General features: G+C 46.4%; 2 protein-coding genes and 2 long non-coding RNA genes across 7 annotated transcripts in view; 2 read left to right on the forward strand and 2 right to left on the reverse strand.

The window, feature by feature from the left end:
• Positions 1-17996: 17996 nt before the first annotated feature.
• Positions 17997-32767, reverse strand: SDR16C5 (short chain dehydrogenase/reductase family 16C member 5). The gene is made up of 7 exons (XM_068166733.1): positions 32612-32767; positions 28679-29022; positions 24702-24833; positions 23339-23438; positions 22061-22205; positions 21086-21211; positions 17997-19622 (listed from the first exon to the last, which is right to left on the reverse strand). Exons 2-7 carry the CDS (start codon positions 28997-28999, stop codon positions 19529-19531), a joined length of 918 nt encoding a protein of 305 aa, XP_068022834.1. The 5' UTR covers positions 29000-29022; positions 32612-32767; the 3' UTR covers positions 17997-19528.
• A 53-nt stretch (positions 32768-32820) lies between these two features.
• On the forward strand, positions 32821-37550 carry LOC137455702 (uncharacterized). Its single transcript, XR_010990877.1, has 3 exons — positions 32821-32912; positions 33209-33343; positions 33909-37550. It is a non-coding gene; the product is annotated as an uncharacterized lncRNA (long non-coding RNA).
• An 8305-nt stretch (positions 37551-45855) lies between these two features.
• Positions 45856-47999, forward strand: LOC137455691 (uncharacterized). 2 transcript variants are annotated; one of them, XR_010990873.1, is made up of 3 exons: positions 45856-45889; positions 47073-47247; positions 47406-47999. It is a non-coding gene; the product is annotated as an uncharacterized lncRNA (long non-coding RNA). The 2 variants fall into 2 exon arrangements; XR_010990872.1 differs by lacking the exon at positions 45856-45889 and having other exon boundaries at positions 46026-47247.
• A 21441-nt stretch (positions 48000-69440) lies between these two features.
• The window catches only part of LOC137455688 (epidermal retinol dehydrogenase 2-like), a 13139-nt gene continuing 11904 nt past the window's right edge, over positions 69441-70675 (reverse strand). For all 3 annotated transcript variants that reach the window (XM_068166716.1, XM_068166715.1, XM_068166717.1), the window contains exon 7: positions 69441-70675. This exon is cut by the window's right edge and continues 1104 nt beyond it. The gene's annotated coding sequence lies outside the window, so the exon portion shown is untranslated.

Below are 70675 nucleotides of genomic sequence, written 5' to 3' on the forward strand. Positions count from 1 at the left end.
TGTGGGGGTGGGGGACTTGTAGACATGTAAACATATCCTCTGAGTGACATGGCAGGTTTAACTATAGTACATCTATCTAAGACTCTGGACAGCTGAAGCCCTGGGTTTGGAAATGCTTACTCATACAAGACTACAAAGCTCAGTTTAACAGGTACTCTGAGCTTAAGTGGGATTAATTCCTTAACTAAACTGAACAGCTAAGTGGAAATGGATTGCTTTCTTACCTCCAGTACTTTCTGGTCTGGCTTAAAAGCTTGCACCCTGTGGTCAAACAGAAACCACCATCATGAGCTCAAGTTCCATGTGAGATCCTTTAGGACTTGCTGCGATCGAGTTGGCAGAACTCTGCCTGACCTCACAGAGGATGGTATAAAAGTGTTGTCTCTATTTAGACTGTTTTGGAAAGACTTCATGGCTTCCTGTTTCTCCTTCTGTCTGGCTTGGCTTGTTTCTTTCCACTGGAGACCTATTTGCTTAGTGGGGTTTTTATGCTCTTTCCACCTTCCCCCTTGTTTGGCCTGACTCGTAACTAATGGAGAGCTGCTTGTCCTTCTCTTTCCTGTCTGTTCTCCTTGCACATCTCCGTTTTGAAATGGATTGATCACACCCTTGCTGTACTGATCTGTGTAACTTTATGCTTGCTGAGGCTGCCTTTCACTGAGCCTGTGCTGAGGTCAGTTCCTGGCAAGGGAAATAGGACTTTTCTTTACTGAAGAGCATCAGATTTTAATTCCAAATTGCTTTTTCTGCCTTTAAAATTCTTGTATTTTCCTGACAATTTTCTTCTCGCTGTGTGGAACAGAAGAAGCTTTAATTACAGATTCAAAGGCTCTTTCTTCCCCCCCATCCTGTTGCCACTTTCTTCCAATACCCTCCTCCTATCCAGTACCAGCCTTTTTGCCCATTTGGTATCAATTACTTGTTGCTGGTTTGAGCATTTTGGTCTCTTCTCATTCCAACATTTTTCCCTGATAGCTTTTTTTCTGCCTCTGATCTAATGATGTTGCCCAGCAATGACTTTCTAACACAGCTGCTCTTGGAGGTCTTGTGTTCCTTGCTCTCCTTGTCTCAGTGAGAGTAGTTCTTGCTTTCATTAGTCACACTTAGCCATAATACTTCCTCACTGGCCATGCCTCTATTTGATCTTCATCTGCTGTTCTGGGGGAGCGGATTGTCTCCTTTTCCTTAGGGTTGTCTCTCTGGACTCTTGTGGTTTTGTTGCCTGGCTTGTCTAAGGGCACCTTCTCTCCTACTTGGCACAGGTTTGTCATTTGGCACCTCTGCTGTATCTCTGGGCATGTCCTTTGTTCCTGTAGCTTTGGCTACTATTCTAGTGCTTGCTGGTTTCTTCTTGCTGTGCTCACGGTCTGGGCTTACATTAAAACCTAATGGTTCTGTGCAAGGAAAATGACATCTGATGTGATTGTGCTGATTCTTCCTTGCATAAGCTCAGCTTCCTCCAAGTCATCTCACTTATCCTAAGTTTGCCTTGCAGGTTTTCTTTGTGTGTAGAAATGCCCTTTTCAGAAAGGCAGAGGAGGGAGATGTGTTCCCTGCTTTCAAGTGTCAGTGCAAGAATGTGGGGTCACAGGGCAGGGTAAGGCACATGTAATGCAAGAAGAGTGTTCTAATATTAGACTTCCTGATCATCAGTGGGCACATGTGGTAACCTCCCTGTGAGTGTTATGACAAAGCTGAGTGTGGTGGAGAATTGAGGGCAGGTTTAAGCAGTGACCCCCATAGATTTAATTCAGGTAACAGGTCTTCCTTTGCAGGATGAGAGGAAGTGGCCTCAAGTTGCACCAGGGCAGGTTTAGCTTGGATGTTAAGAAAAATTCCTTCACAAAAAGGGATGATCAAATCCTGGAACAGGCTGCCCAGGGAAGTTATTGAATCATCCTTCCTGGGGGGGAATTAGTAGACTTCAGTGTGGTGCTGAGGAACATGGACTTTGTAGTGTTAGGCTAATGGTTGGACTCAATTATCTCAAAGGCCTTTTTCAGCCTGAAGAGTTCTGTAAGGACTGTCATTAATGCATTTATTTCCATGGCATGTGCCTTATAGTTACTGTTAAGGAACCCAGCTTTATGGAAAAGCTTGGAAAGCAAGTTTTCCTCCATGGCAAAGCCTTTCAAGAGCAATCCATTAGTTAAGTCTGAGTTTTCATCGTTCTTCCCCCTCACTGGAGGTTGCTGTTCTTGCTTTCACTACTGAAGCTCAGGAGTGGTAAGTTATGAATGCTAAAACATAGGCTCTTAGGTATGAAATGCTTGAGTTTTCCACTAATTATTTTGGTTTTGTAATGTGATGGACTGTCTTTGGTTGTGAGCCAAAGATAATGCTCCTTTCCTATACCTGAGAGCATATTCCACACTCCACTGAAACACAGAGGGAAGCTGAAACCTGAAGGTCTTAATTGGGCTGAATCCTTCAGCAAATGCATGCTCCTGTGTACCCAGAAAACACGACCCAGTGGACCAGTAGAATGCATTCAGCAGCAGGAAGAAGCAGGCTGTGGCTTTGGTTTTGTTTCAGAGCTGGAATTCTTCATTTTGCTTGTGGTACAAGGAGCAGATCAAGGTAGTGACATTTAATGTTTGGTTTTGTTTGACAGCTGGATGGTGCTGTTGCACAGCAGACTGGATGGAAACACAATCACTCCACCCACTCTTGGCTCTTTGCAGCTTTGCTCTTTTTTTTTAGCCTCTTCCCACAGACAGCAGAGCTCAGGGAGGAGGAAGGGAAGATTGGTGCTGTCTCTACACTCTAAACAGAAGAGGACAAGATTCTGTGGTGCTGCTGGAAAAGGGGAGATTTCAGTGCAGCCTGAGCAGCTTGGGAATATGGTCCTTCAAAGAGTATTTTTCAGTGTGGTCAGTTGGTCACACTGAGCAGCAGTGAGAGGTTCTCTGCCAGACCCAGGTGGATGTGCACACTCTCACCTGTACACACGCTTTATCACCTTACCTTTCCCATTATCCCACAGCACAAGGCCTTATTTGGCTCTGGAGGCCTTCTGCTGCCACACTTGGGATGAAGGTGTTAGAAGAAAGTCAGCTTGGTCTAGAATCCCAAAAGCTTTGTTGTGCTCCACAGCTGAAGCTTTAAAGGACAGGGAGTTGTGTGTGCTGCAGCTCTGAGTCATATTTCATGGTCTTCTAATAAAGCTTTTGCACTCCTGTCACTGAGGGCATACAGATGGGAGGTTTCCCTGAAACTCCTGCAGAGCAGGTGGGATGAAATCAAAGTTGAGGATGTTACTGTGCCCTAATGCCTTTGGAAGCAGCCCTTAATTCATGCTGAAAGGAGCTGCACTGTTAAAGCACCAGAACAAGAGGACACAGTCTCAAACCACCAGGGGATGTTCAGGCTTGAGGTGAGAAGAAAATTCTTCCCAGAAAGAGTTGTTGGCCATTGGAATGTGCTGCTCAGGGAGGTGGTGGAGTCACCATCCCTGGAGGTGTTCAAAAAGGGATTGGATGTGGCACTTGAAGCCATGGTATAGTAGTCATGAGGTCTGGGGTGATAAGTTGGACTTGATGATCTTTGAGGTCTTTTCCAACCTTATTGATTCGATGATCTTCCACAATAGCAATAATGGACTCTTGCAGGCTTTGGCTCTCTTGCAAGAATTTGGGGCACCTAGAGGAAAGAGCTGTGTAAGTATTGAAGTGCTAAGAAATAAACCAAGTATATTAGTGCTGAGGCTTTGACATTTCCATTACAGCCTTGTTGCTAAGGAAAACCTGAGAGGGGAGTCCTGCATTTAGTTACCAAATGCAGTGGGTCTTGGAAGAACACACACAGTAAGGTTGTGGTTTATGCCATCATGAGTGTAGTAAAGAACATCAAATTTTGGATAATTCCTCTCCATCTTTTAGGGTTTTGTCCCAGATTCCTCCTCTGAGGGTTTTCAGGCCGTCCTGAGATCACACATGATTACTCCTGCAGTGACAATTGAGCTGCTACTCTCAGTGTAGCTAACTCAGAATACCTCTGTAAGGTGCCTGTCTCACTTCATAGTATCATAGTTCAGTCAGGGTCGGAAGGGACCACAAAGATCATCTAGTTCCAACCCCCCTGCCATGGGCAGGGACACCCCACACTAGATCAGGCTGGCCAGAGCCTCATCCAGCCTGGGCTTAAACACCTCCAGGGATGGGGCCTTGACCACCTCCCTGGACAACCCATTCCAGGGCTTCACCACTCTCATGGTGAAGAACTTCCTTCTCAAGTCCAGTCTGAATCTCTCCACCTCCAGCTTCATTCCATTCCCCCTAGTCCTATCACTACCTTCAGCTGGGGTTGCTCAGCCTGGAGGAGAGAAGGCTCCAGGGAGGCCTTATAGCAGCCTTCTAGTACCTGAAGGGGACCTACAAGAAAGCCAGGAAGGGGCTTCTTTAATGTATTTTTTTCAAGCTTGTGGTAGCCCTTGCTCAGGAGCTCTTTCCAGTCTCGCTTGTAGGCTGGTGCGTCGTGTTTAATTTGGGCTGTCCCCTCTTGGAGCAGCAGCCAGCCATTCCTTATTAGCCTGCAGAATGCTGTGCATGGCTGTGGCACCAGGGGAAGGCTAAGAAGAACACTGAAGTGCCTCAGACTGAGAGCTCCAACAGATTTCCACAGCCTCCTGGTGCTGAAGTCATGTGGCAGATGGGCTCATTATTATTAGCAGTTCTTTCCCTAGAAGGCTGTTGTGAGAAGAGGCATGAGGGCCTTCTCCTGTGAAATCTTTTCTCCTGCTGCTGTCTGGGGGAGTAATCCCTTCAGTCTTTTTTACTTTTTTTTAATGTAATATCTCAACAAAATCAAACAAATGGGGTGGGGTGGCTCTTCCATCAGCAGGACAGAGGTTTCTCATGGTGGTGTGTTTTTGAAGCTAGCCCTGCATCTGTTTTGTTTTGAAGAGCATGGTTTTTCCATTACTGTTGAGAACTCTTTTCTAGAGCCAGGCTTCCCCCCCCCCACCTTTCTGCAAAAATAAATAGTGGTATTTGCATTAACTTCAAGGTCCTTCATACCCCAAAGGATCACTCACACTCACAGCCTTCCTGTTTCAGGAGCTGTGTGGGGTTTTTTGTAACATTCCATTTGAGCAGAGAAGGGCAACGAGGCTGGGGAGAGGTCTTGAGCACAGCCCTACCAGGAGAGGCTGAGGGAGCTGGGGTTGCTGAGCCTGGAGAAGAGGAGGCTCAGGGGAGAGGTCTTGAGCACAGCCCTACGAGGAGAGGCTGAGGGAGCTGGGGTTGTTTACCCGGGGCAAGAGGAGGCTCAGGGGAGACCTCCTTGCTGTCTGCAACTACCTGAAGGATGGTTGTAGCCAGGAGGGGGTTGTTCTCTACTCCTAGGCAATCAACACCAGAACAAGAAGACACAGTCTCAAGCTGTGCCAGGGGAAGTTTAGGCTCAAGGTGAGGAGAAAGTTCTTCCCAGAGAGAGTTGTTAGCCATTGGAATGTGCTGCCCAGGGAGGTGGTGGAGTCACCATCCCTGGAGGTGTTCAAGAGGGGACTGGATGTGGCACTTGGAGCCATGGTTTAGTCATGAGCTCTGTGGTGACAGGTTGGACTTGGTGATCTTTGAGGTCTCTTCCAGCCTTGGTGATTCTGTGTGTGTGATTTTGTGGTTTTGGAGCCCCAGTCCATGATCTGATTAAGTCTATCAGGAGCTATTCCACAACCTGTTAGTGCAGTTGATTTGGTTTGGGTTTTGATTGTTGTTGTTTGGTGAATTAGGTTTTGCATTGCACTATTTTGCCAATCATTGCTCTTCCTTAGGATTCCTGCTAGCCTTGGGCTACCTCTTTAGCTGCTTTACTTTAATAAGCAGCTGTGCCTGCAAACACTCACTGAGTGACCTGGGGGTTGGTCTCTTCTAAGTAAAAAAGCAATGGGGTAAAAGGAAATTACCTCAAGTTGCATCAGGGGAGGTTTGGGTTGGATGTTAGAAACAATTCTTCCTTGAAAAGGTTGTCAAGCCCTAGAACAGGCTGCCCAGAGGAGTGGTGGAGTCCTGGAGTAGTTTAAAAGCCATGTAGATGTGGTGCTGAGGGAGGCTGGATGAAACCTTGAGCAATGTGGTCTAGTGGAAGTTGTCCCTGCCTATAGCAGGGAAATTGGTACTGGATGATCTACTAAGGTCCCTTCCAAACCTAACTATTCTATGATTGTGTGCCCCTGGGCTGAAAGGGGCAACCCAGAGCATGACAGGAAGCAAGTGCTGAAGCCACAGCTGCCATCACAGGTCAAGCAAAGCTTTTCTGTGCCTGGGGCTGAGGTGTTTGAAGCTTGAGTGCACAAGGGCTGTGGTTCTTGAGTGGGCAGGCAGCTACAAGCAGGTACAACCTGGAAGGAGCCACAATTTCCTAAGCATCTCCAGCTGGGCAGTTTTAAACTGTCCTCTTGACAGTGTGCCAATCTCCTTTAGTCCTAGGTGTGATCACGGTGCAGTTAAGTGCTTCAAGCACGTGTGTGAGGAGCAGAAAGGCACCGAGAAGGCTCAGGGGTGGGGGGGATTTACCTACCTGGGTGTTATAAGCAGTTTTCAGGTTTCTGCCCTTTAAATTTTAATGTTCAGAACCCTGAGAATCAATTACCTTAATAAATACTTTAACACCTCAGCTCTTTTAGGGCTGCTGTGGGACAAGAAGAGTTCACAAAATGCTTTGGTTTTTCTGCACTGCAGAAATATTGCCAGCCAGGAGTTGGCAGAGAGCATCAGTATCTCTCTTGGCCTCCTCCAGTTGGCAGCTGCAGGAGATCAGCCTGCTGGAAAAGCTGCTGGAAAGCTGGATGTGTGCATAGAGCCAGCTGCTCCCTGTGTCAGGGGAAACCACCTCAATCTGACCCAAATGGGTACAGATCTGCCTGGTTTTGGACTGCTCTGGACAAGCAGGCTGGTCGGTTGGGGGCTGTGCTGGTGAAGTTATTTGTTGCTGATTGCTGCTACCAATTGGGCTCTGTAAAGCAGTGAGAAGCTGACACTGCTTCTAAAATCAGAGCAATCTGCTAATTTAAGATGTTAATGGACTTATTTATGGGTTTGTGTGTACATCTTCCATCAAGTCTAGGATTACTGCTCACACACAGAGAATGATTTTATGGGCCTCAAGTTGCACCAGAGCAGGTTTAGGTTGGATATTAGAAGAGATTTCTTCACCAGAAGGGTTCTCAACCACTGGCACAGGCTCCTCAGAGGGGTGGTTGAATCCCCATCCCTGGAGCTGTTTAGAAGCTGCAGAGATGTGGTGTGGAGGGACATGGATTAGCACCAGGCTTGGTAGGGTTAGAGAATGGTTGGACTTGAGGACCTTAAAGACCTTTTCCAGCCAAAATGGTTCTGTGATTTATTTCCAGTTCAGCTTTCACGTCACTGGGTTCTGCACCAAACCCCAGTGGAATAACATTTGCAGTTCAGTGAAGGATTAATACTTCTGATGAGATGTTTCTGACACAGGAGGCTCACAGATGTTCTTGCACAAGCCTTTAGGAGGACGCTCGACATGTGGCGTTGCAAGAACACATTCAGCAAGTTTTAGGTAAGCAAATTGACCTAATTTAATAAACTGCTTTTCATCAAACTCAAGGGAGCCAAAATCAAGGCCTTGGCCAAGAAAGTTGTTTTTATTAGTGCAGTATAACTTGGTGCTTCCTAAGCTATCTGGTCGACACAGTGTTTTGGAGAGGAAGGAGTAAGGCTGGTGGTGGTGGAAGGTTTCCTGTGAAAAGAGGGTGGCTCTGGGGGCACAGAACAAGGCAGAGCTGCTGCTCCCCAAGGGCTTCAGAGCAGGGATTGAGGCTGGGCTACAAGACCTAATTGAAAAACTCCCAATTTGAAAGGAAAGCCAAAGGAAGGTGAGTGGTTTTGTATGCCCAGTTCACTGCTCTGTTTCATCAATGATAAAAGCCTGAGGGAGGTGGAGTAGGAAATCAGCACAGCACCAGAAAGCAGCCTAGAGACACTGCTTCTAGTGTCATAGAATCAATAAGGTTGGAAAAGACCTCAAAGATCATCAAGTCCAACCTGTCACCCAACACCTCCTGACTGCTAAACCATGGCTTCAAGTGCCACATCCAGTCCCTTTTTGAACACCTCCAGGGATGTGACTCCACCACCTCCCTGGGCAGCACATTCCAAGGGCTAACAACTCTCTCGGTGAAGAACTTTCTCCTCACCTCAAGCCTAAACCTCCCCTGGCATAGTTTGAGACTGTGTCCTCTTGTTCTGGTGCTGGTTGCCTGGGAGAGGAGACCAACCCCCTCCTGGCTACAACCTCCCTTTAGGTAGTTGTAGACAGCAAGAAGGTCTCCCCTGAGCCTTCTCTTCTCCAGGCTAAGCAACCCCAGCTCCCTCAGCCTCTCCTCGTAGGGCTGTGCTCCAGACCCCTCCCCAGCCTCCTTGCCCTTCTCTGGACGTGTTCAAGAGTCTCAATGTCCTTAAACTGAGGAGCCCAGAACTGGACACAATACTCAAGGTGTGGTCTAACCAGCGCTGAGTACAGAGCAGAATGACTTCCCTGCTCCTTCTAGCCACACTATCTCTGATGCAGGCCAGGATGCCATTGGCCTTCCTGGCCACCTGGTCACAGTAATTTGTGGGGGTTCTGACAAGGGGAACCATTCACTCTTTCAACTCACATGCAGAGAGCCTCCTGGGGCAGTGAAGGCTTTGGTGTACACAGAAGTCTTTCAGAAGCCCATATTCAATGCAAACCTCAACACTTCTGGACAAGTCCTTATCTCCCTGTACCCTAAAGACACAACCACTGAAGTCAGGACTGAACTTCTCCAAAGAGAGAGGACTGCACCAGGCTCTAGTTATCTATTTATTTATTTACCCACAGAAATTGCCTTCCTAGCTCACTTTCCCTCCTGAAAGAGGTGTGTGAGATTGCAGAGATGCTGTGATCTTCACAGTGGGTCTGGCATGAAGCGGTATGGGTCACGTGCTTTTGGTTTTGTTCAGCACAGAGCCTGTCTGGCAGCTCCCAGGTAATGCTGACTCCCACAGAATTTAGCCAAATGACCTTAAAAAGTGTTAATCAAAGAGAAAATAAAGTTACAGCCTTTCTCTCCCCACCTCAGCCCCCTGAAGAGCTGCATAAAGCTCAGATTTCTCTAAGAGATATAGGGAGAAGACCTTGTTTATATTCCTCTTATTTACATCCCAGCAGTTGTTTAACAGTCCCTGCTGTTTCTGGGCAGGCAGCAGGTAAAACACAGCTTCCCAGGCTGCTAGAATGACAATTCCACACCACAGGCTTTTGAGGAGGGCTTGTTGTGACAGGACAAGGATCAGTGATGGGTTTAAACTAAAAGAGGGAGATTCAAACTAGAGAGAAAGAAGAATATGCTTTACACTGAGGGTGGTGAAGCACTGGGAGATGCCCCATCCCTGGAACCATTCCAGGTCAGGTTGTTTGGGGCTCTGAGCAACCTGCTCTACTTGCAGATGCCTCTGCTGACTGCAGGGGGTTGAACTGGGTGGCCTCTGAAGGTCCCTTCTGACCTAAACCATTCTATGATTGTCTGTGATTGTGGACAGCCTTTTGAAATGTTCCTCTCTGCTGAACTGAATTAAAGCCACAGGAGACACAAGGTGTGACATCCTGCTTATTAGCAGGTGTGTCATCTGCTCCTGACAACTCATCTGGGGGTGTAGCAACCAAGAATAACTTCACCTATGGACATGGAAAGAAAATGTCCACAGCCTCTGGCCACCCAGCGCTGCTGAAGTGTATTTTGATTCAGGAAAGACAGCAGTAGGAAACCAAAGTCATTTTTTTCTATTCCAGATCAGGTACTTTTCTTCCTCAGGTACTACAGAAACCAAATTCTTGAGAGAAAACAAATACATAAATTAGTTGTTTGGCAGTAGCTGTGTGCTCCTTACATCTGCCCTGAATTGTGCCCTGCTGCCAAGGACAGCTAAGGTTTCATGAACCAAGAGCAGAGAAACAATTCAGAATTGCTCACTCAGCCCGTCCTACCAGCTGGGCTTTAAAGTCTGAGGCAAGGAAAGGCAGCTCCTGGCACCTCTGCAGAGGCCATCTCTAACCCTGTCACAAAGGCAGCTGGTTTCCCAGGCAAACCTCCACCAATGGCCTCACAGTTCAAACCTCTGTGCCTCATGCCCCTAACCCCCAAATAAACAAATGAAGAAACCCCTCAGGGAGGAAAGCAGCACACACCTAAGACTCTGGGGGGACCTCAGGGCTGCCTTCCAGTGCCTGAAGGGATGCTATAGGAAGGCTGCAGAGGGACTTTTCATCAGGGTGTCTAGAGACAGGCCAAGGGGGAATGGTTTGAAGCTGAGGCAGAGCAGGGTTAGACTGGAGCTGAGGAAGAAGTTCTTCAATATGAGGGTGGTGAGACTCTGGAATAGGCTGCTCAGGGATGCTGTGGATGCTTCCTCCCTACGGGGTGTTCAAGGTCAGGTTGGATGAAGCCTTGAGCAACAAAGTCTAGTTGAGAGGTGTCCCTGTCCATGGCAGGGAGGATGGGGCAGATGAGCTCAGAGGCCCCTTCCAACCTAAGCCATTCTGTGACTCCAAGCAGGCATTTGCAGGTCAGTGCTGACTGCATGTGTGTGACCACAGGCAACTTTTCCCTCTGGTGAAGCAATCACATTTTAGCTCCCAAAAACTAGAAGTGTATTTTCTCCCTCCCTTCTTTAAGATCTGTTTAAACTATTTGGATGTTACTAAGCTGAGGATAATTCAAGCAAGAGGAAACAGAATGGAAATAAAGGCCATTTGAGAGCATTTGCAGACTTGTTTTGCTACTTAACAACAGAACTATGATCTAATAAAAAAACTAAAAGTCCTGTAGAAGAGGAGGTTTATTGCTCGAGGAAAGTCTGGCTTTTAGAATAAAAAGTATGCAAATCTAGGCTGTAGATCCTTTCTCTCTGTCAAATACCTTTCAGAAGCTCATATCCACCTCCAGAGTCAAAGCTCCCAACTCAGCAAACAGCAAAATCTGGATCCTCGGTCACCGACGGCTCTGAGGTTCCACCAGAGCACAGGGCTGGGCAAAGCTGCTGTCTGTGCCCTGTTTGTGTAGTCCTGTGCCATCCCCACAGGATTCCTGTACTCACAGAGCCAGGCATTCTGGGTTGCAGAGGAGGTTTTCAGAATGGAAAGCTGTGATTCTAGGCAGTGTTTCCTCCCTGTGACTGCTGACCCCCTGGGTCTGCCTTAAGCTACGCTTGTAGCATGAAACCAGCTCGATACGCCTCAAACCCTGACCTCTAGCTCTTCATATCATGCTCCTGGTGCTTGTACACCTCATCTAAGTTCCTCAAGAACCTGCACCACATGCTGAGTTCTCCACTCCTCCTCCTGTCTGAGGAAGTGGGGACAAAAAAGGGAGAGGAGCTACAGGGTTATCTTGCCTCCACTTGTGCTCCCCTACAGAAACTGAGCTGATCTGGGAACTTGGAGCCTCGCTCTAGCCCAGGTTTCTTGTCCTGAGGTAAAGACAAACATTGCCTTTCCTTTGAGAAGGCAATTGTGTCCACTCCATCCAGCCCCATCCTTGGTAGCAGAAACTCTGCTTTCAACTCAGAGTGGGAGGGCAGCAGTGCCCCTCCTCTGGGGAAACTACAGAGCAAAGTGATTTTTGAGATGCATTTTGACTGCACCCAGCTATTCTAAAGCCTTACACCGCCCAGCAATTTGCTTTTCCTGCTCTGTGAGTTAATGACTAACCCACTGTGTACCTTTTCCTTGCAAAGTTTGGTGTTTCTTTGTTGGCTCCAGCAGATAAAAAGCAACTGTTTACTACTGATGTTCCTTTCAGAGTGGTCTCTGAGCTCCATAAACAAACCATTGTAAGGTGAGTTAAATTGTAGGGCTGAGCTACCTAACAGCTCACCACTACCAAATGGGGAGACCCTGCCCCCTTCACCCCATCTCCTTGCCTAGGGACAGGCTCATCTTCCATCTTCCACCAGTTCTCACACTTGCTAGATCCTTCACTGAGCTGATGACTCAGCTCCTGGGGGGTTAATGACCGATTTGATGTAATTTCACACTTATTGAAGTGGTTGTGCAAGCACTGGGCCAGGGAGCTACAGGCAGCACACAGCATCTGCTCACAGACAACCAGCTGTGCTTGCTGCCCTTCTCTTCAGTTAAGAACACTTAGGACACGAGACCTCCCATGTAAGCCTGGGTTACCACCAACCAAAGTGATGAGTCAAGGCTCTGACACAGCTCACATCCTCTGTGGCTCACCAGAGAGACCTCTGACACCAAAAGACTCCAACTGCATGACAGGGAGTTCAAGTCCCATTTTCCCATCTAATTGTTTGACTTCATAACAACAGAAGTCTGGGGGGAAAAAAAAATAGAAGCCTGACAAACCAAACCTCTGAGTATTGCTTCCTGTTTGCTGAAGCTGAATCCAGAACCACACTTTTGTGTAATGATGATGAACTGTGAAATAAAATTGACTTTTTCTCCCTGTGGACTTTTGCAAGAGAAATGGTAAACAACATTTTGCAGGGAAAAAGAACAACAAAAAAAAGAAGAACAACAACCAAAAAAGAGCTGCAGGCCTCTGGGCTGTGGCTCCCAGCTGGCATGAATTAGTGGAGGAAGGTTTGTTGTGTTTCCTTTCCCCAGCCATCCACCCCTCCCTGGGTTTTGGATGTGCTAGCCTTGGATGGGGATGACTCAGCTGCTGGTGAATCACCTGCTGAAGTGCTAAAAGTGATAGCTTGGCTCCATTTCCTCAAGCAACAGGGAGCTGTCAAGGCAGACTAGCAAGAAAATTGTCTTCTGCAGCTGGGAGGATTTGCCTGCTTGCACATCTAGGTTTGCTGCAATTAGAAATGGTTGCACAGATGTAAGGTGACTTCAATCATCCCTGGTGAGGTCTTGCTTAATGAAAGCTTCCTTGTGCAACTGCTTGCTCCTGAAGGGGCTTCTCACTGGCATTGCTGAGAAGCTTTCTCCAGCAGAAAAGCAGCTGGTGAATGGCTGATGTGCAGTGTAGCTGGGGTGATACTGGTCAGGGATGTTCATAGATTCATAGAATGGTTTGGGTTAGAAGGGACCTTAAAGATCATCTGGTTACAACCCCCCTTCCATGGGTAGGGACACCTCCCACCAGCCCAGGTTGCTCAAGGCTTCATCCAGCCTGGCTTTGGACACCTTCAGGGAGGGGACATCCACAACCTCCCTGGGCAACCTGTTGCAGTGCTTACCACCCTCACTGGAAACAATTTCTTCCTAATCTCCAATCTAAATCTCCCCTTCTGCTTTTAACTGGTAACATGGAAAACAATGGAGTATTTCCAACCAGGGGGACTGTTCCCAGGGATGAGATCTAGAAAAGCCTTCTGAATTGTGCTACTTCAAATTACTGTCTTCTGGGGTGGGAGAAAAACTGAAAACTGCATGGAGGCATTGCCAGGCTCTGCATCCCCATGGGACTGCACCTGTCCAACCACCTGCTAGGCAGGAAAGCGTGGAGAACCTGTTGTCACTGTGGGGTGAGTCTCAAAGGCCTCCACAAGCACAGGCTGAGAGACACAAAACAATGCCAGCTTACCACAACGATTGTAAAGTATTGATCAAAGAGCCTCTTGGACTCTCAGCATTGGTACCTTCTTCCCCATATAGATATAGAGTCACAGACTGCACTGAGTTGGAAAGGACTGTCCAAAGGTCATCTTGTCCAAACCTCTGTACTCAGCAGGGACACCCCCAACTTTATCAGGCTGCACAGGGCCACACTGGGTCTGATCTTGAATGTCTATAGGGATGGAGCCTCAACCACATCCCTGGGCAACCTGTGCCAGTATTTCACCACTCTCATTGTGAAGAACTTCCTCCAGATGCCCTACCTAAATGTGCTCAGCTTCAGCTTCAAACCATTGCCCCTCATCTTATCACTCCAAGCCCTTCTCAACAGTCCCTCCCCAGCCTTCCTCTAGGTCCCCTGCAGATACTGAAATGCAGCCCTAAAGTGTCCCAGGAGCTTTCTCTTCCCCAGGCTGCACAATTCCCAACTCAGTCACAGTCAAAGTGAAGCTGTGTATAAGGCAGCTGCCTGCTCTCCCCACAGCAGCACCAGCTGCCCCACTGACAAGCATTGTGAGAAGATGCTCTCCAGGTGTCTGCTGTGAACCTTGGTAGAGAACCAGCATGCATTTGGCTCTCCACCAGCTGTGGGACAGATTTGTGCTGCTTAATCTAACCAGCAATAGTTCCTCAAGTGCCTGGAATTTGGAGGAAGCAGTCACAGCTACTTTGGCTGCCCACCATCAGGAGGACAGAGTTCAGTAAGGACCAAGGTACAAACTAAGTTTTCTCTACAATGGGCAATTGTTTTGCTGGATGATGTTTATTATGGCTTTTGTTGTGTGGCTTAAAGCACATCTTCAGCTCTCCCTCATCCCCTGTGGAGAGCAGTGGTATCATGGTTCCTGCTCAGCTGGCTGGGCTTTCCCAACAGGTATTTTCTATCATCTTTGTCAGGGTCTTCCAAGCCCAAATCCCCCTGCAAAGTGGTGACTGCACAACAGTGGTTAAATTCTCAGCCACGCAGGACTGAGAAACCAGCGACAAAAAGCAAACAGCGCAGCAAAGCCAGGGGGAGTTTGTCACCTGGCAGGCTCCAGTTAAATGAACAAGTGTAATTCCATCAATCCTTATCTTTGGAACAAATTTGATTACCATTTTTGTGAGGGAAGGTCCAAGGAGGTGGCAGAATCCCAGCAGGAGCCAGGTTTGGTCACAGCCATGCTCTCAAACAAGCCTTCAGAATTAGTCTTGTGACAAGCAGGTCGAGAAACAGACAGGAGAGTTACTCAGAGGCATTCCTCAACTCATTTTTTTCCCCCCAGGAAGATCCCACATCTTTAATATTAAACAATATTCCATTGTCTGGAACAGCAGACATTGGACCTGATGCTCTTTGAGATTCTTACACCCAGAGGTAATGTTCCAACACATCACCACGTGCAGAGAAACAACTGCAGGGGCACACACCCCCACACCTGGAAGCGGCATGGAGCGCTCTGTGCTCTAGTCCCATCCTCAGTGGAAAGGCACTGCCAAGCTGTGTGCTTAGCAGCATGGCAGCACGCAAACCTTCGAGCCAAAGGAGTCTGATCAGCACTGTACTGACTGGTTTGCCTTTTTCAATGCCTTTCTTCCTCAATTCATTTTCAAGCCATCAGCCATTTTAGCGCTGGAAGCCTCCAGCCTAGCAAAGCTAAACTAAATCCCATTCTGGTCCCTTCGCTCTGGAGTTAAGCACGAGGTCTGTGTAGGGAAGTTGGCAAGGGAAGATTTTGGGAACTCACCAGAGACTTGCTTTTGTTAAGAGAGACCTTCTTTCCTAAGGGGTTAGACTCCCATTACAATGATGCAGTTTGCTACTTGTCTGAAAAGCAGTAAGATAACAGCAGCAATTTATAGCAGCCCTTGCTCCACGCAGACAAAATACAAAGGTTCTTCATATTTTCCATCCAAGTCTCCTTTCAGTCCAACTTGGGAGTGGTAACAGGATGAGAGCCAAGGAATTTCCAGAAATCTTGAAGTGCTAGTAAGTCATTACTGACACGGTGCCACGAATATTTGGTTGATGAAAGTTAGATGCAGGACCATTCTGCCCCTGATTAGCAGACAGTACCAAGGCAGAGGTAAAGAAAAGGAGATGCAGGCATCAAAACACGGGCCTCAAGAAGGGCTTAGGTTGGAAAGGACTTCAGAGATCATCTCCTCCAACCTCCCTGCCATGGGCAGGGACACCTCTCAACTAGGCTTTGTTGCTCAAGGTCTCATCCAGTCTGGCCTCGAACACCTCCAGGGAAGGGGCATCCACAGCCTCCCTGGGCAACCTGTTCCACAGTCTCACCACCCTCATGTTGAAGAGCTTCTTCCTAAGATGCAGTGTAAACCTCCTCTCCCTCAGCTTCAAACCATTCCACCTTCTCCTATTGCTAGACACCCTTGTGAAATGCATCCCAACACAAGTCCAAGCTTCTTGCTTGCTTACACTGTGGGCAAAGCAGCAGCAGTAGAAGAAGGGTTGTCACTTCCCCAGTTAGGAACAAACCCTTCAGCACTGACATCAACAGATCATTTTTGAGCTGCCACCTTTTCTGACCCCCTTCCTCACCTCAAGTTGTCCTTCATTTATGTTTTCATTTAGCTGGTTTAGATCTATAGGTGTTAAAATGTTATTTAAAGTATTTGTAGGTGGATAAAACTCTGGAGACCATTCCAAGCCTTCCACGTCAGATTTCATGGCACACACAGGTGTAAAGCTCTGGTGGATGCAGGACTTCCTTGGTTACCACAGAAGCTAATGGTTTACATGTTGGAATGTTAAGCACAGGCACTGTAGAGTTCTTCAGGGTGATTTCTGGACTGCAAATATCAAGTGCTTCAAAATAGTTCATTCATGCTTGGCTTTGTAAAGGTGGAATTTGTTGTTCTACTACAACTCCTCCCAAATCCTCAGCCAAGGAATAGTGTGACCCCTGAATCTCTCTCCTGGCTTCTTCCCTTGATCTCTGTGTACTTTTAGGGTTCCTTTCTGGATGTTAAGAGACACTGTTAAAGAAGAAAAAAAAACTCCTCAAACTACCACTGACTTGGGTGGAGAACAGGGGTGGGCAGTGCTGGGACATCTTTGGGGCTTTATCTGTTGTGATGCAAAAAGCCACCAAGCATCTGTATACAAGAGAGCACAGGAAAGGCCTCCACTGTGAAAACAGTGCACATGAAAAATCAAAGAAGGGGTTGGGTTGGAAGGGACCTCCAAAGATCATCCAGTCCAGCCCCTCTGCAGTCAGCAGGGACATCTTCCACTAGATCTGGCTGCTCAGAGCCTTGTTGAGCCCGATAATGAGTGTCTCCAGGGATGGGGCCTCAACCACCTCCCTGAGCAGTGTGCCACCACCCTCATGGTGCAGAGCTTGCTCCTAACATCCAATCTCAATCTGCTCTGCTCTCCTTTCAAACCATTGTCCCTCATCCTGTCACTGCAGGCCTTTGCAAACAGTCCCTCTGCAGCCTTCTTGTAGCCCTCTTCAGGTACTGGAAGGCTGTGAGTAGGTCTCCTTGGAGCCTTCTCTTCTGCAGGCTGAACACCCCCAGCTCCCTCAGCCTGTCCTCACAGGAGAGATTCTCTCTGTATTTAGTTTTTTTTCAGAACACAATAATGGCAAAGAGGCCAGGCTTGGGGCTGGGTGAATGAAAACCCAACCTGTGAACGTGCCAGCACCTCATTACTTTGTGTTCTTCACGTGCAGGGTGCTACCCCAGGGACTGCTTGCTCCTTTTAAAGGGATTATTTAATCCAGGAGGGAAGGCATTGCACAGACAAGTCACTACATGGCCTTGGACGCAAGGCTGGAGCCTGCTATGACAAATCAAACTGCTAGAACTAGTTAAAGAGACTTTGAAGAGGGAGTGGAGCTGGAAGCTGTCCTGTCTGCCTCAGGAAGTACATGTTGCTTCTTCACTCACAACAGCTCTGCCTGTAAAAGGAGGTGGATCAGAGTCCAAACAAAACATTATTGTACTTTACCTACATGGATGCACATATCTACATATAGACATACACCTACCTCCCACTGGATTCTGTATTGTCCCTAACCCTCTGCTGATCCTCATAACAAAACACCTTGTTTGAGGCTTCAAGACATGGCACTCATCTACCCCTTATTTAGCTCAGGAAATTGTCTGAAACAGTAGAAACAGGCCCAGCCTTCAAGAATCCTGTGGCCCAAAAGGCTATCTTCTAGTACATCCCATAAGGACACCACCTGCAAATTAATTCCTCATCAACAGTATCACCAATCTCTATCTTCCCCCCTTCTCTTGCATCTCTCCTTGTGCTTAGAGGACTCCCCTTTGAACTGGTGAATCAAACTTCTTCAATCTCTCCTCCAGCTTCTTCCAAGGTGGTTTTCCACTTTGGAATCTGTGGGTAAACTTCAGATTGTATGGAGAAAGGAAATGAAGGTAGTCTCTAGGCCATTATGAAAGATATACTTTATTAAAAGTCACCTTTTCCCCCATACAGCCCTTCAATTGACTGCATGCTCTTGCATCTCAGGCTTAGTGTGCAAGTGTTACAACTGCCAGTAGTGCAACAGGAGACAGGCTCAGCCAGCATGTACATAAGTGACATACATTTAATGCACAATCTTCCTTTTTCTTGTGTTGGATTTACCAAAACTCAAGAGACTTTCATTTTTCTAGGTGGCCACTGTTTGAAGGGCAAGGCCTGCTCATCATCTGTCCAAAAGAAACAGACAGGACTAAGATTAAAGGGAAATTAGAGCGAGTCTCTGTAGACACAAGGAAACCTGATGTCCACCTCAGAAGCAAAACAGAATGCTATGGCTGTAATCATAGAATCAACAAGGTTAGAAGAGACCTCAAAGATCACCAAGTCCAAGCTGTCACCCAAGACCTCATGACACTAAACCATGGCACCAAGCGCCACATCCAGTCCCCTCTTGAACACCTCCAGGGATGGTGACTCCACCACCTCCCTAGGCAGCACATTCTAATGGCTAACAACTCTCTCTGGGAAGAACTTTCTCCTCACCTCCAGCCTGAACTTCCCCTGACACAGCTTCAGACTGTGTCCCCTTATAGAATCATCATGATCCCATCCACCCCAGTCCTGTCATGCCTTTCTGAAATAATCCCAGCAGGAGACCTGACTGCAAAATACAACACCTTGGCTTTTTGGTAGGTCACTGTCTTGCTTGGCAGGCAAGATGCCCAACAGCCCACTTAAGACTGGCAGTCTTATGGTTTATAGTCACAAGTTTATTCTGCACAGGAGGAGAACATTTCAAATTGCTCTTAAAATACTTAGAAAATACAAAGATTTCTACTACAAATGTTGTATTAGTAGCTTTTTACAATAAATTAGACAAAAAGATTAGCAGCACAGAGAGATAATTTACATTCATGGCTAGCAGTGAGTCCCAAGATCACCATCTCCAAAACCTGATGTGTTTCATTGGTTTTGCACCAACACAGCAAGTATTTCCACTTCACAAGACTTCCATTTGTACAGACTGACTCCAATTTGGTGTTTGTGGAGTTCCCCAGCTTCCCAGGGAATGGCACCAGCAGTGCAGCCCTTCCCTCATGGTTCAGTGAATGGCAGGGAGAAGTCAGGTCCCTGAGAGGCCTTCCTAGCTCTCTGACACACACATGTGATTCCTTGATCCCTTCCCCACAAGCTGCCCATTAAGTTTGTGATGCAGGCTCATATTTAAGGCACTGCAACAGACATAACCAAAAGGAACTTATGTCAATTAATGTATTTCCATGATAAGGTGAAAACAGTCCATTGGATTAATTAAAATAATAGTTTGAGTGAAAGCTGTTGAGTAAGAGCCAATTAAAAAAGCGCTTGCATTAAAACCCTGCTACTGACAAGTGAGGCATGGGGAATTTGCAGCTGCTGGAGAAGCAGATGTCTCCCACCACCACTTTTAACAAGGTCCACTTCAAAGCTGTTGGTCTCTGGGTTCTGCACGTTTCAGTCATCCTTGGCTCGACCTTTGAAGGCATCCATTGAACTCGTGACTCCAAAATACTCTGCGAGGAGAGCAGAAGCTTTCACTGGTAGCAACCTGCAAGTAGGGGAGTTAAGGAGAGGGAGAAAGAAACAAGCAAACAAAAAAAAACCAAGAAAAGAGACATCAGAAGAGTTGTGCAGTTCTACCACAGAATTAGTTTTACCTGGCTAACACTGGCAAAGAGAGCACATTGTCTGCAGTGCCACTGCTCCCCTCAAAATATCCACTACACTCATCTGGCAGCTGGGGTTACTAGATCAACCTCCTAGTCTGGCTTGCAACAGGATCAAAAGCACTCTGATGATGATCTGGATGAGGGCACTGAGTCGATCATCGGTAAATTTGCTGACGACACCAAGCTGGGGGCAAGAGTTGATCTGCTGGAGGATAGAGAGGCTCTGCAGAGAGACCTCAACAGGCTGGACAGATGGGCAGAGTCCAACGGCATGAGATTTAACACATCCAAGTGCCGGGTTCTGCACATCAGCCACAACAACCCCATGCAGTGCTACAGGCTGGGGTCAGAGTGGCTGGAGAGCAGCCAGGCAGAGAGGGACCTGGGGGTGCTGATCAATGGTAGGCTGAACATGAGCCTGCAGTGTGCCCAGGTGGCCAGGAGGGCCAATGGCATCCTGGCCTGCATCAGGAACAGTGTGGCCAGCAGGAGCAGGGAGGTCATTCTGCCCCTGTACACTGCACTGGTTAGGCCACACCTCGAGTTCTGTGTCCAGTTCTGGGCCCCTCAGTTTAGGAAGGAGGTTGACTTGCTGGAGTGTGTCCAGAGAAGGGCAACAAAGTTGGTGAGGGGTTTGGAACACAAGCCCTATGAGGAGAGGCTGAGGGAGCTGGGGCTGCCTAGCCTGGAGAAGAGGAGACTCAGGGGTGACCTTATTGCTGTCTACAACTACCTGAAGGGGGAGTGTAGACAGGCAGAGGTTGGTCTCTTCTCCCATGCAACCAGCACCAGAACAAGAGGACACAGTCTCAGGCTGCACCAGGGGAGGTTTAGGTTGGATGTTAGGAAGAAGTTCTACACAGAGAGAGTGATTGCCCATTGGAATTATTGGGCTGCCTGGGGAGGTGGTGGAGTCACCATCACTGGAGGTGTTCAGGAGGAGACTTGATGGGGTGCTTGGTGCCATGGGTTAGTTGATTAGGTGGGTTGGATGGGTTGATGGGTTGGACACGATGATCTTGAAGGTCTCTTCCAACCTGGTTTATTCTATTCTATTCTAATGCTGGGGTAAGAGACCAGATATGCAGTTTCTGAGGAGCAGGCCTGGTCTCTACAGCCCACAGTAAAACTGCACTCCACTCAATTCAGCAAGCCACAGTGAAGACATTTCTGTGCTCCAAGGGTAGACTGAACCCTTAGAAACTAACAAAAAGAAACCCAAAATACTCCAGAGACATGCAGAACCCAGTGAAACTTCCCACCAACAGGTAGAAGCTTGGTTTGCACTTTTAGTCAAGGCCAGAGCTGAAACATCCCTGGGCAGAGGAGAGGCAGAACTTACGCTTTCAGAGCTACTGAGATACGAACAGCGCGCGGCAGCATCAGAACTTCCTGGTCCTGCCGAATTGCTGTCACTATCTTCTCAGCCACATACTCTGGCTCCAGCAAGGGAAGCAAAGTTGGCCACCTGGAAGAGAAGACATTCCTCAGGTTTACATTTTCCTCAAAGCAGTTTCCTCTTTGCAGTTATTCAACTAAAAGAAGAAATAACCACAGCCACTCCTGCGAACAACAGACCCTTCGTCAGGTTGGGAAGTGAACAGCCATCAGTCTTTTCCCTCTTTAAGACATAGTTAAGCCACATCAGGGTTTTACTCAGCCCTCAGATTTTGTCATTATCCAAGCATACTGAGCAAAATTATGCCTCTGATTTCAGGTGACAGGAAGCTTCGAAAGCAGAGATGGCAACTGCAGCATTTGGCCTCTGCAGAGGGAAGGATGCTGATTGTATTTCAGGTTTCAGCTTAAGTGAACAATAAACCTGAGAGGAGGTTGTAGTGCACTGGGGATTGGTCTCCTGTCCCTAGTGACAAGTGACAGGATGGGAAGAAATGGCCTCAAGTTGCAGGAGGGCAGATTTAGTTTGGATATCAGAACAAAACTTCACTGAAAGGGTTCTCAAACACTGGAACAGGCTTTCCAGGGAGGTGGTTGAATCCCATCCCTGGAGGTGTTCAAAAGACGCAGAGATGTGGTGCTGACGGACCTGGCTTAGACCCAGATTTGGTAGAGACAGACAATGGCTGGATTCAGTGATCTGAAAGATCTTTTCCTCCAGAAAGGTTTGTGATTCTATCATTCTGAAGTACCCAGGGCTTTGCCATTTTGTCACTGGACAGCACCCTTAACACCCATCAGAGGCCTTGAAAATAACACAGGCAAAGAACAGCCCTAGCTTGTGACTTTCATAAAGGAAACTAGAGCACAAAGCATGCTAAATGTGCAAGCTGCATAAATACCTCACCAGTTCACTCACTTGGATTGACAGCCTTCAAACATTCCTGTGTTTATGTAGAAAGGACACACAATTGTGGTTTTGACACCACTGCTCCCCATAGCTTTCATCTCTATGGCAATCGACTCTGCAAAGCCAACTGCTGCAAACTTGCTTGCACAGTAATCTGTAAAACAAATAAAACTTGAATTGCAGTTGAACATTTTCACTTACTAATTGAACTCTATTAAACAGGTTCAGTGAGTCCTAGCACTGACCATGTGCACAGAGAGAAGGAGCAGCTTGTACAGAGGAGAGGGACAAAGCTGTACCTCAGGGTTTTCACACAGCGCACAGCAGCAGCACTGCAGAAGTGATACACACACAGTACCTGCAGGAAATGACTGTCCAGTAATAAACCACTTTACAACAGAGCAGGAACTGTTTGCAGGATTAGGCTGCTAATAAAAATTGGTCTTTGATGTCATTCACTCCTTCACTCTCCCCTCCAAGTTAACTCTTCTAGCCTGACAGACAGAGGGGTCTCTCATCACATCCCCACGACCACCTTTCCACTCTACACAAAACCCCAGCAAACAAAATCATCTTTTCAATCCAGACCATCTTTCAACCTGTGCACCAGCTTCTTATGCATCAAACTCAGGCTTTCAAGTCTTCCTAATATGGTTTCAGTGTCAAACTTGGTTTGTATTCCTTATCACTGCCTTGAAGTCAGAGTTGCTCTCCTGCTCTGCCACCTTATTTCATTTTCCTTTGCATCCATTTTCCACAAATTCCTTCTGAGTTTGCCCTAATCTCAACATTTCCTTTCCACCTCTGTGCAGGTCCTGTTGAATGCATAGCTGAGAGACAGAGAATGCAAAAGGAGAGATTACACCTCTGCCTCTGCACCACATCTGCATTTTAGTAGTGCTTGGAGTCAGGCAGACCTGTACAGGACTCTGCTTAGCTTAAGAACATGCTTAAAGAAATAATAAAAAAGCATAAAAGAGAGACTTCTTCCCCACCAAGCACCTGCAGGTCAACTTTAACAACACTGAAGTTGTTTCCAGAGTTCTGCATGGCTTCTAGACCCTCTGCCTTGGCAGCAAAACCTGGTTTACAGCACTGCAGAGCACCCGGAACACTCTTTGGGAAGCAGTGGTCTGTTTAAGGGCAGCTGGTTTGAAGAGTAGGACCATTTGCTTCACCTATAGGCAAAGGCCCACAGACTCAATACTAGGAAATTTTTTCCTGAGTACTAATGGCAGAGTTTAAACAAAACTATTGCCCAGATGAGCAGCAGCTTTACCACCCTACCTGCAAGACGATTGGTTCCAACCAGTCCTGCAGCACTTGCAATACTAACCAAGTGTCCGTGGTTAGAGGCTATCATTGCTGGCAGGAAGGCTTTGTAAGTCTGCAAGGTAAGTCAGAGTTGCAATGAAACATTTCTACTAAGCTAGGTGCTGTTTGTAAAGAAATTCTCCCTATAGATTAAGTTAGGCTTTCCCCCCTCTTAGAGTTCCAATGACAAGCTCTCTTTAACTGCTAAGCTGGGGCTTCCCAGGCCCCATCAGTAGCAGTCTCCTCCACACCAAAGAGAGAAGGTAACTTGCTGAAAGCTGAAGACACAGCTTCAGCTAGTTGCTAAGCTTCTTCCAGCACTGCAGTGTTCCAAATGCTAAGTAAATGCTGACTGCAAAGTTTGTAAAAGGGCAAGAGCTTGGAACTTTACAGCTTCCTCCCATTAAACTCATTTCATCTTTGTGACTACATTTATGAAGAAAGTGAAGCATGTTTTAATATCCCCTTTGCAGCTCTTTGATAGGAACACCAGATAGGTGACCTGCCTTCCCTGGAAGGAGGAAAAAGCACATTAAGTTACTCATTTTGGACAAAGGCCTCACTTAAGAGCACTGTCTGAACACGTGGTATTTGTTACTGAAGTCATCATAACCACAAAACAGAACTGAACACTTCTGTTACCACAGCAGCAGCTTTCAGGCTGGGCCTGCTTCATGTACATAAGAATTGAGGGATCCATAGATTGGTGTAGGGTGGAAGATATCTTGAGGATCATCTAGTTCCAAGCCCTCTGCTATGGGCAAGAACACCTCTCACCAGCCCAGGCTGCTCAAGGCCTTGTCCAACCTGGCCTTGAACACCTCCAGGGAGGGGCCATCCACAACCTCCCTGTGCAACCTGTTCCAGTGTCTCACCACCCTCACTATAAAGAATTTCTTCCTAATCTCCAGTCTAAATCTGCCCTCCTCAAGCTTCAATCCTTTCCCCCCCCCCCCCATTCTATTACTACAAGCCCTTGTAAAAAGTCCCTTCCAAGGGACTTTTTCATAGGCCACCTTCAAGTACTGGAAGGTTGCTATAAGGTCTTCCCTAGCTTCAGAACTTAGCAGATAGTAAATTTCAGTTCTTAAAAGCATTTATAAATATGAAGCATTTTGCTTCCAGCTACCTGCTCCAGAGGTTCCCTGAGGATCCATTCCTCCACCCTTTATTTATTTTACAGGCTCCCAGGCCTGCAAACTAATTTCTTGTCTCATTTCTGACTGAACCAACAAGGAGCTCACATCCTCAGGTTATTGCCCTCAGGTCCAAAAGGCAAAATTAACACCTCAAATGTGTCAAAAGGATGTTTTGGTGTGTGCATGCAAGGTATTACCCAGAAGTGTGCCATTATGTTCACTTCCATGGTTTTTTCCACAAGTGAATCTGGAGAATCCATGAACCTCTTCCCAGTGACAATGCCAGCGTTGTTGATTAGGATGGTAACGTCACCAACTTCTTTTTTAACCTAAAACAAAGCCCCTTGAGATATCAGGCAATAAATACAGAACCAGGCTTTCCAAGTTTCATACAGGAAAACTGAAGAAATAGAAGTCTTGCACATTTCAACTAATTTGAGCTTAGCATGGACCCAAAGAACTCAGCTTCTCACACACACTCTCATTCAATGCCTTTTTAGAGCTGAGAACCAGATTTTTGGGGGGGTGTATGGAGCCTAACACCTTCACATAGAATAGACTAGACCAGGTTGGAAGAGACCTTCAAGATCATGTCCAACCCATTAACCAATCCAACCCACCTAAACAACTAACCCATGGCACCAAGCACCCCATCAAGTCTCCTCCTGAACACCTCCAATGATGGTGACTCCATCACCTCCCCAGGCAGCCCATTCCAATGGGCAATCACTCTCTCTATATAGAACTTCTTCCTAACATCCAGCCTGAACCTCCCCTGGTGCAGCCTGAGACTGTGTCCTCTTGTTCTGGTACTGGCTGCCTGGGAGGAGAGACCAACCTCTGCCTGTCTACAACCTCCCTTCAGGCAGTTGCAGAGAGCAATAAGGTCACCCCTGAGTCTCCTACTCTTCAGGCTAAGCAGCCCCAGCTCCCTCAGCCTCTCCTCACAGGGCTGTGTTGCAAACCCCTCACCAACTTTGTTGCCCTTCTCTGGACACGCTCCAACAAGTCAACCTCCTTCCTAAACTGAGGGGCCCAGAACTGGACACAGGACTCGAGGTGTGGCCTAACCAGTGCAGTGTACAGGAGCAGAATGACCTCCCTGCTCCTGCTGGCCACACTGTTCCTGATGCAGGCCAGGATGCCATTGGCCCTCTTGGCTGCCTGGGCACACTGCAGGCTCATGTTCAGCCTAGGCTTCTGCTTTAGCACCTCTGGTTGTTGCTGCAACAGTTCCTGCAAGTCTCTACTGCAAAAAAACTTTAACTAACACAACAACTGATGTGCTACACTAAACCCATCTTACAGCCCATGAGAAGGTCTTGTCTGTAGGGCCATTTCTGTGCCATGAGGTGAGGCACAGCAGACAGATCCTCAGACAACTTCACCAGAATCAGGTACAAATCCATCCAAGGGCTGCAATATCCAGGCCTTCCCTGCATTACACTCAAACCCTCCTGTTTTCCACAGAGGGACTTGAGCACAGCAGCAGTGCTGCCATACAGCTCTAAGGCTGAAGCCAGCCTGCACAGTACTTGAGCCTCTTGACTTGAGTCTCTCTCCTGTTGGTAGTGTTAACTGCTTGCATCCCAACAGTCCAGGGATTCACCTCTCCCACTGCACAAGGCAGCATCTACCTAGTAGCATCTTAAAATGTCAAGATTCTTCAGGCCATTTTCCACATGTTCCTCTCCTCCTGACTGCAACCATTAAACACCATCCTGTCTTGCACACACACCAGGCCAGACTTTCCCTGCAGTTTTCCCAGAATTGGGCAAACTGTCTCTTTTGATAAGAGGTACTCCTCCTATGCATAAGCAGTGAAAAAGACCACCTGCAAAACAGATTTCCTCCTGACAACCTTGATTTATTCAAGCAACATAACATCAGGAAATGAAGATGTAAAAACAAAACCCAACCTTTTGCTGAGATAAGTCTCATTCAGACAACCTGAAAGTTAAGTCTCATTCAGACAACCTGAAAGTTAAGTCTCATTCAGACAACCTGAAAGTTAAGTCTCATTCAGACAACCTGAAAGTTAAGTCTCATTCAGACAACCTGAAAGTTAAGTCTCATTCAGACAACCTGAAAGTTAAGTCTCATTCAGACAACCTGAAAGTTAAGTCTCATTCAGACAACCTGAAAGTTAAGTCTCATTCAGACAACCTGAAAGTTAAGTCTCATTCAGACAACCTGAAAGTTAAGTCTCATTCAGACAACCTGAAAGTTAAGTCTCATTCAGACAACCTGAAAGTTAAGTCTCATTCAGACAACCTGAAAGAAGACCTTTTTCTAAAGCCCTAGATTCTTAAATCTTAGCTAAACTCCAGGGAGGAAGCAGGAGCTCAGAGGAGGACACATTCCTGTCAGGGTTGGGTACTTCTGGAAGAGGGACACTAGAAAGAAATTGGAAGTTATAGCCCATTAGAGCCAAAAGCTGGCCTTCATCCTGGGAACAAGGACACTATGTGCAGGCCTTTTAGGTTGTCTTCCTACTGAAGAGATGTTAACCTGGTCTCCCTGTGTGGCTGATCAAGTATCAGAAAGCAGGTATTTAAGGTTCACATACATCTCATTTTGGCTTTGAGACTGTTTTACTGAGCACATTTTCAACCATGCCCTACCTGTGTGGATTTTGTTCACTAGAATCTTGCACAACTCCAAGTCATTGTGTGAGGCTGAGTCACCAACAGGGGGAAAAAACCCAAACCTGGAACGGTATGGCCTCACCTTGCAAAAGCTGATGCTGAGCACTATGAGCCAAAGCCTAGTACTCTGCACTGCATGAACAGCAGCACCAGGCACCGATAAGGAAGGTCTTTTGTCACTAACAAGGTTGGGAAAGTTGTCAGCAGGGCATGACTTTTCTGAAACAGTGGCAGGTATTTTCTTGCATGTAGATCAGCAGGAGGATTATTAGTGGGTCAGCCATTAGGGAACCTTTGGCAGAAGACTACTACACACCAAGACCCTCTTTACCACTTCTCTCCTGGCTACCTCTGTTTTTTTCATGCCTAACCTGTCACACACATCCACACCCTCTTCTCTTGTTTATATCTGGCCAGGAGGGCTCTGCACTGCTCCATGGGCCTGAAGTGCTAGCCCTTGAATTTTCAGAACTCAAGGTTAGTTTCCCTCTTCTTCATTCCAGTGTCCTTCACACTGCAATACTCCCTCCTCCTCCACACCTCCCAGTTCAGAGAGAAGCAGTTACAGGCTTGGAGTGAGACACGCTCTGTGGGGAGCAGCAGATGTGCAACTCAACTACTGTGAGTGAGCTGCAAGGAGGCCAGAGGATGATCAGCACTTCCAGAATACAAACTCAACAGCACCAGCCTCTGACAAGCTGCAAGAGATGCAGAAGCTTCACTGACCATAAGTTTGTTCTAAATCATTTTTGCACAGACAGAAAAATGCAGAAGGCCAGAGCTCCCCAGGCAGCACCAAAGGACCAAAACATTAATTTCAGCCAGCAGATGTTCCTGAAGACAGCTGAACTTCTCTTTTAATAAGAATTCATCCTCAGGCAAGCCCTTGCTGTGGAAACTTTCTGGTCCAACAGTTAAGTTTAGCAACGTTTAAGGCAAATGGGAACAGGTTGTTATAATGGAAACTGTTAAGCAACTTTAGCTTTTGGCAATTCTATTAGCCTGCCTAAAATATCTGACCACATGCTCTATTTACAAAGCTCTTCAGAAAGGAAAGTAGACCTCAAGATACATTTCTTAGCTCTGATAAAGCCAGTCTGCAAAAAAAACCAAAACCCAATAAAATAATCTCTTCACAGCCATGGAATGATCTGACAGTAGCCTAAGCAGTGAATTCTTTTGACAATGCATGGTCTTCAGGGTTTACTTCTGGTCAAAGGCGGCCAGAACTTGAAAGAAGGCTTCAGCTTCAATACAGTGATATTCTGCACTTCACCAGTAAGTCCTTGCTCAGTGCCTGAATGAGTGAGAAGCTACCCAGTTGAAATCTGCTACTGAGAGTCAGCTCTTTTCAAAGGAGGGGAGGTCTGCAAGGCAACCCTGAACACCGGTGTTCTTGAAACAAGCAGCGTGCACGATAAATTAAAGACAACTTGAATCTCTTCCTTTGAGGTCACTAAAACATCACACACACATGCACTCACTCACCTCAGTACAGTGTCAAACCAACAAAAAAGATACTTTACCTGATCAGCTACCTTGTAGATGTCCTGCCTTTTGCTGCAGTCACAGACGTAACGGTGCACTCTCCCTGCTCCATTTCGTTTCACCAGTTTACCTGTCTCCTTCAGCCCCTCTTCATTAATGTCCCACAGAACCAGCGTGGCTCCCAGGCTGGCAAACTTCAAAGCTAACAGTCTCCCAATGCCACTTCCAGCCCCTGTTATTAACACAATTTCACCACTGACATTCTTCTTCCTTTTAGGCACAATGGAGAACACCAGTGACTCCAGCAAGTAGTAAAAAAGAAGTCCAATGACTTGGAATGTTTTCAGGAGGAAGTTCATCTTGAGGCTATCTCTGCAGACACCTGGCAAAAGAAAATGTTTACCAGAGAGAATAAACCTCAAGAGAGAGAAAATGCAAACACTGATATTTAAAAAAAATCAAAAAGCATTTTTAGATCCATTCTAAAGATTTTCTCTAGCCTGCTTCTGAGTATGGCTTAAAATACATAGAGGCTGACACCTGCACATCTGACACACTGTCCTGTTTCTCTGTCATGTCCAGACTGCTCCTAGAATCATAGAATCATTAAGGTTGGTTCCTACTCCCCTCTAGAACGCAGCACAAAATTGATTTACCATTTGGCAGAGGCAGGAAACATCTGCCCTGATCTGCTTTGGAAATTCCCACCCCAAACACCAGGGGTTTGCAGCTCTGCTCTGACAGAATGTGGACTCAGACTACAACCAAAAAAAAAGTGAAAGTTGCCTGTAAGCATCTTAAGCAGAATTGCATGGCCATTACAAATCAAAACTTATGGCTTGATCAAACAGCTTCAGAGGTCATGAGCTAGTGTTTTAGGTCAGAGGAGGGCCATGATCAGAGGGCTGCAGCACCTCTCCTGTGAAGACAGGCTGAAAGAATTTGGACTGTTAGAATAAACCAGGTTGGAAAAAGACCTTTGAGATTATCGAGTCCAACCTATCATCCAACACTAATCAACTAAACCATGGCACCAAGCACCCCATCCAGTCTCTTCCTAAACACCTCCAGGGATGGTGACTCTACCACCTCCCTGGGCAGCACATTCCAATGGGGCAATCACTCTTTCTATGAAGAACTTCTTCCTAACATCCAGCCTAAACCTTCCCTGGTGCAGCTTGAGACTGTGTCCTCTTGTTCTGGTGCTGTTTGCCTGGGAGAAGAGACCAACCCCCACCTGGCTACAACCTCCCTTCAGGTAGTTGTAGACAGCAATGAGGTCTGCCCTGAGCCTCCTCTTCTCCAGGCTAAGCAACCTCAGCTCCCTCAGCCTCTCCTCACAGGGCTTGTGCTTGTTCATCCTGGAGAAGAGAAGGCTCCAGGAAGACCTTAAAGCAGCCTTCCAGTACTTGAAGGAGACCTACAGGAAGGCTGGGGAAGGACTGTTTAGAAGGGTTTGTAGTGACAGGATGAAGGGCAGTGGTTTTAAACTGGAGTAGGGCAGATTTAGGCTGGACATCAGGAGGAAATTCTTTACAATCAGAGTGGCAAAGTAAAACACTGGCACAGGCTGCCAAGAGATGTGGTTGAGGCCCTGTCCCTACAGACCTTCAAGATCAGACTTGATATAACTCTCTGCAGCCTGATCTAGTTGGAGGTGTCCCTGCTGTCTGCAGGGGTTTGGACAAGATGACCTTTGGAGTGTTCCTTCCAACCCAGTGAAATCTGTGAAACTTTTAGGACCACAACTGTTCTGCTTTGTAGGCACTCCCTGTCATCAGGAAAGCACATGGTGACCAAGTCACAGTTTCAACCCTGCTGAAAAAACTGCCAGCACTGGGAGCTTCAGAATACACCAGGCTTATGAATCTCCCAAACACACAAGGTCTGTAACTGGCTCTCACTACCAGTACTGCTTTGGAGAAGCTGCTTTTGCAGAGGAACATGCTGCTGAGGCAGCGCACTGCAAGGCTGGTGCCTCTCTTCACTTTGCTTCCCTGCATTAAGCAAGTGGGCTCAAATCACACCAACAAGTGAAAAAAACACACCCTTGGGTCAGGGCAGGTTTTAATCTTTGACTAACTGCAGTATACAAGATCAGTATCTTCCTTATCAGCTCAAGGTAGAAGATGCTGGTGCTTACACTCCAACCTTCAGCACAACATGCCCAGTCAGTTTGATCACATCTCTTGGCTAACGCTGCTATCTGTGTGCACAGGTGATGGTGTCTGCAAGGTGCCAGCATACTGAGAGCATTACCACTCTGAGCAAAGTTCACAAGATCCAGCATGTGGACAGACACGTGCTCCCGTGAGCCTCATGTTTGAGACACAGGAAACAAGGCCAGCCCTGAAGAGGGATCTGACAGCAAGCCACCGCAGACAGTTTTCTGACAGCAAGATTGGGACAGCTCAAAAGTAGTGCAACAACAGAAAAACTTGTGTCAAAAGCATAATGGGTAAGGAACTAAGTTCCTCTTTCTGAAGAGGAGGCCTAGGGTGAATGTTTTCTGTCCTTCATTCCCTTTAAAAGGAGTCAAAACATACAGCAGAGGCTCAGGCACAGACAAAAGGCAGTAACGGCAGTGAGAAACGGCAGGAAGAGCAAACAGCACAGGGACACTTCTGGAGTAAACATTGACATCTCCTGCAGTAGGCTCTCATAGCTACAGAGCTCCTACAGGTATAAACAAACCCAGGGTAATACAGGAAAGGGGTTAAATGTTACACATTAAAAACCCAGGAAGTTTTTGGAAGCACAAGTTCTTTGCTGGGTCTAAACCAGACACAACAAACCTTTCAGATAAATGCTGTTGCTGAATTTAACTTGGTTACACTAACTTAATGCACCCAACTGGCATGAAAGGAGACTGGCAACTCTGGAATAGATAAGGATGTTGCAGTTAATCCCCATGGGGAAAAACCAAACCAAAAAACCCCAAACCAACCAAGCAAGGCAACTGCCTTTGAAATGAAATAAACAATTTAACCTAAACCCAGTTTGAAATTTATGTCAGCAGTTCATTAAGTAATTACATATTAGGCTTATACAGGACAGAAGCACATTAGATCTTAGAGAAGTTCTGCCTTTCTCTTAGAGAAGTGGAGTTATTTCAGGCATGGAGACCACAGGAAACTTTGTTAGAACACCAACTCCACATCCTTCAATGAGACACTTAATTTCCACTGACAAGTCTCTCACCAAACTCAGCTCTGACTGGGCCAAGAGTCCTCTGTTCCCAGTGGCTAATTAGCACCGGCATCAATACTGCCAATTACAGCAGCTAGAGTACCCAAGGCTATCCAGCCAACACATTTGGTTGATTTGGGCTCCCCAAATAAAAGCGAGCAAAAATCTGTCTACAGATGTACCTTTGACGTGCAAAATATCTCAGACCCCTTCTGATGCCAGGTTTTGGGGTTTAATACGCCCACACCCACAGTGTGGCTATCAAAGGTTTCACGATAACTAGTCGGGCAGATTTCAAGGACAGACTTTGTCAGCACAATTCTGCCCCCAGCCCAGCGGATCCCGCAGCCTGTCAGTGCCCAGGGAACACAAGGGCAGGGCTGAGGCTGGCACCAGAAGCACAAGACACCTCTGCTCGCCAAAGGGATTAGAGCTCGATCACACAACCAGCCGAGCAGTCTGGCAAGCACGAATTTGCTCATTTCACCCAGAGGGCTGCGACTCCCCCGAAACATAGCGGTGCTGCAGCTCGGGCAGCGCAAGGAGCGCGGTGCAGCGCTACCTTCCTCACCACTGCAAGCCTCTCTCGGCTGCACCCCGGCCGGCCCCCAGCGCGCCTCATTCCAACCCCCCAGGCCGTTTCCAGCCGCGGACACCCGCTCACCGCCCTCTCCCCGGCGCAGCCTCCCCGGGACCCCGTCCCCACAGCAGGGGCGAGAGGAAGCGGCTGCAGGCAGCACAGTACTCCGCTCCCCGTCCCGTCCCCCCCTGCCCGTGGGTACCGTGAGGGCCGGGCGAAAGGAGCCAGCGGGCACCTCCGTCTGCCCAGCGACGGGCGGCGGCTCCGGAGCGGGCGACAGAAAGCAGGCCGAAAGGAAGAGGGAGCAGACCGGGTACAGCCTTTATGTCGGCACAGCCCGGCCCGGGGCCGACCGGATGCCCGGGGGCGGAGCGGAAGGGCTCCGGGCTCCGGGCTCCCCCGCGCGGGGCGAGGTCCGGCCGGGTATGGCTCCGTCTGACATAACCTCATGAACCTCATGAACGGGCAATGCGGGGTCCTGCCCCTGGGCAGGACCGGTACAGGTGAGGGGTGTAGAGTGCTGGTGGACAAGATCACCGTGAAGCAGCAATGTGCCCTGTGGCCAGGAGGGCCAGCGGGATCTCGGGGTGCGTTAAGAAGAGTGTGGGCAGCAGGTCGAGGGAGGTCCTCTTCCTCTACTCTGCCCTGCTGAGGTAGCACCTGAAATACTGTGTCGAGTTCTGGGCTCCCCAGTTCCGGGCTCTAGCCGTGTGATCTGGTGTAGGTGATCCTGCTCTGGCAGGGGAGGTGGAACCAGGTCCCTTCCAACCCCTAACATTCTGTCAATCTGTGGTTCGAGAGAGGGAACTACTGGACAGAGTCCAGCGATGGGCCATGAAGATGCTGAGGGGACTGGAGCACGAAGAGATCAGGAGAGGCTGAGGAACCAGAGCCCTGGAGAAGAGCAGCCTAGGAGTGAATCTTATCAGTGCTGGTCAGTATCTAAAGGGCAGGGGTCAGGAGAATGGGGCTGGGCTTGTTTTCAGTGCTTCTCAGTGATAAGACCAGGGGCAATGTGCACAAATGAACATAGGAGGTTCCACCTAGACATAAAAAGGCAACTTGTTTGCTGTGAGGGTGCCAGAACCCTGGAACAAGCTGCCGAGAGATCGTGGAGACTCCTCTGGGACACAATTGTGAGTAATCTGCTCTGGGTGACCCTGCTTTAGCAGGGGGTTGGACTAGATGATCTCTGGAGGTCCCTTCCAACCCCCATCTTTCTGTGGTTCTGTGGTAAGAGAGGGGTTGCCCTCTGTGCCCAGCTCAGGCAGGGAGCTGCAGAGCCACCCCTGGGAAGGAGAGCTGTGGCCCCAGGGGTGGGTGGTGAGGAGGGTGCTTGGCCCCCTTAGCTTCTTGAGGAGGCCAAGGGTAGGGTGAAGGGCTCTGAGGATGCAGCAGCTTGCTGGGTGAGTGCTCTTGGCATGGTCCCCTCCACTTTCCCCTAGTTTCCTTTTTTACAAAGCATTTATAATGTGCTTTTGATTTTTTTATGAGGGAAGAAATGACTTTTGTTGGAGAGGTGATCAACAAAGGTATGACCATCAGAGATGAAGTCACTATCCCTCTGTATTCAGTACTGGCCAGGCTACACCTGGAATACTGTGTTCAGTTCTGGCTCCTGCTGTACAATTCCAGATATGGACAGAGGTGGGACCTCTGTCCCAGGGACCAGAGAAGGACCACAGAGACAATCAAAGGGCTGAGAAGCTGCCACACGAGGAAAGGCTGAGAGAATTGTGTTTGTTCAGCCTTGAGAAAAGAAGACTCAGGGGAGATCTTATCACCATGCTCCAGTATTTAAAGGATGGCTACAAAGAAGAGGGAGGCTCCTTCTTACGAGAAGTCACATTAGAAAAGATGTGGTGTAATGGGTACAAGTTACTGATGGGAGATTGGACAGAGGTGGAGATTTTTCACATCAAGGACAATCATCCATTAAAGTAATTTTTCTGGGGAAGTGGTGGAATCCCCAGTATTGGGCAGGGTTCTGGGTCATCTTGCCAGGAAAGGTTGGACCTGATGATCCTGGAGGTCCCTTCCAACCTGGTATTCTGTGATTCTGTGACTGGCCTTTGGGATGTGTTGGAATAAGGAATTTATTTGAAGTATTTGTCACTCCATGTAAAGAAATCTGCACCTGAGGGTGCACTTTGGGTGTGAAGAGATTACCTCTTCTGTAGAGGCAAACCTCACGTGAAACCAGGCTGCACAGCAAGGGTTTCACCAGGGTGAATGTGGCCCTTCCAGGGTGGTGTCCTTTCAAGGGAATGACCACGATTTGGCACTGCAAAATGTGTTTTGAGTTTGCTAATTCAGTGAGGTGCCCTGCATTCACTGCTGTAGATACAGAATTGTTTCAGAGGGTTTTTTGCACCTTATGCTCATCCTTGGGCAGCAGAACTCTGAAACTGTGCTGAATATTCACCACTACAAGGAAGGCCCAAGGAGAGGATGCTTAGTACTGCCAGAAAAAAATAAGGCTCAAGGTATTTTCTTGGCTCTGGGATCACTGCTATGTCTCCTTTCTGGACTGGCATGTTTGTGTTGCTGTTAGAATAATGCAGAAGTAGAAGGACACAGCTCTCCAAATGCTATTTTCATCCAATGAATTAAGCAAGTGCTTACTTATGAAACACTGGATTTAATATACTGCATAAAGAAGAGGAGGAAACAGCAATTCATAACTTAAGCTTCTTTAGGCAGCTTTAAAAATCTGCTGCTTGATCCAGTAATCTCCAAAGAAGTTTTGGCAAATCCCTGTGCACAAACACTTGTGAGGAGAAAGGATGGAGAGAACGCTTGGTGGTACGTAACTGGTGAGGGAGCAGGTTGCTTTTCTTGCCTGCTTGCCTCAGGGCACATGGCTCCCTGTGGTCAGAAAGAGCTGGGGTTTACAAGGCGCTCTGCTGTTGGGATAAACGCTTTTCTTGCTTCCCCTGCATATTCTGTGTCAAGTACTGTTGAAAGGGGTCAGAAGGTCTTGCACTTCTAGGTCAGTATCTAGGCTCTGCTGCATCCTCAGAAATGAACTGCTCACAGAAATGAACTGCTGGATTAGAATATTTATTGGGAGTTAATGAGCTATTGTATTCATACACTAAATTCAGGAGGCTAATGATAGCCAAACAGTGACACTGATGAAATCTGGATTTGGCTGCTGCTTCCTTCTTGTGGATTGTATTGTTTACAGCAGCTTGCTTCAAAGGAGGAGGCGTGAAAACAACAACAAACCCTATTCATTTACTGTTCACAAAGGTTTAAATGTCTGTTTTGTACTAATAAATACTTGGAAATTAGTAACATTTAACATTGAGACCGACCCTGTGATCATAGTTGGAGGCTGGAAGGTGGGAGACCTGACTCCTTTCCAGCAAGTAATAAACTCACTGAGTAGAACTTGCTGAAATAATCCTCACCAAGTGTCTTGAGAGTGCTTGTCTGTATGCTGAAAGGCTAACATCAGCCTTAGGGTAGAGAAACCCTTTTCAAGACTGGAAAATGAGTTGTCATCCATGGTGTGGGGGCAGAGAAAACCCACGTGGAATCACTACTCTTGATTCAAGGCCAGAAGGGGAACTACTCTAAATTGTATTAGCTGAGGATGTTTCCCTCTTGCCACACATTATTTTTGGATGGGTTTGTGAGTGCTGGCAGAACCCCAGGAGCACAGAACTGGGACGGATGTTGTTTGTGTGTTTTGTGTAATGTGGTGATGGGTGTTTGTAAAGGAACCCAAGGTCATTCAAGTCACAAGAAGAAGTCTGAAGAACTTTCTGAGTGCTCTCACTTCTGCTTCTCTGTAGTGCTTGTGCTTTGTAAGTGTACTGCTAGTCTGTAGATGTTTTTTTTTACCAAGGGCTGCACTGTATTTTGGCCTACTTTAATTTCCAGAAAGCTCTTGGCATTTGTTGCTGGGTAGATATTGGCACCTCTAGTGGAACAGTGGAACCAGTAGCATGCTAAATTGCTATTTATGCCTCATGTGAATCTGTTGCAGATTCTTTATTACATTGAGCTGACTTCACCACCAGATAAATTTGATTATGGCCATGTCACAACCAAATGGCCATAAGATGTACAGAGAGCAAGGGTTGGGGTAAGCTGGATAAATGCAACTGCGTGGTGAGTGGGATACTCATCCTCGCTTTGGGATAACAAAACACAACAGCCTGCTGTGCTGCTGGAGCCATGCTCTTGAAAGCTCTCTCATTATTTCTAGAGCACTCAAAATGTGACAAATATTTGGATATCAAAGCATTAATTACCTCCCACCTGCTCCAAGTGTTGAAGTGGAATAGTGTAATACGCTAGTGAACAGCCTGAGCTTTCTGCTTTCTTCTGGCCGGCAAGAAGCAGGGAAGGAAGCGCAGGCGGTACCGCTGGTGCCTCTAAACTGTGATTCATCCCATACATCTACTTTTAAACTTGTAAATCTTGATAAGCTTCCAGTGACAGCTGCTTTACCAATTGCAGGTCCATCTCTGCAATTGCAGCCCACACAAACTTGTTCTTAGTCACATACTGCAATTGCCCAGAGTGGAGCGGTCTTGCTTTGAAAATGAGTGCCTTGCTAATAGAGGTCAAATGTCACCCCTGTTACCTATGGAAGAAGTAGGGTAAACATCACTTAGCCAGAATTCTTCCAAATTCACTTTTTATTCCAGCAGAAGGAAAACAGCTGGGGCAAAGGAGATTCCAGCCAGAAGGATCATCATCCTGAACACTGAAGACCGAATTGCATTCTGCATTTTCATTTACCATATGCATTTCCTTTAAGTCATATTTACCCTCTGACAGGAGCTAATTGAATTCTAGTTGCTTCTATTAGCAGGTTGAAAATAGAGAATTGCAGAACTGTTACCCACTGGTGCCCTGTTCATTATGTCTGGGAAGGGTGCCAGGTCCTGTTAATGAGGGTGTGGGGTGAGACGTGCTGCACTAACATCTGTCCAAGGCGTTCACAAACTACACAGCAAATACAACCAGCAGCTCGTGCTCTCAATGGAATGTTCTTCTCCCTTGCAAATCAAATGAAGAAAGGGACAAATCCTCACTAGCACAGGAACACACCAGCTCTAAATAAATACCATCCTGACTGAGGATGCTCAGATCCCAGAGTTCACAGCTTGTTAAGCTGTGTTTGCAGTGTGATGGTTGGTGCAGTTACATCTGTGATCAAATTTGCTCTATGCCCACGCGGCACAGATTATTGCATGGGAAGAAGAGTAAAAGCCTGCAGTTCAGAGCTCCCATGGGCAGAAGCATGGAGTTGGAACCTTGGCAACAGGTAGTATTGTAGGCAGGGGTGTGTCTGGAATTCTGTTCTTTACCCAGATGGGAATGCCTGTTATGTTAGTCCTTTGATGCTGAATTCAAATTATTCCTTGTGGATGTAGGTGGCTACATCAGGTACTACAAGTAACTGGTGTTGGCTGGTGGCAAAAGTGGTGTATGCTCCTCAGTCACAGAAATGTATGCCACTCTGTCATAGAAGGACAATGATCATGATGGTGTGAAGGACCTAACCCCACATTTTCCACCTCCCAGAAGGACTTGCCAAACACCTGGTTATCATTTCCTTGTCAGATCTGCAGCTTGGGGTCACGCTGAAGAAGCAGGTGCAGCACAGGGATCTGCCCTTGTTGGCATCTCCCCTCAGCCAGCAGTATAAACATGGATGGCAGCAGCAGAATCACCTCTTTCAAGTTCTATTTGCAAAAGGTGCTGAACTGTATTGAACTCCCTGTGATGGGGACAGAATTCTCACTCTCTGATCTGCTCTGGGTGCCCAAGTCTTCAGTCTGTTGATCCCAAACATACCGTGGCATGACCTAGCTGGGAGTGGTGGCTGAAGGGAAGGGATACCATCCAGAGGGACCTTGACAGGCTGGAGAAGTGGACCCATGATAACCTCATGAGGTTCGACAAGACAAAATGCAAGGTTCTGCAGCTGGGTCAGGGCAATCCCAAGCACCGATATAGGCTGGGCAGGGACTGGCTTGAGAGCAGCCCTGAAGAAAAGGACTTGGGGGTGTTCAGTCTGGAGAAGAGAAGACTCTGAGGAGACCTTATTGTGGCCTTCCAGTATCTGAAGGGGGTTAAAAGAAAGCTGGAGAAGGACTTTTTAGGGTGTCAGGGAGTGATAGGACTGGGGGTAAATGGGACAAAAATAGAGATGGGTAGATTCAGATTGGATGTTAGGAAGAAATTCTCCATGAGGGTGGTGAGACACTGGAACAGGTTGCCCTGGGAGGTGGTAGAAGCCTCCTGGAGGCTTTTTAAGGCCAGGCTGGATGTGGCTGTGAGCAACCTGCTGTAGTGTGAGGTGTCCCTGCCCACGGCAGGAGGGGTTGGAACTGGCTGATCCTTGAGGTCCCTTCCAACCCTAACAATTGCATGATTCTGTGTGAGCAGGCAGTGCTGGCTGAGCTCATCTGCCACTGGAGCTGAGCCACTTCATTGATGACGTGGCAGTGCTGGGTTAATGGGCAAGTTGGATAAAGGTCTCTCCCAGCTCAAACGATTGATTCAACAATTCCAAGGGTCTGATGTGAATCCCTGTGCACCAGTGCCCAGCCACGGTGCCTGCCTGCCTGAACTTTGCATGTGAACATATGCCCCTGAACAGCCAGCAGCAGCTGCTCCTCTCCAGGATGTGTGTGAAGTGATTGTAGAGGTCGTAAATTTAGTAAATAATTAAAAAAAAACCCTCGATCTCTGAAGCACCACAGCCCTCAAAAGGCAGGAGCTGCTTCCCCCATACCCCCACCTGGGAACCAGCTGTAAACCTTCTCCGTACGGACTGGCACAGCTGTTACTGGCCCCAGTACGAATGAGGACTGAGGAAGCGCTACTGCTTTATTTTTCAGGCTGTTTGGCTTCCCCCATTAGGTCTGCAGGTACCAAAAGGAAAAATATATTTTAAAAAATTAAATTATTTATTTTAACATCCCTTTCCTTCCTATGGAGCACGAAGGCGTTGATGCTGCGGAAAACCCGGAGGTGGAGGACGGGGACAGATCGGGGCTGCCGCGTCCCGCTGCCACTCACGGTCCCTCTTAACCCTCTTACACAACCAGCACTGACGTTATCTGCCAGCAGCAGCCGGTGGGCACCGCGGAACGCGAAGCCCCGTCCGCCTCCCCGCTCCCGTCAGGACTGCCGTTGGGGCACGTCCCGCTAACGCCCTCCCAGCAGCCCCCGTGGCGGCCATGGCGCCGTTCCCCGCCCGGGGCTGCTGGGAGATGTAGTGGCGGGCGGGCGGCACGCGGCCCGCCGGGACGGAGCAGGTCCGCAGGGTGCCGCCGTGGGCTGTGGGCGGGCGCGGGCACAGGCATGGCCGCCCCGCCGCCGCTTCTCGCTAGCTGCTCCCTCGGGCGGCTCGGCAGCGCCGGCACCGCCTGTGCGAAGGCGGCGTGAGGTATTTGGGCCTCTTGAGCCACAAAATGGCACCTGCTGGTTGAGCCGGAGCGAGCGGGAAGCCTTAGCCGGTTCCGTGTCAGTGCAAAGCTCAGGCACATACCTGAGGGAGGATGAACTTCCATGTGTCAATGATGGCAGTTGAGCAATGATGCCTAATAAAGCAATAGGGATCTGATTCCTGGAATTACTTTTCGCTGAGCCTAGAGCTCAGGTGTGCCCCTGTGATGCCATTGCCATGGGTGGGAAAAGCACCTGGACGCTGCCATGGGAGCAGATTTCCACCACCCAATCTCAATGTTGCTGGCCACCTTCCAACCAGACCTACTCCATGCTGCCAGGGATCAATGCTGCTGGCCACGTTACAACCAGACCTATTCCATGCTGCCAGGGATCAATGCTGCTGGCCACATTACAACCAGCCCTACTCCATGCTGCCAGGCATCAATGTTGCTGGTCACATTACAACCAGACCTACTCCATGCTGCCAGGCATCAATGTTGCTGGCCACATTACAACCAGACCTACTCCATGCTGCCAGGCATCAATGTTGCTGGCCACATTACAACCAGACCTACTCCATGCTGCCAGGCATCAATGTTGCTGGTCACATTACAACCAGACCTACTCCATGCTGCCAGGCATCAATGCTGCTGGCCACATTACAACCAGACCTACTCCATGCTGCCAGGCATCAATGTTGCTGGCCACATTACAACCAGACCTACTCCATGCTGCCAGGCATCAATGTTGCTGGCCACATTACAACCAGACCTACTCCATGCTGCCAGGCATCAATGCTGCTGGTCACATTACAACCAGACCTACTCCATGCTGCCAGGCATCAATGCTGCTGGCCACATTACAACCAGACCTACTCCATGCTGCCAGGCATCAATGCTGCTGGTCACATTACAACCAGACCTACTCCATGCTGCCAGGCATCAATGTTGCTGGCCACATTACAACCAGACCTACTCCATGCTGCCAGGCATCAATGTTGCTGGCCACATTACAACCAGACCTACTCCATGCTGCCAGGCATCAATGTTGCTGGTCACATTACAACCAGACCTACTCCATGCTGCCAGGCATCAATGCTGCTGGCCACATTACAACCAGCCCTACTCCATGCTGCCAGGCATCAATGTTGCTGGTCACATTACAACCAGCCCTACTCCATGCTGCCAGGGCTGGTAGCTCTCTCTTTTTTTCCCCCACCTCAGTGATGTTTAAGGTTTAAATCACCTGCGGTTCTTGGCATGCTTTGTGTTCCTCACAGCCTTTTCTTTGGTGGTGGTGTGCTTTCCTCAACCCTTGGGATCAGAAACAGATCACAGTCCTCCTCCAGCAAAATCTTTAAGAGTGGCATGGTTTGGAGATTGTTAGTCAATCCATGTTTCCTACATGCAGTAATTCTAGCAATCACCCAAGCATTATCTCTTCAACATTCAGGACTCCCAAAGCAGTCCTCTGTTTCGTATCTGCCAAATACTGATCCTACCTTCACAGTGCTCAGGTGTCCCACTGGCTTTTATTTCATGTGCTTCTCTGTAAACCTCCACCACATTTGACAAACTTACTTTGCAGTGTGGAAAACTTCACTGTAAACACTTGAAAACTTGCTCATCTTTTCAACTTTTCCTCTGAAGCATTTAACATATTCCCTAGCAAAGTTTATAATGCTGAACATTATTGCCTGCTGGCCCCATAATTAACAAACCAACCAACCCCCCAAACCTGAAAGCTTTCTGAGTGCCATGATTCAGGTGGAGTGGCTGTTTGAAGAGGTGGTTGTTAGGTTTTGTTGGAGAATCCATTTTATATTGTATGTATGTTATCTTTTAACAGCATGCAAGGAATGAAGCCACAAAAAAAAAAAAAAAAAAGCCACAAGTGAATCACTTTTCATGGAAAAGAACAAGGTTTCAGTGTTTCACCACTAAAAGAGCGGTCAAACACTGCAACAGGCTTCCTAGAGAGGTGATCAATGCCTCAAGCTTGTCAGTGTTTATGAGGTACTTGGACAATGCCCTTAATAATTTGCTTTAATGTCTGGTCATCCCTGAAGTGATCAAATGGTTGGACTGTGTGATTATTGTAGGTCACTTCCAGCTGCCCAATAGTCCATTCTATTCTAGTGTAGTCTAGTCTAATCTAAGTAGAAAGTCAAGGAATAAAGTACATTGGAAAATGAAGTTTTCATCTCATCCCTATATAGATAGACTTACATTCTCATTACATTAGCTGTGCATAAAATGTCTCAACCTGGGGACCACTGAATGTATGAAGGCCACATCAGCATACAGGTTCCAGATTTGATAAGTTAGTATGGTTTACAAAACAGTTTAATTTTAAAGAATGCCAGAATCCCAGCATGGTGGAGGTTGGAAGGGAGCTCTGGACATCATCCAGTTCAAACCCCCTACTAAAGAAGGCTCACCTAGAGCAGTTGCCCAGTATCACATCCAGGCATCTCTACACAGACTGCACAACCTCTCTGGGTAGCTATTTCCTGTGCTCCCTCATAGTAAAGAAGGTTTTTCTCACATTCAGATGAAACTTGCTGTGTTCCAGTTTGTGCCAAAAGCCCAGCCCCATCCCATTCACCCCTGCCCTTTAGATATTGATAAGATCCTCTCTGTATCTTCTACAAGCTAACAAGTCCTGGTCTCTCAGGCTCTCCTTGTAAGAGAGAGATACATTTGTACTAGCACAGAAGAGTTTCCTCTGTGTGTAATTTTAATATTATGGCTAAATCTCCTATGACTGTGAAATCTTAAGTGACAAATCTATGCAGAGAAGGGCATGTGGCTCCTTGAGCAGTTGAGCCAGCAGTTGTCTATCCTGAACAGCTGAGCCAGTGCCCTCTGGTTTTCAGATCTAATGCCCAGACTAGTAATTCCTTCCAGTGGAACCATTACTTGTCCATATGTTGTCAGCATCTTGACATCCCTTTCTAGAAAGTCTGTGTGCCAAATTTCCACTTTCATTTGTTTCCTGCTCGCTCTTCTTTAGCATTGCTCCCTGTGAACTTCATCTTGTGTGTTCTGCCACCTCCTGTGTAGATGTAATGATCATTCCTTCATTTGTTAGGACCTGTGCAACCACAGTAGAAGGTACACACCGAGAGATTTAATGCATAATAAAACACCACCTTAATATGATTTATTACCAAGAAAAATGGGACCAAGATAATAAGGAAATCTTGGGCGTTCGTAATTGTGCAATAAAACGTGTGAAAGGGAGCAGGCAAGACTGTCATCATGCTCTGTTCACCTTACCTAACCTCACTACAGCTCCAGGTGCTGGTGACTGGCTCTCAAAGCCTGGCCCAAATGGAGATGAGTGGAAGACATCAGAGATGAAAAAGCTCTCAGAAAATCATAGAATCGTAGAATGATCTGGGCTGGAAGGGACCTCTGAAGGTCATCTACTTGAACCCTTGCTGCAATAAGCAGGGACATCCTCAACTAGATCAGATCACCCAGAGCCCTGTTGAGCCTCACTTTGAATATCTCCACCTCTCTGGGTAACCTGTTCCACCACCCTCATAGTAAAGAACTTGTTCCTAGCATCCAGTCTAAACATGCTCTTCTCCAGACTGAAGCCATTGCCCCTTGTCCTATCACCACAGGCTTTTTAAAACAGTCTCTCTCCATCCTTCTTATAGGCCCTCTTCAGGTACTGGATGGTCGCTATTAGGTCTCCCTGGAGTCTTCTCTTCTCCAGGCTGAACACCCCTAGCCCCCTCAGGCTGTCCTCATAGCAGAGGTGCTCCAACCTCCTGATCATTTTTGTGGCCCTTTTCTGGACCTGCTCCATCAGGTCTGAGTCCTTCCTGTATTGAGGGCTCCAGACCTGGATGCAGTACTCCAGGTGAGGTCTCACCAGAGCAGAGTAAAGTGGCAGAATCACCTCTCTGGATCTGCTGCAATGCAGTTTTTGATGCAGTGCAGGATGCTATTGGCCTTCTCCTGAACTGGAGCTCATTAAACAGAAGTCAGCTGTGGTCAGAAGTCAAAATGCCACCTTAGATTTGAAGCAGTCAGTATATATTTGTTGCCTCACAGAAGGCAAGAGAAATTTATGTCAGGAGCAAATAGATTACTAATGTAGTTTCGTAATAAAACACATCCAATGATCTTGTACAGGTGCACCTGCAAAGTAACTTGATACTGTGCTTAAAGGGAGAGAAGAAGGGTTCTTTTCCAAGACAGTGTTCCTCAACTTTTAAGCTTGTGTTCATATCTACTGGGGTTGCACACCTTCTCTGAGACTTACGTGTGCTGGGAAGATTTTCTTTCCTTACAGGTTATCTTTGGAGTTGATCATAGAATGGCTTAGATGGAAGGGACCTCAGAGATCATCTACTTCATCCTCCCTGCTGTGTGCAGGGACACCTCTCCACTAGATTCAGCTGCTCAAGGCCTCATCCAACCCAGCCTTGAACAGCTCCAAGGATGAGACATCCACAGCATCCTTGGGCAGCCTAGTCCAGAGTCTCATCACGCTCATACTGAAGTACTTCTTCCTCAGCTCCAGTCTAACCCTGCTCTCCCTCAGCTTCAAACCATTCCCCCTTGTCCTGTCTCTAGACACCTTTATGAAAAGTCCCTCTGCAGCCTTCCTATAGGATCCCTTCAGGTATTGGAAGGCAGCTATAAGGTCCCTCTAGAGGCTTCTCCTCTGATCTTAGAGGTCTTTTCCAGCTGTGATGATTCCATGATCTTTCTGTTGGTGCTTGAAGTGAAATGTTCATTTTTAATGTAAACATGCATTCTCTTACATTGATTTTCCTTGTTTGATATCCACATAGTCATCCATATCCTGTGTATTATGGTAATACCTGAACTCCTTCTGTCTTTTCTGCACAGTCTTGTTCTTTGTTTACTGGCTGTGAAAATGCAAAAAGGTCTTTCTGAGAGCACAGTACTAGGTGCTTCTCGTGAAAATTAGACACCCTTTGACAAGTCCTGAGCACAAACCCATTACAGTTTCACAGAGTAATAAAGGTGTCTCCCATTTCTCCCATCTGTGTTCAGGCTTCACTTTGTTTCTCAATGTTTAGAAGCACAGTTGCAGGTCAAAACTCCAAGTGGCTGCAGCCTTTACAGCATGTTATTTCCCAATATTTCCCAGCAGTTTCAAATGCAATCATATTTGGGGGTGGGGGGAAGGGAAAAAGTATGTGTTTTATGCTCTGCAGAATAGATTGCATGGGTGAAATACACACTCAGTAGGTGTTTACAGCAAACAAGAACACTGTGCACAAGCTCTTAAACCAGAAAAACAGGGCCAGCAGTGCATCAGAGGCTCAGGAGAGATGAACTGTCTCTTCTTTTCTAAATGGGGTGGTCACCTGAGGGAAGAGAGAATTGCATGTGGAAAGGTGAAGGGGAAGTGGGTGAGCTTGTGATTTAAAAGGCTTGGTCATTAGCTTGGTAATCCTTTTGGTTTCACTGCAGAAAAATGTGTTAACACCTTGTCAAAATGGTTCTGTCATGCCTCATGCTCTTTCAGGATGTGCCCTTCACTAACACTTTGATCTCTGAAAGACAGAGTGAGGAAGCAAGGTTCATGCTAATGCAACCTTAGCTCTTCCTCCTGGGATGGACTGCAGTCATTTGGAGTTGTCTGCTGGTATCCAGGGAGAAAATTCACTCTTGAACAACCTGTTAAAACTTGTTATTTTGATCTGAAAAGCACAGATTTTCCCACCAAGCAAAATGCCAATGATGGAAAGAGTTCATTGCCTCCATTTTTTGCATGGAGGCAAAGCAAAAAATGATCTGTAGTTGTGCATTATGAAAGATTTATGGAAAATAAAGTCATTTTAAAATCCCCTTCTTTCACCACCACCTCCCCTTTCCCACCCCACCCACCCCATTGTTCCCCTTTTTCCCCTCAAACCCAGAACACCTGGGCTCCATTGAAGTCTCCTCCCACCCCAGGTGTGGCCACTTTGCCCTCCTTGCCTGCCCCCCTATTTAATCCCCCCAGGGAAGGCAAGAAGCTTAAGCTGAGCCCATCTGGGCTGAGGATCCTCCTCTCATCGCTGGTGAGTCCTCTTGGTGCACACTGGGTGATGGTGGTGGTGACTACAAAGGCCGGGGGGCCTGGTGGCCCCCCGGTTGTTAGGACCAGAATTGATGCTTACTCCAATATCATCCACAGGTGCTGGTTGGGCTTCCTCACTGGGGCTGAGCTCCTCTGGGTGGACCTTTGGAGGCTGCTTCCAACTCTGGTGATTCTATGATCTAGTTCCAACCCCCTTGCCATGGGCAGGGGCACTTTCCCCTAGACCAAATTGGCATGTTTAAGGGCATTTTCATTTTAACTGTACATAGAAATCAAAACCTAACATGGCAGCTATGATGAGCCAATGAATTGTGGATTTGAAGCTACCTTATTTTGAAGATAAGGTCTTCTGTATATTGACTTAAGAAATGAAATTACTGCATTGAAATGAAATATGAAATTCAAGAGTGACCAAAAACAATTGGCCTAAGAACCATTTAAAATCCCACTGAATTTGGGGAAAGGGTTTGGCTATTTCGGTGCTGTTGCTCAGCAAAAGTTTAGTCTCTGTCTGAAGTGTAGGTAGGGGAAACACTGAAGTAAATTCATAACTCAAACACAAGATGTCTTAACAATGTATTAAATTTTGTCTTTCTAGAAAGAAAATTCCATAATCCATGCCTAATCTTCCAGCCTGACTCAAATTTTGATTCAGAATAAAGGGTAGTAAGGATACTCCTGGAGAGTTGGGCTAGGTGATCTTCAGAGATCCTTTCTAACTCCTACCACTCCCTGATGCTGTGAGAGACACTTGTTAATAGCTAGCTTTGCTTCCAAACACACTGAAATATATGGAAACAAGTACTCTTGTGTCTACTGAGGTAATTGTTTTCCAGAAACATGTGAATTTAAAGGTGGTTATCTCAGCAACCAGCCTCAAAGTTTTCTGAGGCTTATATTTAAACAGATTTCCTTTATGAGCCTTCAGAGTACCTCAAAAATTAAGTTCGGCTTCTGAGCTGGAGAAATGGTAACTGCCTTAGTAAATTAACAACTTGTTGAGCTTCTGCTGTGCCTCTGTAAGAAATAAAGGTACATATGTGGAAAAAGGACAATTACTTAATTTACTTCCTTTCTAACAGCTCTCCTCAGTGAGGTCAGAATGAAACACGCATCATGATATAGTAAAAAATGTTTTTATCACTACAAACTTGTGTTTCAAGCCTTTCTGCAGCTGCAGTTGAGAGTTTGTACACCTGTGGAAGGGTTGGGGTTTGTGTTCTTGTCATGGTAGGGCCAAATGGCCCCAGCACTTTCCCCTTCCTGCAGAAAGCCAGGGTAACGTGTGAACAAAGGGGACAGGACCATGCACATCTGGTAAACAACCTTGTATCTAAGGTAAGGATATGTGTTCTGGCCACAGCCTGGCAGAACCCCTTTGTGTAATCATGTGCTGGTTTCAATGCCCCTATTATTGGTCCAGCTGATCTTGGGCAAGATTAGCATACAGGCTGATTTCTCATTGCCTTGCTTAGCCTTGCTTTTGCCTTGCTCAGCCTTGCATGCTTGGACCTCATCTGGCTTCAGCTGCCTTGAGTTGCCTGGTCCAGTGCCTGGGATACAGCATACATACCGCAAGCTACAAGAGGAGCCACGAGCTTAGGAGTCAGAACCAAGCCTGCTTCCCCTTGCCACCAGGATTTTGCTGTGCTTCAGTTCACCCAGGACAAAGCTAGTGCCTGCTGTGATAGTGTCGTTAACAGCCTTGCTGTCGGCTGGTCTGGCTTCAGCCATCGACAACCGTGTGGCATTCCTGCTGGCAACCTGCTGTGCCTGGCACATGAGAGTGCCCCAAAAACTCTTAACACACAGCAGCAGCACTCTCTACCTGAGTACAACCAGCTGCAAGTAATTAATTAGCTGCCTCTTAGGCATAGCTGTTCTTGTTGAGTCTCCACCCCACAGTGTTGAGCACCATTTTGCTCCTGGGGTGTTCTCTTTCTGTTAGTTCCTCCCAGTTTGCATAAGATTGTTGTTACAGTTACCTACAGTGGGAATGTACAGTATTTGGGCATCTTCTAACTGTGTATTGAGCCTTTTGATATGCTTGGCAATTTCCATATTAATAAAGGTTACTAATATTTTGCTTATATTTGTGTTGTTTATTATAAAGGAGATATCTCTATTTAAGGCAATGAGGCTGGTGAGAGGTCTCAAGCACAAGCCCTATGAGGAAAGGCTGAGGGGGCTGGGGTTGTTTAGCCTGGAGGAGGCTCAGGGGAGACCTTATTGCTGTCTACAACTACCTAAAGGGAGGTTGTAGACAGGTGGGGGTTGGTCTATTCTCCCAGGCAACCAGCACCAGAACAAGAGGACACAGTCTCTCAAGCTGTGCCAGGGAAGGTTTAGGATCAAGGTGAAGAGAGTTCTTCCCAGAGAGAGTTGTTAGCCATGGGAATGTGCTGCCCAGGGAGGTGGTGGAGTCACCATCCCTGGAGGTGTTCAAGAGGGGATTGGATGTGGCACTTGAAGGTTTGGTTAGTCAGGAGGTGTTGGGTGAAAGGTTGGGCTTGATGATCTCTGAGGTCTTTTCCAACCTTATTCATTCTAGGATTCTATATCCCCTTTCCTAAGAATTCTAGCATCTCTTTAAAATGACAGCTGAGGTTTTTAGTCACAAGTCTCCTTAGAGTGCCCAATCTGCACTCTCTTTATTTCAAACACTTTAGCCATGCTTCCTGCACAGCTTGGAGGTTGATATTTTGGAACAAGATAGTTGTAGCTCGTATCCATAACTCAAGCACAGGAAGTTCCATCTCACCATGAGGAGGAAATCCTTTACTGTAAGGGTCATAGAGCACTGGAGCAGCCTCTCCAGGGAGATTGTGGAGTCTCCTTTTCTGGGACTTTCAAGACTCCTGGATGCATTCCTGTGTGACCTGTACTAGATTCTATGGCCCTGCTCTGGCAGGGGGATTGGACTAGATGACCACCAGAGATCCCTTCCAGCCCCTAACATCCTGTGATCCATCTGTGTCCCCATAATCAGATGATGCTGAATTGAGGGGTTAGATGATTTGCAGCTTGAGAGAGCTGTTACTAGGACATGAGCTGGTCCATCTTATTTATGCAGACAAAAGAAGATGAGAGAGTTTCCTAAAGGGATCTGGAATGGCTGAAGCTAAGTTTTATACCATATGTGAGTGGTGAAGTCCTTGTGTGGGTTTGCAAAGGTGCATGAAAGAGGGGTTTGTGGAGGTCCATGATAGGCCTGTGAAGGGATGACTTTGTCTAAGGGTTGTGTGGCTTGAGAATGAAAGAAATGGTTGTAAACTTTCATAGGGTTAATTCTGGGTACCAGACTTAAAGTTTGAGTGCAGAGCTGTGTGGGGCACTTTGGTTGAGTGTCTCATACAAACATCTAATTAGATGAGCTGGAATCAGTGTCAGAACCTCAATTCCACAACAAGAGAATCTTCACAGGGATATTGTCTTTATGTGGATTAAACTACAGCTGCTCAAAGAGAGCAGATATCTGAGGTACCTGCTGTGCTGCAGCTGGAGACACTTCTTCATAGTGAGATAATTAGCTTGATGATTTTAAAATGAGAGGGTGAGACACCTCTTGTGTTCAGACAATTTGTACCAAGATCTGGTCAAAGCAGAAAATGTCTTGCAGTAGGTGAATGACTACATTGATCCAGGCAGAACAGCACATGGGGGGCAAGATGAGTCCAGGCTGGTGACTGGGTAGTAATTTATGCATGGCACAGGCATGTTAACAAAGAGCTTGTGATCACTGCAGTCACCCAAATCATGTGTGGCAATACTAGGTATAAAATGTTTCAGGAAAGCAAGAAATAAGAGGTCAAGATTTTCTGGCAGCAGCTTCTGGAAGGAACAGAGTTGAGATCTGTGATTACTTGAGAGCTCTGTCTACTCATCTGTGGTAGAGAGGAGACATTTAAATCTCATGAAAGTGGAATGTGCTGCAGTTTTGTCCTTCCCAGTCTGAGGGTTAAATTTGCATTTCCTTCAATGTCTCTCCAGCTAACATGAAAATAACTTCCATGTGTCACTTCTGTCTTTAAAAATAGTTGGAGTTCCTTCTAAATTATGTTTAGTATTCTGAATATACCCCTGAGATACAAATACCCTGAGTGCTTGAATGTAGTTTTAATGTCTTCATTTCAATATGTTCTTGAGAGTCAGAGGATGTGCTGCTGTTCTGTAGTGGTCTCCCAAGACACAACCAGTGTCTTGAACTCCCAACACCTTTCTGAATCTTGGGCTTGGTGAGTCATTTCACATTTATGTAGACAAAGAAACGAGGTGTGAGGTGAAGTCCCTTTGTGGGGAGGCACAGGGAAAGCTGGTTTGTAGTATAGGTTCACACTCCAGGACTCTCATCTGTCAGACTTGGTTCCTGACCACAATGACACATGGCTAACCAGGCTGTGATTTGGCTGCCCTGCTGGGATTCCATCAGGAGTATTTGGCAGAAGGACATAGATGCTACATTTTTGTACTTTCTGTGAAGAGCTGCAGGAGAGGAGAGTTGAATGGAGGGAAGCGCAGGAAGAATTGAGTCACTGCCTCCAGGAGGCAGCCAACGCTTGGCCAGTCCTCCAGTGCTATCTGGAGAGGGTGCTGTCAGTTGCCAGCTAAACCAGCAGGAGCAATGGAGAGGAGGCATCAAAGGTGTGAGCCAAGTAGCCTGAGCTAGGCATTCAAGGGTGGACTGAAGGGTTTGAAGGGTCCTGCCATGGTGGGGAAGAGTTAGGAGAGTTGCACTGAGGAGCAGAAGGGATGCAGGAGAGAGGACAGAGATGCTGTGATGGTGCTGCTGGGCAGATGTAGGGCATTGTGCAGGACCCATTAGCTGTGCTGCCCTTGGAACAATTTCTAACTTAGGAGTTCTGATTACTCTTGAGAGAAAGATGAGAAGAAAGCAAGGGTGGAAGAGAATAGTTCCCTTTCCTTTTGTGATGCAGTGGGATTTCAGTGAAGGGCACAGGATCGCGTTTAGGGCCAATACAGCTTTGCAGGCTCTTTCACCAAGAATGTTTTTGTTTCTTTGAAGATGAGATTACTAGATTCTGGCCGAGCTGTCTGTCTCCATGGCAGCAGAGCAGGCTATGGACAGGACAAATGCAAACCCAAGTTTTCATTTCAGCTAAGGCTGTTTTCTTAGGACCTGCCTGCACTGGGACACTCTGGAATGTTGAAGTGAAATAAACCAACACACATATGCTAAGTTGCTCTAAACCTCTGTGTGGATGCTCTCATTCATGGTAACTTAGGTCACACCATATCTTGGCCTGCTGTGAAATGAAACTGCCTTTCTTCTGCAGGAAAGTGCAATGAGCCCTCACTTGTGTGCATTGATCAGATAATTCATCTTGGCTCGACGATTTCCTTAGTGTGCTCATGTAAACGAAGCCTTAAATGAAGACAGCACTGAGGCCACATTGTTGGGCAGTGAAGATCCCAAGCTTAGCTGAGGGTGGTGTTAGGATGCCATAGAACCAGACACCAACTTCTCCTTAGGAAGCCCTTGTTAACACAGGTCTAAAAATATCTGCTTGGTGATACAAACAGTCACATCTATTATAGGACACTTCAATCTGCCTTTTTGGAGGGAAAAAAAGGTTTATAGTGAGGCAATTCCAGAAATATTTGGAGGCTTCATATTTCCTTGATCCTAGCCAAATTGGTTTCAGGCCTCATTATGGTAGGGAAACCAAAAGACTGTCTGTCTTATTAGCTTACTGGCAATAGCCAAAGATGGAATTTATGTACCAATTATCTACAAAAAATAGGCTCAGGAAGTTTGGGGGGATGCATGAGAGACCAATGTGCTTCATGGGCAAATGTTTCACAAATACACTGGATTTTCTGTCAGTGTGGCAGGTCACAGGGAATATGACAACTGATCTCGTGTTACAGGATTTATTGCACCATGTATGACAAGGTGGAATGAATCAGAATCTCATGGAGGTGAAATATTATAGCAGTGACTCCACTAATTGGTGCAGCTCAGAATGTCCTGTTTGGTAGATAATGAGTAGATACATGACTTTGGATACGTCTGAAAACCATTCTGGTCTTTGGGCATACAAAAACCCTGCAAATTACAGAATCACAGGATGGGAGGGGTCAGAAGGGAGCTCTGGAGATAGAGTCCAACCCCTCTGCCAAAGCAAGGTCACCTAGGGTAGGTCACGCAGGAATGCATCCAGGCAGGTTTTGAAAGTCTCCAGAGAAGGAAACTCCACAACTTTTCTGGGCAGCCTGCTCCAGGGCTCCAGCACCCTCACCAGAAAGAAATGTCTCATGTTGTTGAGGTGGAACCTCCTGTGTTCTAGTTTGTACTCGTTGTTCCTTGTCTTGGCACCGGGCACTACTGAAAACAGACTGGCACACACAAATGTGTCGTCAGTGACTACAGCTAGAGGTACTTTTGCCTCCCTAGAAAGTAAGAGATGTTTTCCAGGAGAACCAGAAATAGGATCACTGTGATCTTCAGTCAGTTAAGAATCCATTTCACCTGTTTGATATCAAAAGCATCTCCCTCTCTCTATCTGGAAGACCATTCTCACAGGATGACAAATACAGGTAACACCTTGCTTCATAAGCAGGGGCTGACTGCATCCCAAACGTTAATTGAGTTCTGAAGGTGGAGCTGTGGGAGAACAAGAGTCAGCAGCAGCTCTTTGAAAGGTCCAGAGCAGAAGACTCTGGATATTTGCTGTGTGATCAGATCAGCCCCTGTGATTCTGTGTGTCTGGACCTGGATGGTATGTTATGTTCTCTGTAGAAAACATTTTTCTAAGCCCTGAGGAATGTAAAATGAGAAGTAGAGGGAGAATCAGGAAATAGATGGGTGGCATTTCTAAACCAGAGCAGAACCCTGTGGATCTTGCTTGGTGTTTTTCCAGCTCATCAGCTGCACTCTAAGAAATCAAATGGGTTTTTTTTTCCACCAACAAAGGAGGAGTCATTTAAAAAGAGATGAGTCCTTACCAAATAGCTGATGCTCCAATGTTGAAAATAAGTGATAAAAAAGCAGGAGCTGCTAACTGAAAATATAGATATATAAATTGTTGCAACGAAAGAAGCAAGGCAGAATTAATAAAGTTTAAAAAGAGTAAAGAAATGTATTATACACGGAGGCCACCTACTGGGTAGTGTGGAATTAGCAGAGCGTGTGGTAGAGAAGCGAAAAGTCAATTGGCAAGAGACCAAAAGAGAGTAAGAGATCTGTCTTCCTCTTAAAAAACCAAACCAACCAACACAAAGCAACAAAAAGGCAAGAAAAGCAAATCAACCCCCTCAAAACCAAACATAAAAGTGCTGGAGAGCAGCTCTGGGGAAAAGGACCTGGGAGTCCTGGTGGACAAATTCACCACGAGCCAGCAAGGTGCTCTTGTGGCCGAGAAGACCAGAGGCGTCCTGGGGTGCATGAAGAAGAGTGTGGCCAGCAAGTCAAAGGAGGTTCTCCTCCCCCTCTACTCTGTCCTGGTGAGGTCTCTTCTGGAGTACTGAGTCCAGTTCTGGGCTTCCCAGTTAAAGAAGTACAAGGAACTACTGGAGAGAGCCCAGCAGGGAGTTGCTGAGATGCTGAGGGGATGGAAACATTTACATTGAGGAAAAGCTGAGAGACCTGGGGCTGTTTAGCTTGGGGAAGAGGAGATTGAGGGAAGATCTCATTAATCCTTAGAAATATTTCAAGGGAGAGTGTCAGGAGGATGGGACCAGACTCTTCTTAGTGGTGCCCAGTGACAGGATGAAGGACACAAACTGGAACAGGGGAGTTCCATGTAAACATAAGGAAACAATTCTTTACTTTGAAGGTGACAGACCCATGGAACAGGCTGCCCAGTGGGGTTGTAGAGTCTCCTTCTCTGGAGGCATTCAAAACTCTCAGTGTTTTACTCTAGGTGGGGATTGGACTAGATGATCTTCCCTTCCAACCCCTACCATTCTGTGATGCCATAGGCAGAGTAATGGTGAGAAGTGTGAGTGAAACCCACCCAGTGCTGGAGAAGCGACAGGGCAGAGGCACCGCTTTCCACTCCGAGCAGCTGAGCGCTGCTGATGCTGAAACATCAGAGGGGAGGCAAAGCACTACCAAGGCTGCAAGTCTGCTGTGTGGTTTTCCAGGCACTTCACTGCAGATTTATAGTTGGTAAACTTGGCTTCTGAATTCTAGGGATGTATTCAATTTTTGCTTTGATGGCTTCAGTATGTTGCTGATCTTCTGCAAATGCCTTTTTTTTTTGTCCTTCAGCAAAGTTTCCAGTTCTTAGGGAATGGATTGTAGATTTCAGTTCTTCTCTTTCCTCCCCTTCTGAAAATAATATGCTGGTCTGCAACTGGGCTGCAAGAGCAAGGGTAGCTTTCAGCATATGTGCCATTGGCTATTTACTGAAAACAGCTATCAGAGTGATCATGTAGCCACAGCTTCATACAGTGTAACCAAACATGCTCTCAATCTCCACAAGAGGTTTTTATCAGTTTGAATCAGGTAAAGAACAGATTGAAATGGCAGGGAGCAGCCATCTGATACCTTCTCATGAGACCTGAGGCAATTTGTGCAATGCTTGAGCACTGGAGAACACACCACTTCACACATCTGATGTGGGAAATTCATTCTCTGTTTAAAAAGCTGGGCTGGATGAATATATCCAACTTGTTAGAAAGCCACTTCTTGGTTTCTTTTTTTTCCCCCTCCCCTCCTCCCTCAGACACTTAGAGAAAACAGAATTATGCTTTTTATTCAGAGCTGTGTTCTGTGCAGTCATCCCTTGAAGGCAGAGACAGATGAGGTCTGCGATGTCACCACCATTTGGGTTCTTGATGGATGTGCTATCTAAATGGAATCATAATCCCTGACCCCTAGATTTGTTCATATTCCTTTCAGCATCTAAATGGAATCATAATCCCTGACCCCTTGGTTTGTTCATATTCCTTTCAGCTGAACTTTCAGTGTTTGAGTATGTGGTGGAAAAGTGAACCTGTCCATTTTGATGGACACGAAGCCATGCTCCTTTAACAGCAGAGGGGGTTTTGCTTACAGGCTGAGTAAGCAGCCCTGCTGGAAGAGATCACCTGGGTGTCACAGGTCACATTTGAGCTAAGGCTGGGTTATGGTGGACAGCAAGGCAAACTGCACAGTGGGCTGCACTGGAAGGAGCATGAACAGCAGGCTTTGGGAAGTGGTTGTCCTCACCCAGTCATCTAATAACAAGGTGCAGTAACCATAGACTGTGACCTGGGATGTTCAAGATGGACATGCCAATATCAGGTGATGGAATGAGAGGAAATAGCCTGAACTTGTGCCAGGGGAGGTTTAGATTGGAGATTAGGAACAATTTCTTTCCTGCAAGAGTGGTCAGGCATTGGAACAGGCTGCCCAGGGAGGTGGTGGAGTCACTGTCCCTGGAGGTGTTCAACAAATGTGTGGACATGGCACGTGGGACACAGTTTAATAGCCATGGTGGTGTTGGGCTTGATGATTTTGGAGGTCTTTCACAGCTGAAGTAATTCTATGGTTCTATGACATTAGGAAAAACTTCATTAGGCTGATAGTGCAGCAGTAGAGAATGAGTCCAGGGAGAGGGAGGAATCTCCTTCCAATTTTCAAGGCTCAGAGAGACAAATCTCTGACTGACCATATTGTGCTGAGTGGGAAGCTGGGTTAGAAACCTCCAGAGATACCTTCCAGTCAATGTGTCTGTGCTAAGTTCTGTGGAAAACAAACAAACAAGACAACAAAATAAACCCAAGATGATTCTGCCTGCTTGAAATGAAAGCTGGCAAAGTTCAGCTGCACTTACTACAGCCCATGAGTATTTTTCATGTGATTTAGGAATGATTCCAAACACAGTGACATCATTCACGCAGCTCTGGACTCCACAATGGTTACAAAGAAGCACTGCTATCGTTCTTTGGCTCTTGGTAGATGTCTGTATGGCACTAATTTAAACCAGAAACATCTATGAAGCTCTTGCAGTCCTTGTCCCAGGTTACTTGCAGATATGTGCTCCGTGAACAAGAACAGAAAACCTCTCTGGACTCTGAGGTTTTTAAGGGGTTCTATGGTGAGGTCCCCATGAATCACAAGAAGGAAGTGATCAATCACCACAGCCTTCCCTGGCTCCCCTAGGGCTGTGCAAAGATGTGTCACATCCTTGGTTTTCCTCTTCATCTATCAGTGTCTGCATCTGTCCTGGTAAGGAAAACAGCATCAGAGGCTGAGCACTCACCCATGGTCGTCTGTACTGTGGCACTGTAGTGATTTTTGTCCTTACCAGTCAGCACTCTCCCAAATACGTGGTCATGATTTTGAGGACAGTACATGTCAGGGATGATTCTCTGAGGCCACCTCATTTCTGAGGGGAAGAGATTGTAGACCACAGGGACTTGACATCCTGCTTGTTATTTGCATGCTTCTCACACCAAAATGTCCAAAGTTGGCTGCCTCTGAAAGGAGTCGAGTGAGAGAATGTGGATTCTCAGGTGACTCGAAGAAGATTCAGTCAGTGGCAGACATGGAAGTGTTGCAGGTGGATTCAAGCACCATAAAATCTTCTCATCTCTAAGATTATTTAAGAGCTTTCAGCTGTCTTTCTGATGAAAGAAAACCTGTGCACATTTGTATACACATTTGTGCCTACAGTGCATTTTGGTGCCAGTATCATTGGATGTCTCCCAGATGGTTTAGAGCAGATTTTCTATTCACCTTCTTCATGTCACCCTTGATTTCTAGCCCCCTTATTATGTTTCCAGCTGTCTCCTTCTCACCAGGTCTAGTAATTCAAATCTGTTCTGCCTTTTCTTTATAGGAAGGCCACTCTGGTTCCAAATTATCCTTGCTAGGTTTCCCTCTACCTTTTCATTTCTGCTACACTCTTTCAGTCATGGTCTGGGCATTCACAATTCGTGTAACTGATTTTACCCAGCTACACAATGACATTTTTGTCCTGTCAAGTAATCATTTCCTAATCATTCCTAGCATTTATTTTCAATTGGACAAAAAGAAATCATTATTTAACACTGCTATTCCCAGAATCACAGAATGTTAGGGGTTGGAAAGGATCTCCAGAGATCCTTGAGTCCAACCTCCCTGCCAGAGCAGGATCACCCAGGGCAGGCAGCACAGGAACACATCCAGGTGGGGTTTGGAAGTCTCCAGAGAAGGAGATTAACAATGTCTCTGGGCAGTCTATTCCAGGGCTCCAGCACCCTCACTTTTAAAATCTCACTCCTTGGTAGTAGTAGCCAGTTTGGAACCATCATTAGATGTACCTGCAACGTTAGGGTTGTGTTTTCATGGATCATTTTACAGTTGTTTGCACCAATGGAATTTCCTCTGCCGTTGTCATACTTAGTAACACAGTCTCCAGAGACTTTTCTGTGGTTCCTTCTCAGCCCTCATCCCTACATGTGTAACAGCATCAGCTGCACACCACATCTCTTTCTGAGTCACACCATTCTGTGATCATTTTGGGTATGATGATGAGCACTTTGGATCTGAGCACAGGTCCTAGAAGCCTGTGACAGTTGGCATTTACTCCTGTGTCTCCTGTTGTGGTTTTTTTTTTAGCAGCAGTAGGAACAAAAGGCCTTTTCCTGCTTGCCCTTCTCAGTGTATTTTTCTTTAAGCTTGTCAAATATCTTTTAAAATTGCATAGACAATGTTACCCTTTTCTTCCTTTGTCTGCAGGCTTCTTGATTCCCTCAAAGAAGAGCAACAGATCTGTGAGGCAATGCAGTGGCTTCCCTAAAGCATCTGAAATCATAGCTTTATTGCTTGCAGCAAACAGATATTGCTTCTGCTTAGTAAAGGCAGAGATGTGTTGAATGATATGAATGGGAATGGGCCCCTGAAACCATGCAGATACAATATTTCTGGAAGGTAAGATCTGTTTGCTTCATTTGTGCTGCTTTAATAGCCTTCTGACAGAATTGCAGCAATGCATATGTTGCACACTTGGCCATTCACAGTTTCCTCAGGCAAGAAATATTGCTGATGCAAGCCACCATTTCCCATCAAACATTTCCTGAGCAGCAATGGAGAGGAAACTGCTCACTGGTGAACAGGTATTATTGCTTTTTCCTATTCCATTGCAAAAGATAAAGCAGTGCTACAGAATGCCTGTTTGGACCAAATGCTAGTTAGCTCTGTGCTATGAATGAGGGAGTAAAGGATGCTCATGGCTGGAAAAGAATTGGAAACAAGCCATCCTGACAGGCTGTTCAACTGCCCAGTCACTAAACCTGCAGGCTTCATTATGATAATTGCCTGAAGAAAATGAAATGGCAGAGGTTAGAGAGCTCAGGTGTCACACACAAGTCAGCCCCCTGTGTGTTCCAACAAGCAAGCACTTACTCTGCAGGAGAAACAGGATTCCCTGACCTCCAGAGCCATTTAGCTCGTGTGGCTGAATGTTGCTAACAATAGAAATGACTGTTTCTAGAGAAGCAGCAAGTTCACAGCCTCCCATACCCTCCTGCAGCACTTGAGATGGTCAGCCATGGAAATAAGTTGCTTCCTCTGGAAGGGGAAGTTGCTGGAGAATGTGCTAAGATGCTTCAGATCCTTTCTGCAGGCTTGCAGGGCTGACTAATTGCTAGATGCAATTGGACTGTTCACATGTGGAGCTCAGGAACAGTCTCTCTTGGATCTTTTTTATCATCAAGCTAAACTGATTGGGTGGCATGAAGTCAAGTGCCAGAAACAGGTAGATGATGCACTGCTCTGTCTATCCCTTACTCCACACAACCATGCTGCTGATTCTGTCTGGTTGGCTCTGTACTTGGACAAAGTTAGCCCAAGGATGAAAACCAGCTGTTTGAAACCAAACCCATGCAAGAATCATGATGTGAGGAAAGCCTTTGTGAGGAGCGCAAACTGCAGTCTGTTCGGAGCTAGTCGATCCACATCTGTCATTGATCAACTGAATCTATAATTTAGAAGTCCTTTTGCATTCCTTGATTGTGTGTTCCTTGATTGGGCTGAGTTTGGACATAGCATTACCCCTGAGTAATGCTTTCTATGGTCTTTGGTTGGCTAGGAGACCCCATCCCATGCTGGCAGACAGTGACACGTTACTCAGTTATTCATGCTTCACTTGCTTCCTGGCTGGACTACAAGAGTCTGATGTATTTGGTCACCAGGCTTTTCAGCACTTAGAACAATTCACCTAGAATAAAAAGCCCTCAGCCAGGCTGTTTATTTTGACTGTATGATCAGACCTGTCCTCAGCTGTCTACAATCTCCTCCTGCAAAGAAGTCGAAAGGAAGATTTAGTTCTCATCACAGCGGAGTTTCCCGCAATGGCCAAAAAGCCTCTACAGCTTGGTGTTGACAACTGCACTCATCTGTCCCTGCAGACCATTGCCTTTGCTCCCTATCTCCACCTCAGTAGGGGTAAATGCTGTCATAAAAGTTGTCTGTTCAGGAGACACAATGTTCTTGGAGACCACTCTGGGACACCGAAATAAATATCCTGGGATATAAGGACAGTGGTAAACTCAACCTGCCGTTCAGGGTGCAAGATGTGTTTATGTGACCTCAAGCAAAACCACTGAGGCATCATACATGTTTATAAGAAACCCAGCTCTACCAAGGCCAACACTTCACTGCCCAGGCATCTTCCCTTGGGAACAAGGGGAGAGAACAAACAGCATGCAACAAGCAAGAAGTCCTGCTGCTTAATGGGTTTTGGAATGACTCTCTGATGCTGCACTTGTGAGTGATGTACAAAGAACTCCTGCAGAGCAGAGCAGAAGGTTGCCTGGTTCCCATGCTGTAAGCTGGTCTTGATGCAACCTTGATACCTGCTTCTTTGAGCTGGAAAAGTAAAGGTGCCCTTTTCCTCAAGCACATCTGGGTCTGCCCTTTGCTGCCATGGGGTGTGACAGACAAACTCTACATAGTCAACATTTTTCTCTTGTCGAAGTTGTTACGATTGAACCCTAAACCCTGCAAAAGCACCCCTAGTTTTCCTCTGTGCTCAGCCACAAATTCCTTACCCAATGAATTCCAGCTTCCACTCCTTCCCCCAGATGCCAAAATTTTTGTCAGGCTTACAGCTCCCTTATCCATGACGAGCTCTTAGGCAGACTTGGCAAACACAGGAACACACAAAGGAAGAAAGTGATTGTCATACCAGTAGGAAAGGGCTAAGCTAACAAAGCAGTATAGCTAAATGAAGATTGTGCCTGTATTTATCTTCTGCCTTATAGAAGAACTCATCAGGCTCCCCAGAGAGGTTGTGGAGTCTCCTTCTCTGGAGACTTTCAAGACCCAGCTGGATGCATTCCTGTGTGACCTGTACTAGATTCTATGGTCCTGCTCTGGCAGGGGGATTGGACTCGAAAATCTCCAGAGGTCCCTTCCAACCCCTAACATTCTGTGATCCTGTGATCTTCCTTCATCTTTCACCTCTTGAGAGTTCAGCAGAAACTTAAAAAAATGTAACACTTCACTTGTAAAGCATTTTAGTGCTCAACAGAGTGGTAGGAATGCAGTGGAACTGAAGGCTTGGAAACTTGGGGACAGAGATTCCTGTCAATGTTTCACGAAGGAGCTGTGAGAGTAAGTGAATTCTCTTTGTGATTTCTTTCCACCTCTCTCTAATTTGAAAAAAAAAAAAATTACAAGTAACTGGAACAACAAAGACATTTTCAGAACACTCACAAGAGAAAGGGGGGAAAAAAAAAAGAGGAGAAAAGATAAATATGATTAAAAAGGAGAAACCTCAAGGAAATTGTGACTTTATTTTCTTTTTATTTTTTTGTCCAGGATGTGCTTTTTTCATTTATTTTATACTTTAATCAGCTGAGAAAAATACTTTCTAGAGAAGTAAGACATTTCAAAGGTCTTTGCCAACCTGGTCAATTCAATTCAATTCAGTTCAATTCAACTCAACTCAACTCAACTCAACTCAACTCAACTCAACTCAACTCAACTCAACTCAACTCCAATTCAATTCAATTCAATTCAACCCAATTCAACCCAACCCAACCCAATCCAACCCTATTCCATTCCATTCCATTCCATTCCATTCCATTCCATTCCATTCCATTCCATTCCATTCCATTCCATTCCATTCCATTCCATTCCATTCCATTCCATTCCATTCCATTCCATTCCACTCCACTCCACTCCACTCCACTCCACTCCACTCCACTCCACTCCACTCCACTCCACTCCACTCCACTCCACTCTCCCAGTTCCACAACAGCGTATTTCCTTCCTTCCTTCTTATTTAATTCTTTCTTTAAAGTTATGCTTCTTTGCACCCCAATATTTTCCTGGCTGGTTGCTTGAAGGCAGTTCTCTAACACCTTCCACAGCCTCTTGCATCGTCAGACAGAAGGCAAGAAATTACCAGCAGAAGAAGTTCTCCACTGTTGACTGAGAAACAGAGCACACAGTTGACAGAGATTACACAGAGATTAGTTTAAAATAACCACATGTGAAAGTATTTCTTTTACTGCTTTATATGCAGTGTGTAAATATATACTAAAATAGCTTCCTTTTTTTTTTCCCCCTTTAAACTGTTTTATAAGAAGAGCTGAGTCCAGCTAGATTTAGTGTCAGGCTCACTGTGAATTATGTGCTTTAAAAAACCCCCAAACAAACCCCACTAGGGCTGTGTTTGTGAAAGAATAAAGACAGGTTTCACAGCATCCTTTTGTTTAAAACAGAGCTTAAGAATAATGCCTTGAAAAAGCTTCAGTATCATACAGAAAGTATCCTCTAAACAAGGACTAAACCTAAATAGCTCTTTAATTCTGCTGATGACTTGGGGTGGGGAGTTTAAATTGCTGGTGCCAATGTTTTAGAGCACTCTAGGTTCAGTCCTTTACTGACAGTGAGGTTTTGGGAGTTCAAAATCCCCAAGGAATTCCAAATGAGCATTGTTGTTCTCCTTGGTGAAAAACTGAGGTGGCAAATACAGCATTTCTGTCAGCCCCTAAAACTGTAGAAATCCTCTTTTCCTCCCTCATCCCCAGTGCTGCAGTCTAAAATCAGACTGCTCCACAGTATTACCTTGTGGTTTGTGTTTGTGGCGCTGTGCAGGAGGCAATGAAAGTAGATGACCAAGAACATGGCTTAGGTGAAACCACAGAGATGGGTAAATTGATGGTGTTTAAGATCTTCAGAGCCCTTTGCTTTCAGCAGGGTTGGAGTAGATGAGGTCACAGTATCACAGTACCACTAAGGTTGGAAGAGACCCCAAAGATCATTGAGTCCAACCTGTCACCACAAACCTCATGACTAGACCATGGCACCAAGTGCCACGTCCAATCCCCTCTTGAACACCTCCAGGGATGGTGACCAACCTAAGGTCCCTTCCAACCTAAGCCATTCTGTGAAGTGATTCTATGCTCTTCATCAAAGGGAGTAATTTCACTCAGTGAAAGACTCATAGATTCATAGAGTGGTTTGGGTTGGAAGGCAGCTGAAGAATCATCCAGTTCCAACAAAGTAAATGAAAGATATTGGCATCACTTTTGAAGCTGCCAAACTCAGAGGGGATTTTCATAGTTTCATAGTTTCATAGTTTCATTCAGGGTTGGAAGGGATCACAAGGATCATCTAGTTCCAACCCCCCTGCCATGGGCAGGGACACCCCACACTAGATCAGGCTGGCCAGAGCCTCATCCAGCCTGCTCTTAAACACCCCCAGGGATGGGGCCTCGACCACCTCCCTGGACAACCCATTCCAGGGTTTCACCACTCTCATGGTGAAGAACCTCCTCCTCACATCCAGCCTGAATCTCCCCACCTCCAGCTTCATTCCATTCCCCCTAGTCCTGTCACTACCTGAGATCCTGATTTTCAGTTGGCCCTGAAAATATTGTATGTTCCCCTCAGGAATCTGAAACCCTCTTAATGATGTCTAAACCCCTCTGTTAAATTCACAATAGATATATTAATACACAATTATTGTCATCTACTATTTAGATATTGCTGTAATGCCATCTTCTTGGCTATTTGTTTAGTAATAAATGTGGCAATCCATATTAACACATAATTATTGCAGTGTATTGTTTAGATATTACTCTTAATACCATCTTCTTCAGTGTTTATTTAGTAATGCATTTGACAATCCATGTTTATATGTAATTATTGCCATCCACTCTTTAGATATCACTCTAATACCATCTTCTTGAGCATTTATTTAGCAATAAATCTGATAATCCATATTAGTATATAAATATTATCATCCACTCTTTAGCTATTACTCGAATACCATCTTCTTGAGCATTTATTTAGCAATAAATCTGATAATCCATATTAATATATGAATATTGTCATACACTCTTTAGATATTACTCTAATACCATCTTCTTGAGCATTTATTTAGTAATAAATCTGACAATCCATATTAATATATAAATATTTAAGCCCAGGCTGGATGAGGCTCTGGCCAGCCTGATCTAGTGTGAGGTGTCCCTGCCCATGGCAGGCGGCTTGGAACTAGATGATCCTTGTGGTCCCTTCCAACCCTGACTGATTCTATGATTGTCATACACACTTTGGATATTTAATACCATCTTCTTCAGTGTTCATTTAGTAATGAATTTGACAATCCATGTTTATATATCGTTATTGCCATCCAGTCCTTAGGTATTACTCTAATACCATCTTCTTGAGCATTTATTTAGTAATAAATCTGACAATCCACATTATTAGTTCATTATTCCAGTGTACTCTTTAGACATTGCTCTAATACCATCTTCTTGAGTGTTCATCAATAAATCTGACAATCCCTATTAATATATAAATACTGCCATACATTATTTAGATACTACTATAACACCATCTTCCTTAGTATTTATGTAGCAATAAAGTTGACAATCCAATCTTAAGTTTGCATTTCTGTTCTTCGTGATCTGACCTCCTGAGGCTGCAGACGAGGAGGGACCCGCGCCGCGGTCGAGCCCTTCAGCTGGGAGAACAGTAAGAGAGGCTGCAGAAACTGGGAATTGTTGATTCCTCCCTCAGAGGGCATTTTGCCAGAGAATTCTGCTTGAGACTGATGGAAATTCTTGGGCTAAATATATGCATGTATGGGGCTGGAAAAATATATCCAAAGCATGTGTTTCGATAGGAATCCTCTTCATCTAACGCAGAATGGGATTTGAAACCACTTCTTTTCTCCTTTATTCTTCTTTGTGGCTCAGGTTGGTAAGGACTGTGAGCTCCACAGCCTTATCTTGTTGCAGGTTTTTACCTTGTTTGTACTCATCAGTATTTGCTGATCAATATTTGGCAGTGAGAAGAAAGCAGACCGTGAAGAGGAAAGACGCATTCTTAAGCGCTGAAGTAAGGACGTGCTTGTGTTTTTCCACTTGAACTTCAAGAGTGATCTGGTGTGCTCCACCTCTGGAGCAGAAACTGAAAACGTGCACCTGATAAAATAAGAAACAGAGATTAAAAACAAAAAAAAAAGGCTAAAAAGAAAAGTGTAAAGTGTCACATGCAGGTTTCTTCCTTTTTTTTCCCCTTCAGTATCGATTCTCCAGCCTCACAGAGTCCCCTCTCAACTGAAGTCTGCAAGAGCAGCTGCAGACGTTGTGAGATGTGGAACAATGAATAAACAACACTTCTTCTAGGGCCTGGTGACATTTATAGGACTTTTTCCAACAGTAACTGGCTGGTTCCAACGTTTACCAACTCATGCTCTGTATAAATATTCAGGGCTGTACTTCAGTCCCTGCATGCCTAATCTGGGCCAGCTGAAGGCAGCTCTGGGTGCTCAGTCTTCTGCAGTGACACATCTCCGGGAAGGCAGGCTTCAATTCACACACTCACATAGAATAGAATCATAGAATCAATAAGGTTGGAAGAGACCTCAGAGATCACCAAGTCCACCCTGTCACCCAGCACCTCCTGACAACTAAACCATGGCTCCAAGTGCCACATCCAATCCCCTCTTGAACACCTCCAGGGATGGTGACTCCACCACCGCCCTGGGCAGCACATTCCAGAGGCTAACAACTCTCTCTGTGAAGAACTTTCTCCCCACCTCCAGCCTAAACTTCCCCTGGCACAACTTGAGACTGTGTCCTCTTGTTCTGGTGCTGCTTGCCTGGGAGAAGAGACCAACCCCCACCTGGCTACAACCTCCCTTTAGGTAGTTGTAGACAGCAAGAAGGTCTCCCCTGAGCCTCCTCTTCTCCAGGCTAAGCAACCCCAGCTCCCTCAGCCTTTCCTCACAGGGCTGTGCTCCAGACCCCTCCCCAGCTTTGTTGCCCTTATGTGTTGCACATAGGGCTCAAAATCTCAGCAGTGCTTCAGCCTGGGTACCTGCCCTCGGTGTTGTTTTCTTCAGCCTTTGCCCTGGCAGTGTGGGGAACACAGGCCTGCAGCTGTGCTTGGCAGTTCTCAGCAAATTCATTAAAAGCTGAAGCTCATGGCTGATCAGCAGTACCACGAGGACAGCCTGGTGACACCTGGACCATATTAGGCTGTAGAATCACAGAACAAAATCATGAAATTGTTTTGGTTGGAAGAGACTTCCAAGATCATCAAGTCCAGCTGTCAGTCCAATGCCACCATGCACACTAAGCCATGTCCCCAAGTGCCATGTCTACTTGTCCTTTGAACACCTCCAGGGATGGTGACTCCACCACCCCCCTGGGCAGCCTGTTCCAGTGCCTGACCACTCTTGGTATTGTTGGTTTGCCTTGTGAAAAACACAGAGGCTAATTCTCTAACAAGAAATCAAACAAACCAGAAACAAAATTGTTTCATGGAAGAACTAAAATCCTGGGACAAAAAGAAGGCTCTTGTGCACTTAAGAGCTGAATATATCCCCCCCTCTCTCTTTTGCATGCAATGCTCATCAATGCTCAGCCCTTCTTCTTCATCTTTCCCTAGAAAGATGACATTCCCTATTAATAGAACAAGAAAAAAGACAATGCTGCAATTGTAGTGTCATCAGCTTCTCCTAATGCTCATCTTCTGCACTTTCCTTCTAGAGATTCTAAGAGGCTGTGTTAATAAGTATGGGAATGCCTCAATGTTGCAGTGATAATGAAGGAGCTATTTTAAAGGTATTTTGCATTTGGTGGAATACAAACCACTGAAATGAATCTATTTGCCACTAATGTCATTAGGTATGATGTCATCTCCCAGCTGGAAGCACGCCTTTCATTTGCAGAGTGTGTGTGAGATGAGAATGTGTCCCAGCCATGCATCACTTGCTGTTGTGTGCTGTTAAAGTCAGCTAAGTTTTGCACTGTGGGAACTGTACCATGATTCTGGATGTGGAACTGTTGGAGCAGGTCCAGAGGAAGCCATGAAGGTGATCTAAGGGCTGGAGCACTGATCCTATGAAGACAGGCTTGAGAGTGTTGGGGTTGTCCAGCCTGGAGAAGAGAAGACTCCAGGGAAACCTCAGAGCAGCCTTTCAGTATTTGCAGGTGCTACAAGAGAGCTGGAGAGGGACTTTCATAAAGCCATGGAGTGACAAGACAAGGGGGAACTGCTTCAGAGTGGAAGAAGCTGGGTTTAGATTAGACATTAGGAAGAAATTCTGCCCCATGAAGGTGGTGAGGCACTGGAACAGGTTGCTCAGAGAAGTTGTGGAGGCTCCATCCCTGGAAGTGTTCAGTGCCAAGTTTGATGAGGCCGTGAGCAACTTGGTCTAGTGGATGTCCCTGCCCATGGCAGGGGGGTTGGAACTAAATGATCTTCAAGGTCCCTTTCAGCTCAAACCATTCTATGATTCCTGAATTATGTAGGTTGTTTCTTACATAGGAATTCTGACTGTTACTTCTGCTGATATGTAACAATTACATATATAGATATATATATAAAAATACTGATTTTCCTTGCTCTATTTACTTCAATGACTTCTGACTCTCCTGTAAAAGTATGTGCCTGCTTTGGAAAGGAGATTGCAAAAGGTACAAACTGAAGGAAATAATTAATTAAAAAGCCACACTAAAGTCTTTGCACAGCAAACAATTATCTGTCATGAGATTATATATATTAAAGAGCTCTATATGTTGAAGGTGGTCCTGTGTAACATGGCTTAAATATTGAAGGGAAACGATTTTCTTCTCATTTCCACTCCCCATGGGCCCCCCTGTGTTCAAAGGCATGGTTAGAATCATGGCTCTTCTCTATTGACAGCTGTTAATTTGTGTGGGGACTCTGATTCACCAGTTTAGGCACTGCTGTTCCTTCAGCTCTCAGGGAGGAGCAAGCTAGAGATAATGAAGGAGTTCAGATAACAGAGTAGACATCAGGTCTAGCCTGCTTTCCTACTTTAGGCTTGGTTGCTGTCAGACTCTAAGCAGCTTTCAAAGACCTTTTCAGGACTATCACACTCTCTGGCTTCTTTCAAACTCTTTTCCTGTTCTGGAAGTGTATCTCTTTTATTCCTTATTTCCTGTTACCTCCTAGCATATCATCCAGGGCAGACAGGCAATGCTGCTGACTTTTGATCCAGCTCTGCTTAGCCCATTCCATTACAGAAAAGAAAAACCCCAGAAGGTCTTCATACAGCGGTGATGATTTGCCTGTACCTCCCAAAAAACCTATTTAAGGCCTTAAAGTTGCAACTAAAAGTGCTGCAAGTGAAAAGATCCTTTTCAATCATGATTCTCTTCAGATCTGTGCGGTTTAAGCTCCATGCTACTTATGCTCCTTGAAATGGCAATACAACAGAGAGGGCATTCCCGGGTATGAGTCAGCTCAACCAGACAGCAGTAAGAACTAAGGTGAACAGTGACTTAAACAGCACCCCAGATTTATATTGGAAACAGGAATGTGTCCATGTGACATTTCAGAGAAAGAAGCAATGGTGAGAGCCTGGCACAGGTTGCCCAAGGAGGTGGTGGAAGCCTCATGCCTGGAGGTTTTTGCAGCCAGGCTGGATGTGGCTGTGAGCAACCTGCTGTAGTGTGAGGTGTCCCTGCCCATGGCAGGGGGTTGGAACTGGATGATCCTTGAGCCAACCCTAACAAGTCTATGACTCTATGATTCTAAGTGACAGAGCCAGCACTGGGATGCCACTTCCACTGGCAGGTTCAATCAGTGCACACCTGGGAAGCATGGAGTTTGGGAAAGGATTGAGCAATGCCTGGTGACTTTAAATCATTGCTACCTGGGGTGGTGCTGCCATTTGAGAGCATTTGGCCCCCATCAGTCATCTGGCTTGTGCAATGTGCAGTGGCAATTAGATCTGGATCATTATTTTGTCAATTAATCAAGTTGTTCTGTATTAGCAGGCTGTGGCACCCTGAAGCAGCTGAACTATTGAGCAGAGGCATTGTATTGACTGAAGAGAGCTGCTAGGAAAATCCATGCTAGTAATCAACACAGAATTTTGACCTGTTAATAACTGAGCTCTTTGGATTGATTGAGGCATTTTTACCTCACAAAATTACACAAAGTACTGAAAATCATGAGATAATATCAAAAGTACCAATGCTTTGCTAGGTATAAATGTAAAGAGATGGAGATTCTCTTTCTAGTTAGCCTGAAAATGTGTACAAGCATGAAGCCTCCTTTCCCACAAGCTGGAATAGTGAAAAACAGAGACAGTAGATTGATTTATGCCCCTTTATGTTTTGTGTTCCCCAGGATGCAAATAAGGATATTGGAACAGTGGGATAGAATAGAATAGAATAGAATAGAATAGAATAGAATAGAATAGAATAGAATAGAATAGAATAGAATAGAATAGACCAGACCAGACCAGACCAGACCAGACCAGACCAGGTTGGAAGAGACCTTCAACATCCAACACCATCATCCAACACCACCTAATCAACTAACCCATGTAACCAAGCACCCTGTCAAGTCTCCTCCTGAACACCTCCAGTGTTGGCGACTCCACCACCTCCCCGGGCAGCCCATTCCAATGGGCAATCACTCTTCCTGTATAGAACTTCTTCCTAACCTCCAACCTGAGCCTCCCCTGGTGCAGCCTGAGACTGTGTCCTCTTGTTCTGGTGCTGGCTGCCTGGGAGAAGAGACCAACCTCTGCCTGTTTACAACCCCCCTTCAGGTAGTTCTAGACAGCAATAAGGTCACCCCTGAGTCTCCTCCTCTCCAGGCTAAGCAACCCCAGCTCCCTCAGCGTCTCCTCACAGGGCTTGTGTTCCAAGCCCCTCACCAACTTTGTTGCCCTTCTCTGGACTCGTTCCAGCAAGTCAACCTCCTTCCTAAACTGAGGGGCCCAGAACTGGACACAGTACTCGAGGTGTGGCCTAACCAGTGCAGTGTACAGGGGCAAAAAGCATTGGAGAATGCAGGCATCGATCCCGCTGCCTCTCGCATGCTAAGCGAGCGCTCTACCACTTGAGCTAATTCCCCACCCTTGGTCTCTGCCTTAAGGATGAAACCTTTTGGTCAAAGACTGAGGGTGTGACAATGGGACAGGGAATTTCCTGACCTCCAGCTCCAGGTCTGTTTCTCCACAATTGCCCTGTTACTTTGGGGAACCATCAGCTAAACATCTTCCCATGCAGAAGGTACAAGTGACTCATGAGCAAAGCTTCAAATGGCTGAGGAATGAAAGGTCCACATGGTTGCCACTGAAATCTATTTAAATATATGTGATTAGATTACAAGGTGAGCCAGCATCAGTCAAATGTTTCTGTCCTCCAAATGCTTATAATTTGAATGTGATTTGTGTTATGAGATACCTGATTCTACAGCCTCCTCTCCAAGCCAAGTGTGCTCTGACAAGGTGTAGTACAAGAGCAAGGAACCTGATTCTATCTGACATTGCAGGTTCTCTCTCTATTGATGCAGCAACACAGGTTGAGTCAGCGCATGGCTAACCTTCCTTATCCATTTGTCTCTTCATCACTGTTGCATGGAGCCAGGAGTGCTCCCAAAGGAGAAGAAATCAAGGTAAACTACCTGCCAGTCCCATGTGCAGCTTCAGTAGTGACAGAATTTCTCCTGCAGCCTTGTTTTTGTGTGGAGGAATTACCAGTAAGAGGAAAGGCTCAAACAAGGGGAGCACACATTTCTCAGGAGCTGTCAGGAACTCTGAGATACTTCTTAAATGGAACATTGTACTTCCAAACAGAAAAGGTAATTTCAGATTAAAACCCAGGAAGAGCATCTGATGACACCTCCTCACTTCAATAGGAAGGGTTTAGAAGTGTGTTCCAGGATCCATAGCGCTTCTTTTCTGTGCAAGCAGAAAATGAAACATTTCCCCTGCTATTTTCATAGAAAATAGAGAGTTACTGATTTCTAGGGCTGATAAGGAGATCTGTCAGCTCACTGTGAGACTTAGAAAGCATAAGCTTTACAAATTCCTGCTGGAGACAAGCAGATTAGCACAAGCGTGCCCTTGGCTGAGACTGCAGCTAGAGAGAGGAAGGCTGTGCAGAGGAGGTGAAATAAGGCTCAGGAAAGAAACCAGTTCCCTTTACATTGTTCTTAATCTTCTCATGTCCTGTGTGTATAGATGGTAACAGACAACCACAAATGTCAGGAGTAAGGCTGGCATAATTTAGTGAAAGAAACTGAAAAGAGAGTACTGTAAAAGGAGCCCTCCCAGTGTGCTCTTTGGGCTGCAAGTGTCTTGTCATAGAATCACTAATGTTGGAAAAGACCTCAAAGATCATCAAGTCCAACCTTGTCCTGACATACCAGATAGTTACTGGTGGCTAGGTGTAAAGAAGAACTTTTTTACACTGAGAGTGGGCCCAGATTGCCCAGAGAGATGGTAGAAGCCCCAAGCTGGAACTATTCCAGGTCAGGTTGTCTGGGGTCTGAGCAACCTGCTCTAGTTGAGGATGTCCCTGCTGACTACAGGGAGGT

Source organism: Melanerpes formicivorus, unplaced genomic scaffold (genome assembly GCF_026170545.1).
Source record: "Melanerpes formicivorus ecotype bairdi unplaced genomic scaffold, bMelFor1.0.p_v2 SCAF_105, whole genome shotgun sequence".
Classification (NCBI taxonomy): Eukaryota; Metazoa; Chordata; class Aves; order Piciformes; family Picidae; genus Melanerpes; species Melanerpes formicivorus.

Coding starts and splice junctions, on each gene's coding strand:
- SDR16C5 (XM_068166733.1), bottom strand. CDS start 28,999: ATGAACTTCCTCCTGAAAACATTCCAAGTCATTGGACTTCTTTTTTAC. Junction 22,206..23,338: donor TGGAACCAATCGTCTTGCAG/GTAGGGTGGTAA, acceptor TTTGTTTTACAG/ATTACTGTGCAAGCAAGTTT. Junction 21,212..22,060: donor TTTGAAGGCTGTCAATCCAA/GTGAGTGAACTG, acceptor CTTCTCTTCCAG/GTGGCCAACTTTGCTTCCCT.